This window comes from Thunnus thynnus, chromosome 4 (assembly GCF_963924715.1).
Source record: "Thunnus thynnus chromosome 4, fThuThy2.1, whole genome shotgun sequence".
In the NCBI taxonomy this organism is placed as follows: domain Eukaryota; kingdom Metazoa; phylum Chordata; class Actinopteri; order Scombriformes; family Scombridae; genus Thunnus; species Thunnus thynnus.
This window is the reverse complement of record NC_089520.1, coordinates 2144203-2216291: the sequence shown is the minus strand read 5'-3', so window position 1 is coordinate 2216291 and position 72089 is coordinate 2144203.

Below are 72089 nucleotides of genomic sequence, written 5' to 3'. Positions count from 1 at the left end.
GGGCAGGTGTAAAATACTACCATTCTTTATACTGCGTGTGGTGGAAAGGATAGCTGAGGTAAGGGCGAGACAATTTGATGGATAGACGAATTGAGCAGCAAACGGATGTGTGTGTGTGTGTGTGCAGGGAGGAGAGACCGGAGGGAGGGGAGGAAAGGTGAAGTTGGGTGAGAGGAGGAGAGAGAAGGATGAGGAGGAGGAGAGGAGGAAAGAGAGGTGAGCTTAGCAAAGACAGCAGAGATGAGATATGAGGCAGAGAGGTGAGGTCAGGAAAGGAAATGAGTGAACAGTGGTGAAAGTATCCAAGTACATTTACTTAAGTACTTAAGTAAGCTACTATTTTGACTTTTAGCTCTGTTTTTGTTCTCCACCAACTCCTGAGGGAAATATCTGGCTCTTTAGCTGCTAAATGCTCCACTATGTTCACCAGCTAGTCTACAGCTAACTGTGTCTGTTTGCCGTTTGGTGCTGAGCAGGTAGTGTACAGCGGCTTTTTCCTGCTTGTGATTTGGAGCCAGAGTATGCGCAGTAGAATCGAGGTTTGAGAGCAGCTGTCACCGCTGTCAATCATGACGTCAGACCCCCTTTCTATATCGTCAAATAACTAATTAAAAACAAACTTACAAGAAAAATGAGCACTTGAACAAACGTCAGCATGATAAGAACTACCTGAAATGACAGAAACCATCTTTGAAAAAAAATTATTTGACGTGTACTTTGATTTTTTTTTAGTTTGGCTCATGTCCCATCCACTAACATGGAGGGGGCGGGACTTATACTGCAGCCAGCCACCAGGGGGCGATCGAGATGTTTTTGCTTCACTTTTGGGGAGCTGTCATCACGTCCATCTTTATATACAGTCTTTGGCTGTGGCCCAAAACGACGCTATGAGAGCGCTGAGAGTGAACCAGAACAGTAAAGTTGCAGCCGGACAGATAAACAATGAGCTGAAACTCACTATAAAGCTCCGTAAAGCCGAGAGGAGCTGCAGAGTCACTGATAATTCTCTGTAGGTTCAGGTACAACTCGGAGTCATGCCACCTTCAGAAGTTTTCAGTTGACTCCACCATCGTGGGGAGTATCAACAGGCAACAGCAGGCAGAATACAGACGCCTGAACCATCTGCAGCTAAAAGTCAGCAAGACTGAGGACCTGGTCACGGACTCCCGCAGATATAAGACTTCTCTGACCCCCGTCTCCATCCATGGGGGAGATGTAGAGGTAGTCCACTCCTACAAATACTTTGGAGTGCATCTAGACCAGAGGTCCCCAACCTTTTTTGCGCCATGGACCGGTTTAATGTCAGACAATTTTTTAACGGACTGGCCTTTGAGGTGCAGCGGATAAATACAACAAACTAAAATGATACAACCGGCGTAAAAACTGTGGTATTTTCTAAATATAATAATGAACCTGAATCCACTGTGTACTTGTATTAGCAGCGTCCTCATAACATTTCGCCAACAACATAACATGAGTAACATCCTCTCTGCCCCCTAACACTCTCTGGTCGCTATGGTAACGTTTAACATGCCTTCAAAATAAGATACACCACAAAAACAAATATAAAGTTCCTGAAAAATACAACTGGACATAACGCTGAATCAGTGGGAGCCCTGACGTTTGTTTTTTACTCATTTTGCTAGCTTGTGGGTTTAATTTTAGCGGTAACGTATCATGAGACTGAGACAAGCGTCTTGACATGCGTCAAGAGTAAATCATAGACGGATTTTTCAAAATAAAACATCGTTCAGACTTAGATCATAAATAAAACGGAAATAATGTAAGTTATTTATTCTTTCTGTGTGGCCTGGTACCAAATGACTTATGGACTGGTACCGGTCCGCGGCCCAGGGATTGGGGACCACTATTCTAGTCGACAGACTCGAGTGGACTAAGAACACAGAGGCCCAGAGTCGGCTCTACATCTGTAACAAGATGCTGCAGATGTTCTATCAGTCAGTGGTATCCAGTGCCATTTTCTGGGGACTCTAACAGACTGAACAAGTTAGGAAAAGCCAGCTCCATCATAGGAGGTGGAATTGAGCTGGACTTCCTGGTGGGGGGGGCGATGGCGGTTCTCAGAGAAGGATGCTAACCAATCTGGTGAGCATTCTGAACACCTCCCATCCCCTCTACCACGACGACGAGCTTGTTAAACAGAAAAGCACCTTCAGCAACAGACTGATCTCACCCAAATGTTCCACCGAGTGACACAGATGGTTATTTCCGCCAGCGGACATCAAACTTTAAACTCTCTGCCGTAACATGGGATCAGGCTTTCCACCCTATGCTTTCCTCCTTCTCACAAATAACTGATAACTGCTTAAGAACTGAACTGTATATCTATCTCACTGTTCTCATTTTATAATATACTGCATATATAATTACTGCACTTGTACAATAACAACCTTTTCTATTTTGCTGTTTATTTATTTGATCTTATTCTGTTGCTGTGTGTGATGTGTTCCCTCGGGATTAATAAAGTATTTCTTATTCTTAAATAAAGGAGAAGACATGAGCCCACACGGTGTAAAATACAGCAGTGTTATAACTTCATACTCTACTTTGCTTGCTGCAGATGATTGCAGAGCGCCGAGACAAGCTGATGACTGATGAATTGTAAAATGAATGAATGCAGGGAGGACAGACAGATGCAGAAATGACAAAAAGATGAATGTGCGTCACATGACGTGATGGATTAATGGAAACAGGGGAGGCGAGGGAGGACAGGTAGACAAGGACGCTGGAGAAGATAAGATGGAGAAAAGTACTGTAGGCCTCCGACTCCTTTTTCTCACAGCCGCCCACACACACACACACTCACACTCAGAAACATTCAAACCCACCCACTGGCACTTACAAAACAAAAGGAGGCCGTAGAATTGTTGACCTTTTAACTTGATTTCCACAGTAATACAAATGCTTGGCGAGCCATTGAAAGAAAGAGCGCCTGTTCAAAGGAGCAGTTTGAGACATCGGTGGGATGTCTGTGTTCGATATGTGCCTGCATGGCTGACCTTTCCCTAATGGGCTATGCTACTAATGCAGCGACAGTGCGTACTTGGATATTGTGTGTGCTGTTAGAAGTTCAGCATCACTAAAAAGGGAAAAAGCCGAGAGCAGCGACTGGAATAAATAGGACTCGCTGGAATATATCAGCCTTCTTCTGTTTTTTGATTGATTTCTTTCTTTTATTTAAATTCTTTTTGTGACGTTTCCTTTCTCTTTTGTCCTTTGCTGTTCTGCTGTGTGATGGTGTCGTTAAATAACAGAATAAGTCACTTTCTCTCCTTCCTTTGTTTTTTTTTTTTTTTTTTTTTGCTTCTTTCTTCTATTTTAGAGCCTGAAAGATCAAAAGCAGCGCCTGCAGACACAATCAGCACCACCTGACACCCACGACAGAACATATCACACCTCACCTTCAGACTACAGCGACTTCCATTCGTTCGGTGACCCCAAAACACGTCTTAAAGTCTAACCCTGACCTACTTCTGACTTCAATCCTTACCTTGACCCGTAATCCGGTTTTTACAGTGAGTTAAATGTGAAGGATTTTTTTCTTATCTCTCTACTTTTCTGAGGACATTTCTAATCTTCCCTCTGTAAGGACACACATTGTATTGTTATCCATATTCTACAGCCGCTATACACTTCTACAATGCTAATCTGATGCATCACTGATAACATTTGACACTTTAAATCCCCAAAGAAGACTCTCACAGCGAGTGTAGCAAAAATTCACTTTCTCACCTCTTCTCACATGGCTTCATAGTGAACTCTTCATCTGACTCCTGTCCCTACCTTAGTTCCCACTGGTGTGCTGTGTTACATGCTGTCACATGTTAGCACGCTGACTTCTTAATTCACTTGAACCCCCCCCCCCCACCACCACCACCACCACCACCACCACCAGATGAGCAGGTGTGGTAAATGAAATGGCGAAGAGAAGCTGGGGGAGTAACATGATTCATATTAAGTGTGAAAAATATCAACACATCTGTGCACCTGTCAAGGATCTTTGGCACCAACTCGGTACATGTGAATCAATGTGCTTGTATCTCTTTTAAGGCCTGAAACACCGAAAGTAGTAAAATGTAAAGGTTAGTTTGGCCTTCAGCTCAACCGTAGGTTCAATTCCCAACTCATGCAAAATACGTCTGAATCAGTGTTTAGCAGCAACACATTACTTTGTAATGCACTGCAGTAATGTGATTACTTTTTTCAGTCATTGTAATGTACAGGACTACAATGTGAAATTCAGTAATTATATTACAGTTACTACAATTGCATCCCGGTAACGCTCCGTCCTTGGACAGCGTGGGGGCAGCATTGCCAACATAGTGACTAAGGGTGTGCCTGAACACAAATACGTTATTTGGCAAAGCACAAATAGTGGGTTTTTATGTATATTTGTTTCATACAAATATTTTTAAAATTATTTGTTTTCGGGAAGAAAAAAAAACGTGTCAAATACCAGCGTGCAGGTCGGTTACATCGCTATCTCAGTGTCTCTTCTCTGCTCTGCTGTGACGTCTATCAGCAGGTCTCAGTGAGGGGAGTCACATCCACCTGCTACATGACGCACATTTCCTAATTTGGACATCACTCCTGGAATTGGGGGTGTTCCCCAGAGATAAAGCTGAACTACTGACACACGCTTCATGAACACTTATTGTAACACTTTAATTTTCTAAAATTAAAAGCGTAATAAAAACAAAAACAGGATTTTTAAACCTCTTTCCACTTTTATTCAAATACAAATAATTTTGCTGCCTCAACAAATACAGATACAAATACAAATACTGGGCCTTCTGATGTCATGTGAAGTACGTCACTTCAGAAATATTGATAAGATACGTATTGTTGAAATGTTAATATGCTCCATATTACAGGTGTTGAAATGTACATATTCACATATCTGTGGTTTGCAGAAACGTACAATGTCAACATTTTATTTTGGTGACCAGGCTGAAATTTGTTACCTTATATAGACGTCATCGGTCTCATAGCGTCTATTTCAGACGTTGTGGGAGCTCAGCAGAAGTCTATCGGACTACCCTGCACATTAAAAAACAACGCTAAAGGGGTACCCAGTGCGTTAAAAAGTGACGCCACGGGGTCCTGACCAAGCGTCGATATGTGAAGAGTTGGGAGTGAGAACGGGCTCATTTACATGTTTTGTTTTCTTAGCTGTCTTGCTAACGTTAGCCACTGGTAAGGCTCCGTTTAACTCATTAAAGGAGGAATTAAATTCTAGCTTTAAGTCAAAAGCAAAACAATAGCTGCTAGACAGTGTTCCTCAACACAATGATAATATCTTGATATATTTTTTGTGTCTAATCTTTTTATCACTGCATCTCAAACTACTGTCACACAACCGTTGTCTCTTATGATGTGAGTCTATAACAACATTTTGTTGATTGTTTGTTATTGAGATTCAGTTGTCTATGTTTGGTGTTTGTGTTGTGATATTATTTTATCGTTTTATCCCTGACAGTCTTACATGTTGTATATCAGCTTCACTGAGAGGACCGGACTTCATGCAGTCACTGAGGTTGATGTTAAAGTCCCTCCACTCAAGAAAAAAAGTTTTTCCTCTCTCTCCTACAGTTGAATGTTTGAGCTTCACTGTGCAGAATGATGAATGTGCAGAGTTTGACACTAGAAGGCTGTCCTCACATTCGTCTGCTGTAAGTGGAAAGTTTCTCTGAGGGGGCGGGCTTAAGAGCATGATCGGTGATTTGTGACCAATCCGCTCTATTCAAAGAATGTAATGATTTTCTGTTTAGCAGTTGTCAGTATTTAATAAAGTGGAGTAATGTGGTCCTAAGAGGAAATACATTCAGTTAAGCCTAATTTAATTTTTTCTGTTCATCTCCATGGAGACACTGTCATGTTTTTTCTATATTTTATTTTCTCCGAGTGGTGGTTATCGTTATTTTCAGTTTCATTTCAGCCCGGCTTTTCATACGCTACATTTTCACTGGTGAGATATTAATAATCACCTGTGTGGGCTTGTTAGATGTCCAAAGCAATTCTTTCTCATCCTGTTGACCTTTTACTGTTGTGCTCTTTTGTTCCACCCCAACATTAATGTGTTTAGTCTCTCATATCATCTATATTACAGAGAGTGTTGTCCCTGTCCGGCCAAAATATGAATCCCATTCCTGCCTTTATGTAACTCTAATTAGGACTTTTCAGACCGCACAAGTTTTGACCCCTGAGCTAAATGCCAAATTACCCTTGGGCCAGCTTGTCCCTTCGCTCTGGGCTACTTTACTATGATTCATTTGAAAGAGGTCAAACTGCGCTGCACAGATGCTTCTATTAAATGAATTCCACTGTGTGTACTCAGGTCTATCTTGATTGTCTATGAAAAAGCTTGCAAAAAGCATGATGTTCTTCTAATTGGAAATTTCAAGACTCACACAGAGGTCCACTTTGTTAATCACCACTCCATCGAGGACGTTTATAGACGTAAGAAAACATTTCATTTTTATCAGTGAGAAGAGTCTCAAATATATTACTCCCGTTTAAGGTTCGAGGGATCATTTGTGCTTTAATTAAATCTCTCATGTTGTGTGATGACAGATGTGCTAACTTTTCATATTGTCTGGAAATCATTGCCTTAATCACTGCAGACTGTATTTTGTCTTAATATGTGTATTCAGTTCTGTAATGATCATAATCATGGAACATCTCTTTTGAGGATAAATCTAGTCTGTAATTTAATATGTGCTCATATATTATTATTATTACTATTATTATTATTCATTTGAAAGGTATAGTTTGACATTTTGGGAAAATGCACTTAGATGAGAAGATAGATTCATAACCTACAGCTTTCAGTTTTAAGGCTACAGCCAGTGGCCAGTTAGCCTAGCTTAGCAACGAGAAACAAGGGGAAAGAGTTATGCTGTGTCTCAAATCGCATACTTCTGTTCTTACACTTAACATTTTGAGTTTATAAGTGCGTTCACACTGAGAAGTATGGGAAATGCAGTGCACTGTGAGTACCCAGATGGTGCACTCAAAACGATCAAAAAGTTGAGTGTGGAACTATGGAGGCTTCTCGCCCTCAATGGTCACCATGTTGGCTACGTAGCGGAAGGGGAGGGACCGCTTTTCAAATAGTCATTTTTACGTTTTTGTGTAATATAAAAGATTTATAAGTTGTGGTAGATGGACGGCTGTTTCCAGTCTTTGTGCTGCTCTAAGCTAACTGGCTGTAGTCACAGTCTGTATATAAAGATGGTCATAGAGAGGTGTGATGTCACCCATTGGTTTGTATTGGAGCTGATTTGAAGCCCACAGTTGCAGCTTATGGTTGGCGCCATCTTTTCCGTTTGGAGCCAGGAACTTCCAAATAAGGACTGCAGGATGTTGCCTTTCACATTACGACTACTTTAGCTAATCTGTGCTAATAGGGCAGGTATCATAATCAAGTCACGCTAAACTTAGTGAAATATTGCGACAACAGTCTGTCTCAGTGTGAGTCCTGGAGTCGGGGAGAGCAGCAGTTGAGCCAACTGTCCATCAACACCTACAGAGCAGAAATCAAAGCTGCTATAAGTCTTCAAATCTTATTAACGTTTTCCAAAATAACCAGCAGCACCAGGGCCTGAATTTAGAGATTGAGATAATAATAACTCGTTGAAAACAATGATTGACTCAGTATTTCTAGAGAGAAGTTGACGGTCTTTGAATCAGGAGTCAGTTGGAGCCGCTAGCGTCTGTCGGCGGCACTTTAAAGTACTTCAGCCTTTAGACCTGCTGCTGCTGCTGTAGTCTTACATTTGCTGTACAGATATGAAAGTGGTATCAATCTTCTCATCTAACTCTCCACCATAAAGCAACTATGAGTACCATTGTACCAGATGCCACCTGGTGGTACCTTTAATCATACGAGAGGGAATCTATTTCAAAATTGGACCAAACTTGAGTCCAGATGTAACTCAGTTTATCCATTTTTATTTTATTTGGTGTTCAACATTTGCAACTTCCGTGACTGAATCTAAAAACTCTGCATAAATGATTTGATGATGATGAAGAGCCGACATTGCCTTCATATAACATCAAAAACAGGTTTTATGAAAAGTGTAGCTGTTTTAAATTCTATGTTGTTGTGTATACATGTGAATATTGTAAATATTTAATGTGACTGTGTGATGTTTAGTCTTTCTTGCAAAGGATATAATAATGTATCTCAAGAGACTTCCTTGTTAAATAAAGGTTAAATAAAAATAAAGAAGTGTTAAGTAATCCATGTCCTGCATGGAGCGTTGCAAGCTGCATCCGCAGTGAGTCTTTGTGTGTCCTCTCACACACAGTGTGTGTCACAGCTCCGCTCCTGCTCACTCCTGCTGTCTGTTTGAGTTAAGAGGAGGTCAGACAGCAGCAGATTAAAGGTGTCACATTTATATAGATCCATCACTCTGTTCTTTGTCCCACTGGAATGTGAAATAGAGGTGTTGTGTTTTGGGGAAATGTGTGGGTGGAGTTGGAGGGGGGGGGGGAGGTAATGACATACAGGCAACAGCAAAGCAAATGTCCCAGCAATCAGTTGCACTTCTAATTTAGAATATCAGTAAAGATAGAATAATTAAACAAAACTGTTATAAAAGCATTTAGACAATTTTTTTGATGCACAGAAGCTTGCATCCACACAGGGAATCCACTGGCTAAGTTGCATTTTGGTGGATATAAGTTATATTCTTCATCTTTATATTCTTCAATTACATCATCAATCAAACAGGAAGTATACCGACAACACCAGGATGTGGGAAGGTCCCATATGTAAGAATTGTGAAGCAATTTACATATTTTTTATTGCCAATCAGTGATCTCTCTTGTTCTTATTGATGAATAGGACTTTTATCCAAAGCACTTAACAATGTGCCTCTCATTCACCCACACACACACACACACACACACACACACACACACACACACACACACACACACCTGTGGCAGAAAGCCACCATGCGAGACCATCTGGAGTAATTTGGGGTTCAGTGTCTTCAGTGCTGCTCACAACTAATTCCTGTATTTACCTTTAATCTGGTGCACAAACTGCCACCTGTCAATCATGCGTCAAAGTTAAATGTCAGATTTCATGAGACTTCTCCCAGTCTGCTCTCCATGTAGACTTGTTTTGCCATTTGAGGACATCTTCCTTGTGTTAAAGGGGACGTATCATTATTTCTGTTATTTATATCCTGTTCTGATGTCAGATGTTAAACATGGTCAAAGTTCCAAAACTTGCGGTGAACGAATGTGGAAATGCTGCCTGCAAGTCAAAAGTCAGGGCTTCAGCCTGCTCTGAAGTCAAGTCAAGTCAAATTTATTTATATAGCACATTTCATACGGCAGGCGTGAACTCAGTGTGCTTAAAAATAAAAAAAAGTCACACATGACAAAAATATATAACATTACATTAACATTACATATATAAAACAAATAAGATAAAACATAAAATAAGAAGATGTTACATATATAAAATAAAACACTGTTGTAACAGACCTGAGTTCATGTGGTAGAGAAGGACCATAATGGCTGACTTCACCATGAGCTGATTTAGTATTTATTATAGGTGAGAAGACCTTTATTTGATGATCTCAAGGGTCTGAACGCTCCGTTTACAATGTTGTCTCCACTTCCTCCTCATGATGACGTCAGATTGTTCGCCCACAAACGGTCATCCGTTGGTTGCTTTTGTTGCTGAAGTTGTTTATTTTGTCCTCTCTCATATTTCAGATCTGATTCAGCTCCAATGTGTACAGATGGATCTGAGAAGTTGACATTTGGAGTAAAGAAGAAGAAAGAGACAAAGGCTGAACTGAGGGGCTGCATAAAGGACCAGTAGAAGATAAATAAGGAGTTTTTAACTGGAAATCATGCAAAAATATTCCAGTAGAGCCTCAGAATATCTTTATCTTTGCATGTTACAAACTCCTGAACACACCATTAGTTTTTGTTTTTGGAGGACATGCAGGCTCAAAGTTACCTTCAGGTGCTTCCAACTATGAATTGTGCATTAAAATCAACGGCTGTGTCGGTGGAAACTTTGAAGAGGGGCAAGACATGCAGGCAGGCAACAAACCAGAAGCATTCAGTGACAGAATATCTCATAACCACATCTTCACCCGACCCAGCCAAACAATATCACACACACACACAGTGACAGACAGCCAGCAAAAAGAGTGTCACCGGCAGACACTGTGCTGCAAACACACACAGCGGCAGATACCCAATCAAACAGAGAGGAAGCCTCCAAATCAGACATCCCACCACTAACACAGCCAGCAAGTCCAAACACTCCCCCTCTTTTCTGATCTCACACACACACACACCTGTCTCATCTTATTCCCTACTGAGGGATCTCCCACTTTAGATGGTAAGGGGAAGAGAGAATTGAGAGTCGGTATTGGAAAAAATCCAGCAATGCCACCACATTCGTACCTACAAATGGTCCGGCGTGGACTAAATGAACAGCTGACAGGCAGTCCTACACCAGCCAATACAGCAAACAGACAGCTGGGAAATTGTCTCTGTAATATAACGGTCTTGTGCCTCTTATAGTTTAGAGGCCGCCATATCAAACTGACATTGTATGTTCTTCCATGTGCATGAGAGGAAAGACCGGCTGGAAGAACCTCAAACGTGTAACTCGAGTATTTTTTAAGATGATTTTGTTTCATTTTGTCTCCTGTCGTTTCTGTAGATGAGACAGCAGCCATATTTGGTTTGTTTGTCTTTTTCAGTCTCTTGATAGAGACATTTTTTCATTTGATATTATTATTATATGTGAGAACAGTTGATTTACAGGGAAACTTCAGTGCACATGTGAAGAGGGGTTGATAGCATTTAATCAAATTGCAAATCTAGTATTGAATCAAGCAAATAGACAAACAAACAAGCAAACAAAAATAATGACAAACGACAGCAATGATAACATCATATTACAATGAAAAAAGATAATAAACGTAGAGAGCAACTAAGCACGAGAGCGCTAATAATTATTATAATAATAATAATGATAATAACAATACAACAATATATAGTAATAATGATAATAGTCTTGTTTGATAGTATAATGTGGCAGAGGCAGCCACAATAACAGTAAAATGGGTTAAATAATTAGATATTTATATTAATTTATATCAATTTGAGTTTATATTAATTAAATTAAATTAATATGGCTATGGGGGGGTGGAGCCAAACACACAGAACCCAAGGAGGGGGCCTCCTTTTGAATGTTTCCTTATTATTTTACCTAAGTAATAATAACTCTAAGATGTCTGGTCACCTTTTGTTGGCTGAGATGCAGAAACACGACAGTTTTTAGTTGCAGCCTGAACCTGAAAATGAGCTGAGCAGCATAAATATATGAAATATATATCTGACACATTCAGTTAAAGAATAGCTTCATATTTTTCAGCTGTCTGAGTTGGATATCTGCCACATCTGAAGCTTCATATTAGCTTCAGATAAACTTTTAGATACATTTTTTTGCACAGAAGGAGGACTGTGGATTATGAAGGGATCTTCTAATGGTCAGTATGAACTAGAGGAATGATTACAGCGAGAAAAACAGGTGATCAGCTGATCATTTCTGCAGAGAAGAGTCTCCACTCTGACAAACTACAAAAACACACAGTGCACTGGCGGTCGGTCGTACAGAGTTATGTGTCTTTTCGCTCACACACACACACACACACAATCTTTGTCTGAATACAAACAGCAGCTGCAGAAGAGAACATTAACTTTTCATTTAGCTGTTACAGAATTAACGTTAATTAGCTACAGCTAATTTAATCTGCTGAAAGTGATGTCTGTCATTTTAACCAGAGACAAGCTGCTACCTACAGATTTATAGTTTCCGCTGCTCTCGCTAATGAAAAAAAAAAAAAAGAGTGAGGAAAAATAAAAGATTTGTTAGCGTGTGTTTTTATAGCATCTTTAAAATATCTTTTTGTGGCAGAAAGCTAAGAAAGTGTCACATCCAGATTCAGGTTGATAACAGCAGAGAGGAGTGACGCAGGGTCTATTCTGGGACGCTGACAGACGGGATGCAGAGTGGAGGAGAAATCAAGTGTGTGACGTGATCGAAACAGCAATCAGGCTGCAAGTGACAAGTGTGTGATGAGGTCACAAACATATACTAAACAAACACACACACACACACACACACACTTAGTCATTAGTGAAATGAAAACACCCACATTTCCACTTGTAGTGATAACAGCAGCGTTATATCTTTCACCACTGACTAACAAATAACATTTAAATGCTGATGAACACATCTCTCTCTCTCTCACACACATGCAGCAATAGACGTGATGATGTGTGGAATATTACTCTCTTCACCGCTGACTGGGAGGCTTAAAAAAACAGCTGAACGACCTCCATAACCATCCCAGCTAGTTTACAGACAAACCCATCACAGTAAAGTGTGGAACCCCCCTCTGATACACACTCATACATACATTTATATGCAAAGCACAAGCGCGCAAACTCATGCACACTTTTAAAACAAACACATTTGTATGCACAAACATGAACTAATGTTAAAGCTGATACGCACAGACAAACACCAGCCCAAACACACACAGACTTAGACAAACACACACACACAAACACATAGAGACATATGTTTGTCAAGTGTGTCAAGAGACAGAAAAAGAAACAGAAAATAAATTAAAATTAGTGAGTGTGTGTGTATAATAGTATTCCTCATGTTATGGGGACATAAATCTCTCACACAGTCACATTGTGGAGACTCTCCTTCTTTATGGGAACAAAAAATCATGTCCCCATAACATAAATTAGTACGTTTTACTTAGACAGGTTCAGATATCATCAGCTTTTAAGTTGATATGTTGAACTTGTTAGCAAACAGTTGTTTATTTCCACATCCAGCAGTTACGGAGCAACATTATCATTCATGTGGAGTCGTGTTTCTGTCCACCTGGTGAATGTAAGTCCAATATTCACTCTCTTTTAGTTCTGTTTTTACTCTCTACCAACTCCTGAGGGAAATATCTGGCTCTTTAGCTGCTAAATGCTCCACTATGTTCACCAGCTAGTCTACAGTAGGGATGTGCAGAGAGTCCAGTATTTGTATTTGTATCTGTATTTGTTGAGGCAGCAAAATTATTTGTATTTGTATTCGAATAAAAGTGGAAAGAGGCTTAAAAATCTTGTTTTTGTTTTTATTACACTTTTAATTTTAGAAAATTAAAGTGTTACAATAAGTGTTCATGAAGCGTGTGTCAGTAGTTCAGCTTTATCTCTGAGGAACACTCCCAACTCTGGGAGTGACGTCCAAATTAGGAAATGTGCATCATGTAGCAGGTGGATGTGACTCCCCTCACTGAGACCCCACTATTTGTGCTTTGCAGAATAACGTATTTGTATTCGGGCACACCCCTAGTCTACAGCTAACTGTGTCTGTTTGCCGTTTGGTGCTGAGCAGGTCGTGTACAGTGACTTTTTACAGCTTTTTCTCTGCTGCCTGCTGCTAAACTCACTGCAGAGTCGCTGATGATTCTCTGTAGGTTCATCACCACGAGTCACGTCTCTCAACTTACAGCACTAAAAAAAAACACTGATATCATGGAGTCCTGTGGCTTTAACAGCACAGGAAAGATGTCGAGCCGTGGACTGGACTGAACTACATTTGGTTGAAAAGTAGAAATTTTGTTTTGTTTTAATGAAAAAAGATTACTGTATTTTCAGCATATAACTGGTTCTACAGGATCTCCTGGACAGATTTCTTGGCAAAACCACTTAAAAAGGTGAAATCCTTTACAGACATTACAGTGTTATATACAGATTTATAAGTTATGGCAACTTGTTCACTTCTGCCTATAATCTGCATTCATCTATATGCACCTTAACAACAGCTATATATGAATTATCTTTCATTCTGTAGCTGTCTTACTATTTTTGCAATCAACACTGAGCTGGTTCACTTCCTCACTTGTTGCTGATTATCAGAGAGTAAAACCACAACACACACAAACAGCCTGTCACCCGCTGTCTGATTGCTATTTTGATCATGTCACAGGTTTGCTTCCACAGGGACTCTGTCAGCCTGTCTGTCTCTATAATAAGCCCCTCGCCATTCTCATCTCTCTGCCTATTGGTCGACCCGTGGGGATTCCACCGCCATGAAGAAGGGTAAAATGACACTATTATGTTGCGTTTATCAACACAATAGGAGAACAGAGATGGCTGATGGGGAGGAGGGTGTGAATAGTTTGAGATGTGTGTGTATATATATGTATATATATATATATGTGTGTGTGTGTGTGTGCTTCTGCATTTGCATGTTTTGTTGATTTGTTTGTGTGTATCTTCAGTATCAGTCACTCCATCACTTGCAGTCTGATTGCTATTTTGATGGTGTCAGCTCCCCAGCCACCACGTGCGTCTGTCTGGCTGTCATGTCACTCTCTGTCTGCTCAGTCTCAGGCCTCCGTGAGTCTCTTGAGTCTTTCTCTCTCTCTCTCCTCCTCCTCCTCTCGTGTCTTCTTCCTCCACTTTCTCCAAAATCTCCAGTCTCTCTCTCTTTTCTGCTGCCTCTTGAGTATCACACAGGTCACATTTGTGGTGACACTTTTGCATTTGCATACCTGAAAACAACCTCTGCTGATCTGTTAACTTGTACACACAGGAAATATCAGCTCAGCTGATCATACAGTATTCTACAGAGATGTAGTTTCATGGTGCATAATTAGGGAACGTGATATTAAACGCACAATATGTAATTTCAGCCGCTAGGCGTCTCAATCAAAACAACAACAAAAGACGGAGTGTGATGACGGTGTGAAGTAGCAAGGGATCATGGGAGTTGTTGTCTTCATTGTTAAATAACCAGCTTCACCAGGATAGGATTACTCCAGTGTTCATCATTCAGGATGTTTTTACCCGCAGAGATCTCCTCCTCTCCAAAAACAAACGTACTCGCAGATTAAAATCATTAAAATACTAATTAAAGCTGTTTCATCTAAAAAATCAATATTTCTCTGACGATATACGGCGACCACCGGATTTCCTGGAGGGGCTGTTAGCCGAGCTGCTGCTAACGTTTGCCCAGTTTATTTCTCTGATAACTTAAGATCCAGACGTCCAATGACTAAAATCCTTCTTCCGGCTAAAAGATATAGTTAAAAACCACCTAAATTTATCATGAAAATGTGGCTGTTCACTTTATTAGCTACACCTGCACTAATGCACTCTAATAAACCAGCTCTGGCATGAATTCTACATTTTCACAAAGGTGATAATTCTGCTTCACGTTTATTATTGAGGTCATAGAGTACATTATATTGAAAGATGTTTTTAATATTTTTGCCCTCCCAATGGATGTAAATGGTGTGTACAAAATGTTAGAAACACCTTTTAAAAGTTGAATTATCATCTTTTTAACAGTGTCAACACTTGGTAAAAGTGTAATGTTGCAGATGTAGCTGATAAAGTGGCCTGAGAGTGAATGTTGTTTATATGGAAACGTCAGTAAGTTAGATTATATAAATATACGTGTGATGACAGCGACAGATGGCTTCCATGAAAAATGTGTTTATCTGCTGTTTGTTTAGTCTCATGATTGTTTGTTTGATATTAAAATGAATGTGTGGCTCATAGTGTGTGTGTGTTATGTAATATTTACACATATGTTTAACATGTATGTGCAGGTGTAGATGTGTTTGGAGGATGGGAAAGCTGGCAGGATGTGTTTAATTAGGTGTACGTATACTGTATGTGTACTGAGCTGATTATTTTTAGTTTTTATCTGTTTTAGGATTGAAAATCAATATTACAAAATCAGGTTTTTCTTCTCTTCTTTTGAGGTGTATTTGTTCAGGGAGGAAGTTGTTTCCTGTAAACGGTGGTGAAAAGTTAATACAAAAACAATTATTTGTAAATGCGAGGGGTTATGAAATCTAAATTATAAATATCGAATGCAAAAATGTGGATTAAAACTTTTATTTGAAAATTATAACACCTTGTAGTTAATAATTAATCAAAAAAATAATTTACCTTGACAGCTCATCTGCATTTTATCTCCATTTTTCTATTAAAGGAAGCTTTTTATGAGTGTACTCATCATTTAACTCTTATTTTGGTGACAGCAGCTTTACTCTCTCATTGTTTGGGGTCTCAAAAGCCAAATTTAGAAATAAAAATTTGAATAAATGCAATTTTTCATCCACTGACGTTTTGCAATTATTTGGAGTTGGTTCATTAAGATTCGGTGCCACTAAACCACTGCAGAAGAAGAAGAGGACACAACAAGATGACGTTATTAGAAGAGCAGGTCAAACGATAGGAATGGAAACTATCATTTCAGCTTAAGCGTAAAATCTTTTTTGCAAAATTTTGAGATTTTTTTCAGAAGTTTCCTTGTTTCCACTCAGGTTTATTGCGTCCAAATTGAAAATGTGAACAAAAACCCGGTGTATAGACCCCACTGCTGTTAGATGGAACGGAGCAGATGAACCCAAAATGCAGCAGACTGCAGGCTGAGTGAAGCTGAAGAATAACTTCTTTATTTAAGGCTTGGTGCAAAGCTGGAAGGTCAAAACAAAACTGAGACAGAACAGCAGCACAAACAGAGCAGACTGAACAAAGCATCCGACAAAAACTGAACTGAAAACCAGGACTTAAATACAAACTGAACTAATGAAACAACAAGGACAAGGTGAAAAGACAAAAGGGCAGGCTGGGAGCTGATTGGCTGGGGAAGACACACACACAGACAGAGAGAGAGCAGGGCAGATGTGAAGGGAAAAGCAGCCTGAGGAGGAGGAGGAGGAGGACATGAACACAGGAGGAAAAACACAGAGCAAACAGAAAACCACAGACCCAGAAACACAATGAATACAGTCTAACTAATAAAGGCGACTTTATCAGTCCAGAAATCTTTAAAGATACAACTCAATACAGAACAGAGAGAAAACTGTGAAGGTTGAATGAGCTGAATGGCACTTAGGCATGAAATGAACAAATCATGATGAGTGGTGAAGAGATCGATGACTCTGACATCTGGGACCACTGGCCAGATTTTCCCAGTAACAGTGATGGCACCAAAGAACTGCAACATACAAACACACACAACATAGGACCGAGGCAACTGGGACCATCAGAATACATTTTCTTTGGCGGATTTTAGAACAAATTAAAGCTGCATTTACTGCTTCCACATAGTTTTAGATACAAACTTCATTTGAACTTTAAATGAGTCACGAGACTTTGACCTACAAATCTTGAATTTACATGTTTTTTGTATCTTTTACTGTTTTTGAGATATTAGAGTGTGAGTTTTAAAGTCTTTTCTTGCTCCTCCTGTGATTTTATAATGAGTGTGTATTGCGGAATGTTTCACAGCACTGAGGGAGTGACATCACCAGGAGCAGTTGGAGAGGAGGATTTTAGAGTACGCTTCTTGTGAAATCTCCTCATAAATCCCATGACTTTGGCCAAATCTTACATTAAAAATCATATTTTAGTAGAAAATTTCGTTGTGAATCCATTGATACAGGTTTGAAAGTGGTCAGACTTATAGTTTAGACGTCAGAAGCCCCTGTTTGACACAAAGTTCATGCCCATAGATTGTCTACCCATTGTTTTACATTGTAAGGTGTGATGTGGCACTGCAACTTTGAGGGCTTATAAAATACAAACCGTTCGAGTTATTACAAAGTTTTTAACAACTTTTTTTCAGCATAGTGTCATAAGTCACCTATTAAAGTTTGAAGCTGATACCATTAACGCCCTAGGAGGAGATAGCGTTTGTTCGGGGGCCAAAATTGGGGCAAAGTCTTATTTTGAAAGGCTAATTGCGGACTTCCTGTTGGATTTAGGTCAGGGGTGTATGATTTGTGTGTCTTGATGAGACGAATAATTGAGTTTTGGTTTGCTCTCTCTACGACATTCCTACGGGCCGTGGCCGACATTTTAGTTACATAAGTGGCGCTAGAGAGCACATTTTGGCACTTTAGGGGTTAATTTTTACATTTTATCAAATTTTTCACCAGACCTAATGTGCGTGCCAAATTTGGTGAGTTTTTGAGCATGTTTAGGGGGTCAAATTTAGGGTTTAAGTGGCGTAATAATAAAGAAAGAAAGAAAGAAACAAACAAACACACGAAAAACAACAGGGTCCTCGCTCTTAGGCAGGGTTCTGACTTTTGGGCTCGGTCCCTAATAATCAGTTCAAGATCATGTTTATAAGCCATTACCATAAAATTAGGAAAAATCTTGAGGGATCAAGCTGATAAAACAATGTTAATTGGAGCTTTTAAAGAGGGTCTGGTGTCTCCAGTAACCCAAACAGAACCTTATGGCTTAAAAAAATATGTTTATTATTTGACTCAGCGTTTTGTACTATGTTTGTGTCATGTGTGTGTGACTCATTAATACTGCAAGTCAGATGTGGAGACAAACAAAAGGGAATATGTGCTAATTATGTGTGTGTTGAAGTCTGAAGGTTTTAATTAAATGTGTATGTATGTATTAGTGTGTGTTTGCACCTCTTTATTCTGGGGGGGGGTCACTCACAGTCACATTGATTCATGATTGTTGACTTACTCTGCTGTTAGCACTGAGTCACTCTGGATAAAAGCATCAGCTAAATGTCGAAAATGTAAATGAAAGAGAAAGAGGTGTGTGTGTTTGTGTGTGTGTATCAGACTCTGTTTGCATTTTGCATTATTGTCTCCCAGCCCTTTTTTATTACTCTGCAATTTAGAATTATAATTCATAAAAACGAGCTTGCTGCTGTGTTTTTGCTTGCTTACATATTTCTGTTTATGGCGTTTGGGTCAGTGAGTCTGCAGATATAAAGCATCTTATTGCTTGTATTTGCACAGTAGGTCTACATGTTTGTGTTAAAGTTATTATATTATTGTTATATTCTTTGTGTGTCTGGTGCATGCTGTGTGGCATTTCACGTCATATATTTACTTTGAACTATGTATTCTTGCCTTTATGTACTGTATGTGTGTTCATGTGTCTTTTACAGCGAGTGTGTGTGTGTGTGTGGAGGAGGAGGAGTAGGAGGAGGAGGAAGAGGGAGGTCACAACCCATTACTCACGGCTAGCTGTGTTTACTCTCATCTAATAGGAAAAACAACATCGATGGCTTCCACCGCATTATAAATCGATAGATTACCCAAACACGTTATAAATCATTTTGCCGTTGCTTTGTCGGAGCAATGGACTCTTCTACATTGATTTCTGCATAGATTTAATAACATGCCCCCAGCAGGCGTAGAGGATCACTTGGCTGCTATCTAAATTAAGCTCTCCAGGATGTAATCACACCTCAGTCCATTTAATGGGCTGCCTCAGCTCATAGACTTTAACTGTAGGACTCCTGGGGCCCGAGCTGGAGTCTGGGGGTCCATATCTAAAAAAAACAGAGTGAGAAAAACTGAGGTTTGAGAACCTGATGGTAGACTGCAAGAAGAAAAGTAAATCCTTTGGCTGGTCAAGCCAAAAACTAAGTGGTGGAAGAAGTACTCAGATCCTTTACTTAATAAAAGTACATAAGTATTATGAGCTTGATGTAGTTAAAGTAGTACAGTAAAAGTACATAAGTATTATGAGCTTGATGTAGTTAAAGTATTGCAGTAAAAGTACATAAGTATTATGAGCTTGATGTAGTTAAAGTATTGCAGTAAAAGTACATAAGTATTATGAGCTTGATGTAGTTAAAGTATTGCAGTAAAAGTACATAAGTATTATGAGCTTGATGTAGTTAAAGTATTGCAGTAAAAGTAGTGGTTTGGTCCCTCTGACTGATATATTATTATATATGACATCATTAGATTATTAATAGTGAAGCATCAGTGTTAGAGCAGCATGTTACTGTTGTAGCTGCTGGAGGTGGAGCTAGTTTACACTACTTTATATACAGTTAGCTAGTTTAGTCCACTGGTTCCCAACCTAGGGGTCGGGCCCCTCCAAAGGGTCAGCAGATAAATCTGAGGGGTGGTGAGATGATTAATGGGAGAGGAAAGAAGAAAAAACAAAGTTCTGATACACAAATCTGTTTTCAGTTTTTGGACTTGCTGAAATATTGGATCATTTGAACATTTATGGAAATGAAAGCATGTGAGAAGTTTAGAGGGAAAAATCACTATTTGGTGGAGCTGTTAACAACTCATAGACATGTGAAATGTGACCCCGACTACACACTGCTTTTTGTAAGACGTCAACAGTCTTGTCTTGTAACCATGTGAAACTAATGAAGGGGCCATAACAGATTTAATAAGATGCCCTCAACAGCCAGAGGATCACTTGGCTGATATCAACATTAAGCACTGTTGAGTGTAATCATGTCTGGTTCTATTAAATGGGATTCTTCAGATTATGGATTTTACCAGTTGGACACAAAACCAAACCCAACAAGTGTAGCTTTTAGGAAAGATTTTCAAAATTAGAGGGAGCCTCAATGTGAACTGCAGATTTTAAAGGCCATCAAATGATTCTGATGATACTGTAGCCACCAAATAAAAGAGGAAAAACATCTGCAAAATGAATAAATACATCGTTCAAGGCAAACATTCTTCAAATGAAAGCAACAATCTCAAAGCAACAAACTAGAGTGAGCATCAGTAACACATTTCCAAGATGAAAAGCTCCTCAAGATGAAAAGGCTCAATTGTGAATGAAGTGGTCTTTGTTTATTTTGGACGGTTTTGCTGTTGGTTATTAGTCACAGATGACACTTTACTGTGATCTGGTCTAGTAGAGAAAGCTTGGAAAGACTGATATCTTACCACAAAAGGTGAATGATAATGTTGCTCCGCTACTGCTGGATGTGGAAATAAGCAACTGTTTGCTAACAAGTTCAACATATCAACTTAAAAGGTGATAACTAAAAAAAAGACAGTGCTGTGTTTACAGCTTGTCTCTGTTGCCTGAAAGTGACAAAAAAACACGTCAGTCATTGGTTTTAAGACACAAAATGAAGATTATTGGTTCAAAAAGCCTCAACTTCTCTCTAGAAATACTAAGTCATTGTTTTCAGTGGTGGCCATCTTGAAAATTATTAGTCCATTAATAAGATTTGAAGACTTATAGTAGCTTTGATGTCTGCTGTGTGGTCGTTGATTGACAGCTGTGATTGACAGTTGGCTCACCTGCTGTTCACTAAGTTTAATGTTACTTTATTACAATACCTGTCCTGTTAGCACGATTTAGCTTAAGTAGCTAACATTAGCCCAAGTGTGCAGCGTTCAGTTTTCCCAGTAAGCTAGCATTAGCTTGGGTCTGAGGCGTGTTTCCAGAGTGTGAAAGACAACACACCACCCTCCTTATTTGAAGTCTCCAAACAGAAAAAATGGCGCCAACCAGAGGCTGCAATTCAGGGCTTCAAACTGGCTCCAATGAAACCAACAGGTGACATCTCGGGGTGTGTTCGAATACAAACACGTTATTCGGCAAAGTACAAATAGTGGGGTTTTTTTTACAAATATTTGTTTCATACAAATATTTTAAAAATTATTTGTCAAAACGTGTTAAATACCAGAGTGCAGGTCGGTTACATCGCCATCTCACTGTCTCTTCTCTGCTCCGCTGTGACGTCTATCAGCAGGTCTCAACAAGGGGAGTCACATCCACCTGCTACATGACGCATATTTCTTAATTTGGATATCACTTTAACTTTCATCTTTAATTTTCTAAAATTAAAAGCGTAATAAAAACAAAAACAGGATTTTTAAGCCTCTTTCCACTTGTATTCAAATACAAATACAAATAATTTTGCTGCCTCAACAATTACAGATACAAATACAAATACTGGGCCCTCTGCACATCCCTAGTGACATTATTTGATCGTTATATTTGGATGTTGTATTCAGTCAGCAATGTGGAACGAATCAAAATCGTCTTTAAAGATGCTCTACAAATGTGTGTGTGTGTGTGTATGTAAGCCTCTTAACACAAGAGCAAAGCACACTGAATAAATTCACAACCGTCTAATTACAAGCAGAACACAGATGTTTAGTATTGTCCATCAGCTGTCAGGCATGAGGCACCATTATGACACACCATTACAGCTGCCACAGCAATAGAAAAACCTCTTTACTGATAATCAAAAACCAGCTCTAAAGCCTGTATTTTCTATAAAAGGCGGAAATAACACTCAGAGAAAACAAATAATAAAAAAAAAGAGAGATTGTGACACTTCAAACAGCATATGTTGGGATAATTAGCGAATCCAAACAATTTGCATTTTAGACACCTCGCCAATTATTTTCATTTTCAGCGTTCCAGAGTGGTGGAGACAGAGGGAGAGAGACGAAAGGGTAGAAGGAGTAAGGGTGAAAGTGAAACGAGGAGAGAAAGACAAAAAAAAAAATCAAGTGATTGAGAGAGAGAGAGAGAGGAGGGAACAGAACAGCGAGTGAAAGACAGCATGAGACAGATGTAAAGATGGAGAAAAAGGAAGTGATAGCGAGGAGCAAAAGAGAGACACATTTATTCCCTTCTGTACAAACTCTCATTTGGCTGGCACAGCAAGGTGTAAATAAACTAGACAATTAATTGGAGATGGATGCAAGTGGGTGGAAAACTCTCTCAAGGGCAATAAACACTTTACTGTCAGAGTTGTTTTCTGTTGGTGAAACATAACACCAACACTGTCTGGACTGTCCATGTTGGCCAAACCAGAGCTTCATTTATCAGGGACTTCCTATACAATGCATTTAAAAAATATGTGTAAGTTAAGGCAACTAAAACTACTGTATGGTTAAGGTTCCTTCATGCAAGGAAAACCAACGCTGACTGGCGAATCTGCAAAGCCCCAGATTACATTTAATGACCACATTTTGGGGTGGTTAAAAATTCTTGCTTTCTACAATATCTGCACATGGCACCTACAGTCTGGTTAAGATTAGAGAAACATTATCGTTATGGAGAAGTAGCTGTGGTTAAAGTATGGTTAGGGTTTGGCAACTCGAAGTCTTTGTCAAAAGGCATTCTGGGGTTCTACTGGAAAATATTTGCATGATTTACCATTTTAGCTCCTGTCTCTTTAAGAGCCTACTCTGTTCTGATTGGTCAGCTTCAGGAAGCTTCCTCCGGCTCCAGAGGCTACATAAACAAACTATAGTAGCGAGATTTCACTTCTTTTTCTCCCTCTTTACTCCAAATGTCAACTTCTCCAATCGGAATCTGATCCGAAATATGCGAGTGGACAACATGACTTCACGTGAAAAAACCTTAGCAACCACCTTAGCAACCAGGGCTAACTGTTTATGGGCAAGTGCAAAAAAAAATGTTGCTAACTGAGCGTTTAGAGCATGTTGAAGCCCTGGTTTTTGACTTGCAGGCAGCATTTCTACATATTTTCACCTCAAGTATTGGAACTTTGACCATGTTCAACATCCAACATCAGAACAGTACATGAATAACAGAAAAAAAGCATAATGTGTCCCCTTTAAGGTTTAGGAAAGATCATGGTTATAGTTAATAAAATGACAATACATGTCTGTGATGGAGTGTTAATTACGGCCCTCTGCAGAACATCAAGTGTGACGTGATACACATCCCATCCACAACCCCAACAAGATGTCAATCACGAGGTAGAAAGTCATCCAATATCAACGTCAGCCCTCAGTATATTGGGCTGGAGGCAACATAATCGCTGCCTATGTAATCCAGGATCAATCCAGGGTCTTTGAGTAAGGGTTCAGCTGAGCACCCAAACATCTAGAACTGTCACTGAGCTTCAATATACATTAAATGTCTTCTTGTTATGTAGAAAACTGCATCCAAGCATGTTTTGCACAAAACAGACCATTTTGATGACATTTTGACATGTCACAGTAGGAAAAAGCACGTGTAAATAATAAAATGAATGACAGCTGATTTGCATTCAGCTGCTCCAGTTTCAGAGTCCTGGTATTTATTGTGCATGCTGGCTCAACAGCCATGTTTCCATCCATCTATATGTGGTGCACGTTTTAACTGGATTCCCAGAAAACTGGCAAAAGGAAATCAATCAATCAATCACCTACTTTATTTGTCCCCAAGGTGCAATTGGCTGTGCAGCAGTGTAACACAGGATAAAAACAAAGCACATGAGCACAACATATAAATAAATACATAGGACGACAGAGTACACACATTAAAACAATTAAAAACTCCATAAATTCAATAAATGTGTAAATAATAGTTGGTTTGTGTTCTCAAGACACCTTTTCTTCACACAGTTAAACTGAGAGGTGGCAGAAGGGATGAAAGAGTTTATCTGGTAGTTTTTTGCTAACAAGACTCTAAAAAGAGAAGTGAAGGTAAGATCTGAAACTCTGGAAATGCAAATTAAATCTTGTCTCCATCCCCTACTGTTATATGGACACAATGATGATGAAGAGCGGCAGTCAAAGCTCAAATGGTGGTAAAGCATGGTGGAAATGTGGTGAAAATATGACATTTCTGTTTGTTTCTGCAGCTGTTTCTAGTCTTTTCAAAGTCTCTTCAAAGGACATTTAAATCACACGCTTCAAGCACATCATGATCTATTTTGCTTTTATCGATATGCAAACCTTTTCACCTCAGCCAAGCATTAAAACCTTTGTGATATTTCAAGCTTTTTATGACTTACTGTCACACTGTCATGGCTTGCTGGCACGCTCAAACAGGACAGAGCCCTTGTTAATTTTTATGAGTATCACCTGTGCTTTTCCAACTATGACAAGATAAAAAAAATTTCTGCTGAAAAGGCTTGTTTTGGTAAAGTGTCACGGCACAGGTTCTACTGGGTAGAGTGTTTTTGTTGTTAGGTCGAGGGGGGATTTAATTACCGCTAAACCTTCTGGCTGTGGCAGCTTCAAAGAGGCCACAACATACACTGAATGCCTTCGACTGCCAACAATAAGAAAAGTATGCAGGCTTTAACTGAACCCTTGTGAGCTCAACTCGCTTTCAGGGATGAGGGTTTTATCATCCATTGTCCATCAGGGTCCCAACAACAAGAGCTCGTCACCATCACCTGCAGCACGCCAGTCTCGTGCTCCCATGTCTCCCTCTGATCATATTATATAAGACCTGACTTCTTGAAGCTTGGCAACAAATCAAATATGACAACTTACGCCAAGTTATTTTTTTCATATCCACTCGTAAACACATCTCTAACTAGTATAACCAGCCTGTTTTCTTGTTAAGAGCTTGTCCTTGAATCAAGGAAATATCAATACACACGTTTCTCTTTCACATGAAACGACAGATTCATTTAATACTTTTCATATCAGTGTCAGATCTTATCACTGATCTTTTTTCGATTTTCAGAAGGACATGGATTAATTTAGCAAACAAACACAAGAAACAAATACATAAAACATGATTTATGGGTTCATGAAGAACTCTAAAGCTGTCTCCCAGAGGGACGAGAGGAACTGATTCACGCCACTTTTTTGTTTTTTTCAGATATTCAGGACCACAGACATGAAGGCTGTTTTTCTTTTTCATGTTTGTACATAAAGATCTGTGGCTGGATGTAGTCTGGGGGATGCAAGAAATACATCGTCTTCATTCATCTTATTGAATTCTGTTTACATAGTTGTGAATGAAGCAAAGATGGACATGACATCTTAATTTCCCCGGTGTGTTTCCCATCAATCTCTCTCTTTCTTTTCCTTGTCTTTTACTATTGCTGAGCGTTGCCCTCCTCTTCCACTCTGTTGTCTTTTTCTTCTCTCTTGTTATTTTTCTCTCTTCATCTTTGTCTCTTATCTCATTTAACCTCACTGTATATTGCAATATATTTTCTACATCCCTGCTTGAAACATGATTAGTTCATCTATTCATTCATCCTCTATGACCAAAGCTACCGAAATAATGAAGTCTGTGAACGTGTGAGCATCTTTTCTGTCTGAAGAGTCTGTGTGTTTTTGCCTTCTGATATCAGGTAAATGTGACATTTCTGGTGAGTGTGGTGCGGACTAGAAGGCATAAAACTCTGAGGCAGAGAAGTTAAAACCAGGTTTACTTGGTCAATGTTTAGATAACAGGTTGGCAACAAGCAGTCGGTCAGTGAGCAGGAAAACAGGCAAACAGAGCAGACAGAGAGAACACAACAGGAGCAGGAACACTACGGTGGCACAATAGATGATCTGGCAATGAACGGCAATGGGAGAGAACCAGTATATGTGCTGTAAACACTGGGGTTGATGAGGCACAGCTGGGATTTGATGTGGGTATGTTATCGTAATTATGAGATTGTGATTTGTAAACAGCAGAGGACATATTAAATGCATGGGAGATTAGATAAATTGTGTGTAAGTGGTTAACTTTTGTTAGATACACTGGGTTTATTGGTTGGTGCCTCCACTGTAATGGTTTTTGTTGGAGTCACTTTATAGATAAGCCAGTTAGGTCTTTTGTTCAGGTTTTTGTTTTCAGAGATAGTGGTTCATTAGTAGGGATGTGCAGAGAGCCCAGTATTTGTACTTGTATTTGTATTTGTATTGAGGCAGCAAAATTATTTGTATCTGTATTCGAATAAAAGTGGAAAGAGGCTTAAAAATCCTGTTTTTGTTTTTATTACACTTTTAGTTTTAGAAAATCATTATGATTACTGAGCTAAACCTTAACTCATCACCTCATTGCAGACAGACCTCTACCTGTTTATACACCCATAACACAGAGACAGCACAGCGTGTAACATGTAGGGAGGAACTTCAAAGGTGATTATTGCTTTGCACTTTTCATTTATTGCCTATTTTTTACAACCTAACTTTGTGGAAAGGAGAAGAGGAACAACAGGTTATGGAGAGTCTTTAAGAGCACTTTGCTTGTGTCAATAGCTCAACTTTATCTCAGGGGAACACCCCCAACAAATAATTTTTTAAATATTTGTATGAAACAAATATTCGTATAAAACCCACTATTTATGCTTTGCCGAATAATGTATTTGTATGGAGCACACCCCTATTCATTAGTTTTATTAAGTTACAACCACTTGGTTCTGTCCTCTCCATGTTTTGAGAGTTTTGTGTAATTGTAAACATTGTACATTTTTCCTCTATTTTGTTTCTGTTTCAGTTTTGGTTGTTGTGTTACTGTCTCTGCTTCCTCTAGTTGACCAAGATGACGTAACGCTCCGATACATCCGACTCAGTGCTTCTTAATATACAAGTTCCTAAAAATCTGGCAAGCATGCACAACTCCCATGAGCCAAAGTCTTAAAATTTAATGGATATAGTGTTATGTTGTCACCTCACTCGGTCAACTATAAACATACGTCTTCGGTTGTCATTAACATGGGAATCTTTCGCATCATCCATCCCATATGATGTGAATGTGGCATTAAGAGCAGGTGTGCAGGTGTGTGTGGAAATCAGGTGACTGGCGGTGTGTCCAAGGGTGCCCTTCAGCAAATGGCTGACACCGGAGGGTGGTCGGGTGATTTAGTTCACCTGGGCCTTGCAGGCTATAAAAGTTGGCCGGTGTACTCACTCTCTCTTCCTACAGATGACATCCAGCCTGCATCATCTGCTGAGCCGTCAACACCCCCCACTGCACATACGCCACAAATCCATGCATTGCTTTCATTGCTAATGTTGCTGACCTGTACATCCTCTAGTTTTTGTGTTAATCCTTAATTCTTGCATGGACTACCTCCTTGTTACATCCTTTGAACCAGTTTGTGACACTATACAGACCAGTAGACTACATTTTCAGTCCCCAAATTCTCAGTGTGAAATTTATGCACTATATAGACCCCTAAGAAACTTGCACAATGGAGCGAATAAAGTAGCATTCATGGCATGTAAACTATGCTAACAGTCCCACTATGATAAGCTTCACATTTTATGGATGCAAAAGGTACTTCAAGGCTCAATTTACATTGTCGTTTAAAGTGTCTTACATCAGCAGTCAATATACAAGACATACTACAAGGCTTTATGATGTAATCTGTTGCAAAGGTGATCAAACTGTGACTTCAGAATGTCACCGCCAGTCAAAGCGAACAAAAAGACAACAAAATGGATTTTTTTTTCTTTTTAAATTCAGTATTTCGTTTCGGTTTTCCAAGATGTTCCTGGAGCTGTTTCACCACCTTCTACTTTTAGTTTGAATTCTGTCCAGCTGTGAGCAGCTTCTCCATTTCCTCTGTGCATTGCATTGTGGGAGAGTGTCCATCAACAGCACATTCAAAAATCTAACAGCTTTTCAGTCTGTGTCCTAAAGTCTTGGCTTGATATAATTTAGTCACTTTTCCTGCGTGAACACCAAAATCAGAGAGACAGAAGTTTTACTCGTCTTAAGAGGATCTCCTTCACACTCCGCCCTCACCAGTCCAGATCACTGCTCTCACCCACATACAGATTAAAACCATTGCATTGATCAGGAATAGGGATGCCAGTTTTGGTTAATTTTGTTTTCGATAGATTGACGTCCATTAACCAATAGCTTAACTGGTTAATATTTAAGAAAAATTGTGACGTAGCTGTCGGTGGTCAGAGCTAACGTTAGCTTGACTTGCAGCTCATCCTTCTTCTCCTCAAAGTGTTTTTTAATGCATTTAGTCAACTACATAACGTACTCGGGCTCAAGGTACAAATATAAATAATACTATTAATATAAGGCTAACCTAATTACAAAATGACCGCCCTTTTCCAACAGCTGTTTTTGGAAAAATACTTACATCATAGTATAGTTACGTACTCACATACTCTCCTGCCAGGCTCTCGGTGAAGTGGTGAAGTATTATTTTCTCCAGCAGTTAGCATTAATACTTCCTGTTTGTGTTTTTGAGCTCCTTATCATCTGGTATTTGACAGCTTGACATATTCCGTCTCTGCAGTAGAGATGTCAGAAGATGCTTTGGACTCGTTTTCAGTTGTCATGAATTTATTTCCTCTGTGGTAGAAAAACACGTTTCATGAGCCTTCAGAAGCTCCTGCAGGTTAAACTTTACTAACTAAACACTTTTAGTGCTGTCTGACACTAACACGCTCACTGTAAACAGACTTTAAGACACTCGCTAGCCTAGCAACATTTATGCTACAAACCATAATGCAACACTCCATGTAGAAGTCGGTTTTTTCACATGGATGTATAATAAGAGCTGGATAGAGCGCCGCCGCTTAGCCTTGCAGCCAATTTTTCCCAGTGGTCACTCGCGGTATTGCAGCGAAAAATACCCCTGCGGCCCAAAAAGGATTTCCCCCATAGACCACCATTATAAAAGACACGTCTGTAAAACTGTTGACAGGACCCCTCCAACTGCAAACAACTTCAATTATGACTCTTTCTATTATGAACTTTTGATCCATGGAGGTTTTATATTTGTAAAACTTTCCTCGAGCCTAGAAAAGCGATTTAAAAATCTGTGACGTCATCACAATGTAAAGTCTATGGGCTGAGCAGGAGCTCGTGGGCGGGGCCAGCGCATATTCAGTGGGCCGCACAACGCGGAAGCAAACCCGGAAGCTAGAAACTTTTTTTGGCGTATGCGCGAGCAGTTCCTATAGGACTGAATGGGCGCCATTTTTAATCCGGTATCCAGCTCTTATAATACATCCACGGTTTTACACCAGTACTTTCTCCATTGAAAAAGAATATCTGATGTGAACACGTAATTATCCAGCCGTTAGTGGAGTTTGTATGCAAATTAAGCCATTGACCAACATGCGTAACTGTTCTTGGCAGTTAACCGATTAATGGTTAACTGTTGACATCCCTAATCAGGAATCATACTTTTTTCCTCATTAAAGGAGTTTCCCTTATCTCAACTGAGGGCCTAAGGATAGAAGATGCTGTATATTGTACAGATTGTGAAGCCCCTACAGTTAGAGTTGACTTTCAATTGATGGAGGCACTTTTTTCTATTATTTACTGGTTCAGGAAGACTTTCAGAATAATTTCACTTCAGCTGGCATTATCACAGGTACGGACCCTGCAGAAGTGGACAGACTTCTCAAAAGGGCAGCTTTGCATTTATGTAAACTATTCTCCATGTGAGTGTCACAACCTGTTATCTTCCCACCGCTCACCTAAAATGAATATAAAATATATACAACACCATGGGCTACCCAAAACACACAGTCCTTCAGATATACATTATACTGTGTGTGTACATCTGCAGAGGCACGGTTTATTTGCATGAATGAAGATTGCATGTGATTATTGGACTTTGACACAAACTGCATTATTTAACAAGTCACCGGACTGCATTTATCTGCAGAGCTGAACATGTTCCTTCAGTAGAAATCGATAGTGCTGATAAACTGAAAACACTCTTCACGCTCTCTTTGATGCTGCCACGTTGCTCAGTTTGAAGAAGGACGTCTGTGCACATGATAATGTACTTGTTTTAAATAACCATCATCATTCTCTCACACAGTTGTTGTCTTGTTTTAATTATTACTTAAACTGGTGTCTTGTAATCCAGTTTAAGAAAAAGGAAAACGCTCTTTCTATCTTCCTGTGAGATTACATTGTTAGAACATTAGTTAGAAACACACAGAGCCTACAGCACCCCCCACCCCACCCCCCCTTTGCTCAAAAGCTCTTGAATCATGTTGCCTGGAACCATGAATTTAAAAACCAGCTACCTTCTGGTCCCCAGCTCTCAGCTGGAGTGCTCCCAGTTGACACCGTGCTCGAGCCAGCAGCCCGTCTGATTTTTCATTCAGTCTCTCTCCAAACTGGTTCCCTGGCGACTCAGTATGGTGATTTCTAATTTTCATGTATTTTAATTGCAGAATGTGGCATTTGAAACTCCTTACAGACCGTGTTTTGTATTTTTTTTTTTTACCATCACTAGTCTCAATGTGTGGTTATATTTAACACTTGGCAAGATATCATTCATTTTCTCCCCAAACAAAATGGAACAGTGCTCATATTTAATTGTAAACTGAGTTCATATGAATGCTAATTAATATTCTACTCTGCTTCGTAGTGCTTATGTCCCGTCTGGGTTTTAGATACTAGGGACAGGAATGTTATTTCTTTAAGTAGAAATAAACAACATATTTTATTGATCACAAGTGTAACTCTGTGTACAGCAGTTACTTCTACCTGCACCAGTGATGTTAACTGGAAAGCCACTGGGATAGATTTTAACTGGGAGAGTCTTTAAGTTTTTCTTATTGTTAACAAATTCCATGAAAAGACCAAAACCATCAATGAGTTGATCTACTAACAAGTATTGCATTTGTATCTAAACCCTGACATATCTTATCTCTGTGTGCCGTAAAGGTCCATTATTGTCCAAAAATGATTTAAGAACACATGAATGAGTCACACTGACATTCCTTCCTCCCAAGAAAAACAACATAATCTGTTTGAGTTAACGCTCAAAAATTACAAATGTTTAAGTTCACGTTACAAAGCTTTCTAGCGTCCTTTGACGTTATTAAAGATTGACAAAGGCCCCATTTTTTGGAGGTCAAATAAGTGTCTGACTTTGCCATGTGAGACCAATGTTTGTTTTCCATTTTCTACAAGCAGTCAGCGTTGGTTTCCACGATTGTTCTTAAACTTAATCAATCAATCAAGATTGTTGTTGTAACCTTGACAATGATGAAGGTCCCAACAACAGCACAGAGGAGTAAGATATATCAGGCTTTGGATACACACACAATACTTGTTAGTAGATCAGTTCATTGATGACAATAAGAAAAACAAACTCTGCAGCTTTATCCTTTAACAAAGTAGTAATTTTAATCCAATCCAAGTTCTATCCATAAACATAACTGAACCTTGACCATAGCAGTGTTGGGGAAAAAAATCTATTTTATTATCCAACCGTGATTTTTAACAGCTTTGGAAGTCAGATCAGAAAAAGCCTCCATGTGTCACTGAACTGGAGGTCAGTTACAAACAACACATTTCATTTTTTTTTTGTTCAGTTTGGAGAACTTGTTGGTTCCGCTGCCAGAAATACTCACTAGACCACCAAATGTGGATTAATCTGCCACTGAAAATATGGTCCCCAACAAATGCACTGCTCCGTCCTGTTGGAGCAAAGTTTACTAAAAACAACACCGGCCAGATGTTTTAGGAAATTACTGAACCTTTAAAGAATATGACACTATACATTTCACTCTATATGATGGAATTGTACTAAGTAATACACAAAACACTAAGGGTTGCAAGACACCGATGGATAGTTCTGGTTACGATTTCTGGGAAAAACAAAACTTTTACCAGATCAACTTGACCTACGCCGGTCGTTGACCCATCCAAGAAGCACTAGGCCACCAGACAAACAGGAAACACCTGGAAATATTAGGAAAGGTGGGAGCAAAGTACACCACACACACACACACAGCAGAAATTAAGAAATGTCCAAATGGTGCAGGGACATCTAGACCCATTGGTCAAAGTCCAAAAGTGCCAAAAACATAGGCAGGAAGTCACGTCCACTTTTGGTATAAATAGGTGTGGGTGTGAAGTTGAAGAGGAGCTGCATTGATGATTTTCTGTATGTTCGTGTGTAATGAAATAAACTCCCGTTGGTTGTCCGTTCATCTCTCTGGTCTCAGCGTTTGGTGTGAGAATCTTTTAATATAGCCTGATTTGAAACCCTTATATAATTGGCGTCATGAAACGAAGTCTCTGAAGGGAAAAATCTGCGGTCTGAGGAGGCTTTTTAAGATTTACATTCTCAGTAGGATATAAGGAGGCTTCTAACTGAGAGCCAGACACAGGATGGGGAAGATCGAAAGTATCGAAAGACAAACACTGGCAAAGGTTTTTGTCATTATTCTCATATTGATGCCTAACTAGAAGGCAAATCTACTACTTTGAATCTGATATTACTCTAAGTCAGTTTATTTATGTATTCCTTGCACACTGTGGAAGTAAATTCAGGGTTATTTAAGGTCCAATCAGCAACCTGGACTCAATTACATGTGTCAGCCATTCAACATAGCCTTCACTACCTAGACTACATCAGACACTCACAAACACCACGAGACAGAAATAACATGTAAAAGATACATCAACCCCACACCAGTCCGATAATAACAGACACATTAAAAATAATGACCTGGTCCAGTAATATAATACTGAGCTGTGGACTCCACTAAAATTACCAGTAAAATTAGATTCAGTAAAATTAGGTGCATTGTATCCAGCGGTTCAGTTGTTACCATGGCAACACTGAGAGGTGAGCCAAACAACCCTCCAACTCAGTCGGCTGTGGCTGATAAAATCACGAGTGTGTATGAAAGTGTCAACCGTCCTCGCTGCCCTTGTTGTTGCTGCTGCTCCCGTGTGCATCAGCGGCGAGGCTGCAGTCATCTATATGTAAGTAACAGTGCAGGCGGCGGCCATGACCGTCTGCTACTTGGCAGCAGCTTAATTAACGGCACATGGTTTAGATTACAGTTTACAAGCTAGAGGTGACAGAGGAGCCTCTTAGCCTATTTTTGCTGCTTCTATATATGTTTCCACATGAGGCCACACAGACGCACTCATGTCTGCAGTCAGTCGCTCATATGCACAAGTTGTAATCGGCTCTTACATAAATGGTAATTATAAGCAGTCAATTATAGATCAATAAAAGAGGAATTACCATGTCATAAAGTGCTTTTTATGTGCATTAACAATTTGCACAAACCTGAGTAAAAATGCTGGAAAGACAAAGAAAAACTGAGATATAGGTGGAAAAGTTGGTCTATAGTTTATGGAAAAATTGCAGCTTTTGGAGTTTTTGGAATTTCAGTAAACTGGAAACATCTGGTTCAGATTTTAAATGGGAGAGATCTAAACAATGACGTTGGTGATACTATATATTTTTTCTTATTGTGAACAAATCCCATAAAAATACCAAAAATACCAAAACCAACAATGATTTGATCGATTTAAAAAAGTGTTGTCTGTGTATTTTAAAGCCTGATCTTATTTCTGTGTGCTTCAGACCTCCGTTATTGTCCAAAAACAATTTAAAAACACATCAGTGAGTCTCACTGAGTCACATGAAGCAAACTTTACTTAATCTGAAGGGATGAAAAATTGCAGCAGATTGAAAATATGAGATCTGAGCGTCTGTTTTAGATTGTTGTTTGGGTATTTATAGTTAGTTATTAATGTATGTTTTAACAATTCCACATATATATCAACTGTATTTATCTGTTGTGGGAGGTGAGAAGCTGCACACAACTGCCCTTTCAAGGATAAATAAAGTTGTATTGAATTGAAATGAATGGAAACATAAATGTCATATTTCTATCACGATTTCCATTGTTTGACTTCTGCTTTTTTAATGATGTCATGTTGTTGTGTCTTCTTCTTCTTCTGCAGCGGTTAAATGAACTCCGACTGCAGAATTAGCGCCACTTTTTATCTACAACAGGAGTGGATTAAAACACGCATTACTTCATATTTTCTTTTGAAGATTATCTGAAAATTGGGTTAAAATTTGCGTCACATTTGGATGGAAACTCGTCTTTAGTCTGGTACCGAACTGCCCTCGCTGCTGCACTACAGACACTGATTTCCTGTTTGCAGGTCAGGTGACAGCAGCATAGAACAAGCCCAGGTGTGCCTTGAAACTTTGCCCAAAAATACTGTGACAATCACGGTCAACCAAAATGATAACATCTGCTTTATTTAATTTTTAATGTGCTTTTTAACCTTCAGGTTAATGAAGTTAGAGCCAGGCCCGGCGCCAAGCGCCGTCACATAGGGCTGATTTTTCAAGGACTTTGTCAAAGTAACTCCCCGACTCGCAGAGCGTCCTCCCAACACACCTGCTGAGACACAAACCAACAAACAGGATATGAGGTCACAGCATGATAGATATCGCCATGCCAACCCTCAATGGGCGGGCCCCTTGGACTGCAAAGCCACAAATAAATCTCTCCCCAGTTGATCATCTGTTGGCGTGTGTGTGCGTGTGTGTACGTGTGTGTGCGTGTGTGTGTGTGTGTGTGTGTGCGTGTGTGTGTGTGTGTGTGCTCGCAGGCCATAACAAAGGAGGGAGATGTACACCAAACTGAAATTTATTAAAGTAAATTACAGTGATAATTATGACGGGGTGTGAAAGTCAGGATGAGAGTGCGTGAACGCATGTTGTCAGTGTTAAAACTAAATAAGGAAACGCAGAAGAAGAAGAAGCATCTCGAGCTCGGTGAGGGGTGAACGCTGTCGTCTGGGCAGGCGGGCTGAAGTAACACTGGCCAGGTGTTCCCAGTTAGCTCGATGGCACCTCGACTCCACCCGGCCGAGGATCTGCAAGACACACAGAGCAAACACAGTAAAAACAATACACAGGACACCAAGGCAGCAGGCTCTGTGGTCGTCACAGTGTGTGTGTACATAATATACAGTATATAAACCTGCTGTGTGATGTGTGTGTGTGTGTGTGTGTGTGTGTGTGTGTTTGAATGAGTGTGAATATTTGTGTGAGTTTTGTGAGCATAAAAACAAGATACAGAGCAGATTACAAAGCCACGCACCCTGCGCTGTATTGCACTACAGTCATATCTGTCCTTTGAATTCCACTGTTGTCAACAAAACAGATTACATCAAAAGCTGTTTGTTTTTTTTTTGTGGGGTAAAAAACGCGAGTCTATGCATATTCGCCGACATACGCGACTACCGTACAGATAACAGAATACATAATCAATAGGGTGTTTCAATTTTATTATCAAAGAAACAGATACGGCAGAAGGAAATATAATAGGATTCTCCCCGTTGCATTACAAAGAGGGAACACGGCGAGGTTTTTTTGACCTGAGCCGCTGATGCAGAAACTGCGAGGTGAGAGTTTAGTTAGAGGCAACTTCCTGTAACCGTAAAGTCACAGGTTCAAACCCTGCAGCCCTTAAACAAGACGCCGAACCTTCACCAGCTCATTCAATGGAAATCACTAAAAGAGAACTTTATTTTTTTCTTACTGTTGTTCCTTCAAGGCTACTGTAGTGACCCTCAGTGAGGATCTTAGTACAGCATGTGTGGAAACGTGGTTCAGGTTACTATGTTATCACTGTTATTAGTCTTTGGAGCCGTTTCCAAACAAACTAACGTGACCAAACTCTTCATGATGAAGCAACATGTCACCCAGTGCAGTGGTGTGACTCATTGACATGTTTTTAATGGTTTTTGGACAATAAGATATATCAGGCTTTGAAACACTGTTACCTGCTGGATGGGGGATGTATAGCCTGATATTCTATTGACCATTTGTTTGTGCTTTCTCTCCCAGGTGGCCCTTATAGGATGTCTATAAAGAGGGTTGGTCTCTCTCTTCTCCATTTTCCAGCCTGAGCTGCAGCAGCTTTGTTCTTGTGTTTGTTCTGTTATGTTTTAGTTTTGCCTTTGTTGGTTTCTTGGTTTGGTTGGTGGGTCCGGTAGTCCTCTTCTCATGGCTCGTGTGGATTCAGGTTAGAGAGGAGAGCCCAGATCCTGGGCCTGGTCTGGGTGTCTCCTCTTCTTTTGTTGTTTGTGAAATCCTGACTCTTAATTATGTTGGGCCTTCTGTGAGTGATCTGTAGAGGGTCATAACAACACACACAGTACTTGTTAGATCAGTTCATTGTTGGTTTGGATCCAAACATGAAGGAAAATATAAAAAATCACCAAACTTTTCTTTTAACTCTCCTGTTATGTTGTGGGTCAGTTTCAGTTGTCTGATATACTGGCTACCATCTTTTCTCCTCACTGAAATTCTTTGACTTTTCTTCATGTATGGTCACGACCTTTACTGTAAAATGTAGACACACTGATATGATGTGGAACATCTGTACTGAATATTTGTACAATGATGTACAATGATTAATGTATATATTAACAATTCCACATATATATCAACTGTATCTGTTCTGGGAGGCGAGACGCTGCACACAATTACCCTTTCAAGGATAAATAAAGTTGTATTGAATTGAAATGAATGGAAACATAAATGTCATATTTCCATCACGTTTTCCATTGTTTGACTTCCGCTTTTTTAATGACGTCATCTTGTTGTGTCTTCTTCTTCTTCTGCAGCGGTTAAATGAACTCTGACTGCAGAATTAGTGCCAAAATGTAGACACACTGATATGATGTGGAACATCTGTACTGAATATTTGTACAATGATGATGTCTGCGGGTGAATTTGACCTGGATACTTTCATGTAGGTAATGTTAGCTGCTTCTGATTGGTCTGTCAAGGTAAAAAATGACTTGTCTTACACTTTTTGACAGTGCTGCAACAGATTTTGCCAAAGACAGACCACAAACTGGGCTGCTACAGACTGAAACATGTTTCTGAATGTAGACAAATGTTGGAGACTTGTATGTTTCATTACGTACAACATGTATTCTGCTTTTTCTTTTTTCTGTTTCAAACCTGCCTCGTGACATGAGTTGAGATCAACCAATCAGGTTCCTTGACACTCCCGCTGTTGAGATCCGGGAGGTGTGTGTGTGTGCATCAGCTCCTCTGTGATCTCTGATTACTCTGATGTTGTTTGTAGGTCTGCAGAGATGTTTACCTTTATCTCTGCAGAAGCATCTTTACTCAACAAGACAATGAAAGCAGCAGCGTGTGTGTAGAGTGCAGGAAATACATGTGCAGTAAGCAAACGCTCCCACTGAGCTCATCATGTGCAGAACAATTAAAAAGTCAACCCGGTCGCCAGAATGAACGTTTCTGCAAACCACAGAAACGTTGAATATCTACGTTTCAACACGTGAATTATGTATCATATCAACATTTCTACCCGTTGAATAATGATGTTTTATGGTGTGACAATGCTGTGGTTAAGGTCTGGTTAGGTTTAGGCACAAAGACCACTTGGTTAGGGTTAAGGAAAGATCAGAGTTTGGGTTAAAATAAAAATAAAAAATAAAATAAAAACGGCCGAAAAAAAGCCAGAAAAACGGCTGCAAGTGTCCTGACGTCTCGCTAAAAACACCCGCTTTTGTCAGTTGAAACAGGAAGTGGACATCGGTTTCGGTTTCGAGGTGGTCTCGAACCATGTTCTCAACAAACTTACTAACCATCCACCTGCCCCTCCTCCTCCTATATAGGAAAGATCAACTCATATAGATCACATGTGGACTACGTCACTTTAGAAATGTTGATATGCTACGTATTTCACATGTTGAAACGTAGATATTCAACGTTCCTGTGGTTTGCAGAGATGTACAGGGTCAATGTTTTATTCTGGCGACCAGGCCGGAAAAGTGACAAACATCATGAAATCATATCTATAGTGAGAATAAGTGTCACCTTTACAAAATATAAGAAGATAAGGGACTAATAGAGAAGGTGACATGTGGATAGTAAAGGATCTCTTCATGATCAGTATGAATATTACGGAAAGACAAACCTGTCTCAGTCTTCATGTGGACACCTTTAAGACAAAATACAACATGTAAACCTGTTCTTTAACAAATAGCAAACAAGTAGTTCCTGTATAACTGTGAATAAAAGAGAATATAGAAATGATAAGGACTTTTTTCTGTTCACTACATGGATGTACTGCATATTCACCTTGACTGGACTCTTAGTGGCTTTTAAACTGAACATGATGGTAAAAAAAGTGCATTAAAACTAATTTCTTTTCCTGTAATGGTTTGGTTATGGCAAAAAAAGTTCCTGGATGTTACATGACCTACAATTTCAACTGTGACCACAATGACAGACAGACCTGCACTGGTCCTGCAGGGCTCAGTTTGCATGTTCATAACAGCGAGAAAACGAGCTAAACATCCGAACTGGGTCACTTTAACCAGGCAGAGTAAACATGAATCTCATAACATATTACAGGATTCATGCATAAATCGATCTTGCTTACATGTTGAATTTATCACAAGTTTATAAAATACAACATGTTTATTCTACTGATGTTGTAAATGAGATTTGAATCCATTATTAATGTGACCTGAGTCCACATGAAATGACTTCTCCAGACAGCAGAGGCTTCCTTTTTTTTTTATTGTTTATGTCCTGGCACACTCATTTGGGGCACACTGGAGAGTCTGTGGCCTTCAGATGAAGCAGCATGAATTAATAATTGATGGACCAAAGTGTGGCAAGGAGGAGGGGGGGGGACGGAGGGGGTTATTCAGCATATTTATCTAGGTCACTCCTGACTGCACATTTCAAAATGCGCTGAGATGCTTTTTTTTTTTTTTTTTTTCTGAGGTGTTGGATGAGTTTCCTCCATTCCTCCTCACTTAAAAGCACCAGTTCTGACTACACAGTCTACTCTGGTTTGTTCACTTTCATCCATGAATAATAAAAAAAATGAATCTGATAAATAATAAAATATCTAACACACAAAAAAATCAACCTTACCGAGAGCGACTGCAAAAAGAAAAAAAGAACCATATAAAGCAAAAAACAATCCTGAACAGAACATACTTGTCAAGCAATGATGCAAGCAAACAGTCATACAGTTTTAGGGTCATAACGCCCTGACAAAAAAACTCCTGTGACCCCCCCAGACTTAATCATAGAAGCGAATAAGAGCAGGCAAATAAAATAAAAAGCTTTGCGAGAGAGAGATAAACGTTTTTGATGCAAGCAAATCAGGCCGAGCAGCGGAGGAAGATGAGATATGATTCAGTGTGGAGAGGCTGACGTGAGATGAGTTTTCTCAGCCTACACACACACACACACACACACACACACACACACACACACACACACACACCATGAGACGTAAAGTCATGGTGCACACACACACACCAAATTATCATATCCAATTCATTTTCTAAAATCTGTTTTTTTTGGGGGGGGGGGGGGATAAACAGGCGGCCAAAAAAAAAGATCTGGTTTGAAACGTTGAGGGTTGTTTTTTCAGTCTGTGCTGCTGATGTAGATGATTTATTGAAATTTGACATGGACGGTAAAACCTCTCGAACTAGACCCAAAGTGTTCCTGGTTGTTCAAATAATATCTTCTATCTATCTATCTTTATATTTTTGAAACATTACAATTAATAAATGGACACAAACCAGCCTGAATGCCTTCACAACAGTGGTGGAAAGAAACTAAAGTACAGTACTTTAGTAGGGATGTGCAGAGAGCCCAGTATTTGTATTTGTATCTGTATTTGTTGAGGCAGAAAAATTATTTGTATTTGTATTTGAATAAAAGTGGAAAGAGGCTTAAAAATCCTGTTCTTGTTTTTATTTGGTTTTTTTAATTTTAGAAAATTAAAGTGTTACAATAAGTGTTCATGAAGCGTGTGTCAGTAGTTCAGCTTTATCTCTGGGGAACACTCCCAACTCTGGGACTGATGTCCAAATTAGGAAATGTGCGTCATGTAGCAGGTGGATGTGACTCCCCTCACTGAGACCTGCTGATAGACGTCACAGCGGAGCAGAGGAGAGACACTGAGATAGTGATGTAACCGACCTGTGAGCTGGTATTTGACATGTTTTATTTTTCTTCCTGAAAACAAATAATTTTTAAAATATTTGTATGAAACAAATATTCATTAAAAAAAAAAATCCTATTTGTGCTTTGCTGAATAATGTATTTGTATTCGGGCACACCCCTATACTTTAGTAAATGTACTTAAGTACAATTTTGAGGTACTTGTACTTTACTTGAGTATTTCCATGTGATGCTACTTTCTACATTTCAGAGGGAAATATTGTACTTTCTACTCCACTACATTTATTTGACAGCTTTAGTTACTTTTCAGATGAAGATTTGACACAATGGATAATATAACAAGCTTTTAAAATACAACACATTGTTAAAGATGAAACCAGTGGTTTCCAACCTTTTTGTCTTTTGACGTCTTACAAAAAGCAGTGTGTAGTCGGGGTCACATTTCACATGTCTATGAGTTGTTAACAGCTCCACCAAATAGTGATTTTTCCCTCTAAACTTCTCACATGCTTTCATTTCAATAAATGTTCAAATGATCCAATATTTCAGCAAAAATCAAAGATTAGAGAAAAAGTCCAAAAACTGAAAACAGATTTGTGTATCAGAACTTTGTTTTTTCTTCTTTCCTCTCCCATTAATCATCTCACCACCCCTCAGATTTATCTGCTGACCCCTTGAGGGGCCCGACCCCTAGGTTGGGAACCACTGGACTAAACTAGCTAACTGTATATAAAGTAGTGTAAACTAGCTCCACCTCCAGCAGCTACAACAGTAACATGCTGCTCTAACACTGATGCTTCACTATTAATAATCTAATGATGTCATATATAATAATATATCAGTCAGAGGGACCAAACCACTACTTTTACTGCAATACTTTAACTACATCAAGCTCATAATACTTATGTACTTTTACTGCAATACTTTAACTACATCAAGCTCATAATACTTATGTACTTTTACTGCAATACTTTAACTACATCAAGCTCATAATACTTATGTACTTTTACTGCAATACTTTAACTACATCAAGCTCATAATACTTATGTACTTTTACTGCAATACTTTAACTACATCAAGCTCATAATACTTATGTACTTTTACTGCAAAATCCTACCTAAGTAAGATTTTTCAAGCAGGACTTTTACTTGTAATGAAGTATTTTTACATCGCTGCAGGTACTTTGTATGTACACACACCTTTAATCACGCTGCCTCTCCCCCTCTGTGTGTGTTTGAAAGCGAAGGGCAGAGCGGACTAGAGTGTAATTCCTCGATATCCCACCTCAGCTGTAATTTGCACAGCAGATAACACCTGACAATTCTTCAGAATAACACCCTTAGCCTCCATTATTCATAGTGAATCAAAAGAATATAAGAGATGTACTGTAGGGCAATGAAGAAAAAAAATGAAATCCCACAGACTGAATCTTTTTCCTATTAAGCTGCTGCTGCTGCTGGATGGGGAGGGGCAGCTGCTGATAGCCGGTACGTTAGTGAAGCTAGATGGTGACTGGAAGATCGATGATTTGAAGCGGCGGCTGCAGCCCAAAACAACACTATGAGAGCATAGAAGGGGAGACATAACAGTAAAGCTGCAACCGGACAGATAAACAGTCATTTCTGATGTTGTTATTATAAAGGTTCAGATTATAGCAGCTTTAAGGATGTAAGATACAAAGTAAAAATCTGCAAAACGACAAATAAAAGTCTTCTAAAGCTACAAATATTCTTTTGCTTGGTGAAATATTTAAATATATAACATTTGCACTGTTTTCCTGATGTTTAAATATTCATTTGGTTGGATTCTCATCTTCTAATTTATGAGTTTCACAAGTTTCAGCGTTCTATAAAACTATCATAATGAAGGGAAAATGTGCAAATTGTGCCACGTGATGTATAAACAATATTTTCCATCCAGAATAGCTGAGAAAGGTGGCCCATCACATATTCACTAATTAAGCCTGGATGTGTTTGGGCATGGATCATTGTGCACTCTGATGGCACTAAACAGCACCTGAAGCATTCACTGATGCTCCACGGGGGGGGAAAGGGGTGAGGGGGGGGGTCGGAGCAGAAACTGAAGATTGCTGTGCAGCTGAATCAGCTCAACATGCAGGAGATGAGAGTTGTTGTCTCAGATCGAGTTCAGATTAGTCCTCGTTCACTGACACCGCCTCGGGGGTGTCTGCAACAGAGCCAACCTTTTAAACAGTCTGTTAGTCCTGCCTGCATCCACACAGCCTTGATGCTGATGCCCAATGAAACTACAGATGACTGGCAAAACATGTAATGTATTCTTTAGGACATTTCAACAACCGAGGCTCCTTTCTCAGTTGAATTCAGAATAAAGAATATTATAACTTTATTGTCCATCAGAATGGAAAATTGAACCAAAACTTAAAAGCACCAAAAAAGAACAGGTAACATATGCAAGAAAACAACTTTTTAACTTGAGATGAAAACCTCTTCCAACTTGCACCAAGTGCAAAAGCTCCTATCTGCACTTTGCGAGGCATTAATATCTATAACACATAATATAATAATATAGTCCAAAACCAGTGTATTATGTATTCTATGGAGATAGATTTGTTTCATAATGACTTGTGTGAACAGATCGACAATCACCTGCTGCACCACCTGAAAGAATAAATAAAAAATATAAAGGATGAGGAGGCTGATAACTGCTGACTGAAGAAGCAGCTTCAGAGAGCTGAACGTCGCCCACAAGCATCCTGCTGCCTTTCAAACAGAAATGTATACGAAAGTGTGAGCTAGATAATAAACATAGAACAAATAAACATATGAAACAGTGAATGCATGTTACTTATTGCTGATTATTAAAAAAAAAAAAAAACAGCTCATAGAAAGATTGCATGCTCTTACTTTGAAATGCGGAAATAACGTTGTTAGCAGGCGATCGCGTGCTATCCGAAAATGGCCGAGCGATACGCGTAGATTTTCGTTCAGACCGGCGAAACCGAGATCCACAAATGTTTTTTTCGATTCACAAATGCCTGTTGGAAAGTTGTAAATGTTAGGAAGATATTCACAAATGCTTTTAATTTATTTGCAAATTATTTTAATGTATTCACAGATATTTTTTTAATTTGTGGATTTTGTTTGTGTATTTGCAAATCTGTTTTTTAAAATTTGCAAAATATTTTTGTGAGTTTACAAATCTTTTTTTTCTTGTATTTGTAGAAGGTTTTTTATATTTACAGATTACATAAATAGCATTCTGTAGTTTTCTCAAAAAAGTGCATTTTTCAGATATATAGGAGGTTTTGCTTGATATCATAAAATACAGTGGAGCTGATTACACCTGGAATAAAAGACTTCTTAAAACTATTTTAAATCCAACTTAAAGAGAAGAAACAGGTGTATTAGATGCTGTAAACAGTCAGCCGGCTCAGACTCTTCTCTCGCCTCATTAGCTCATCGACTGTCGACTGCTTTTAAAGGAGGTGAGAAAAACTGATGTGTTGGTCAATACTGAAGCCTGAACCTACTCGACCTGCTGATACTGTACTCCAACTACAGATTTATTTATTTTTTTCCTAGTTTGAACTGGAATTCACTTGAACCTGCATGCACTTCTCCCTCTGAATTTGTACTAGCAGTTATGCGTCCATGTTTTTCTGTTGTACTTCAAACAGAAATGATATAACAAAAAGATATATTTATTTAAAAACATTACAAATTCCAGCTTTAAATCACATCGTTTTAATAGTTTCTGTGACCCCGGCGGTTTTTTTTCTGTTATCCCCTTCTAGTGATTCTTCCAGTTCACCATCGCAGGTCTTTGAGTGGAAAAAAAAATATCATCAGCGCTGATGGCATAAAGTTCCATTTCAAAGTCTCTTGTTCAGTTTGAAGCCTATTAAAGGTTCCTTCTGGTGCTGGGCCTTTTATTATGTATGCATGGCTCTCAATGTATGTGTGTGTGTGTGTGTGTGTGTGTGTGTGGATTCTCTTTCACATTCAGGTGCTTTCATGCTGGAGTTAATGGATGTGTGTGTCTAAGTGTGTATTTGTAGTTTCTGCAGGATTTCTGGATTTAATTCTATGTGTGACTGAATGTATGTTGAGTGTGTGTGTGTGTGTGTGTGTGAGTGTGTGTATATGTGTGTGTGTGGCCGTTGCAGCATTCAGGTATCTAGCTTTCACGCTAGCTGTCTCAGAGGTTTGAATATTATGAAGCAGCCACTGAAAAATAGCCCCCAGACGCTTCGCAATATACATTACACACTCTGCTCTTCTTTGAAATGGGAACAACTATACAGTGTGTGACGAGAATGCATTGAGCTTATTAATTCTTCGGGCTATCTGGGGCATTGCAGGAATGTTTTATGTGTTATATGCCTCAACCTGTGGGGGTGGAGGAGGGGGGGATATCTGCAGCAGGGTGGCCTGGTGGTTAAAGAAGATCATCCGGTAGCCAGAAGCTTTCCAGTTCAATTGCATTATGTCTGTCCCAGTGAAAGTGTCCTTGCATGAGTCACTCCGTCTCTACCTGCTCCGGGGGGTCTCGCTAACGGTTGCCACCGACCTCTGAACCCTCTGCAGTGGTCTCACAGGGATACGGGGAGGTAACAAGCCTCTGATTTTGTCGCATATGTTCTGGGTGCAGCACGATATTGTAGCTGCTGCTTTTAAATTAAAAGTTAACATGTTTTTTTTTTTTCTTTTCAGTGCTGATTGGGTTTCAAGGCCTCAGGGATCAGTAATCCAACCCAGAATAGATGTTATAATTTGCATAGCCATGAGTTTTCAATTTAACCCTGATACAACATATTTAACATACAAAGACTACAGACTGGGGTCCTTAGAGACCCCGAGAATAAACTACTGTAAAAAACAACCATCATAGCAAAAATGCAAACTTGTTTCTTCTAAAAACATTATTAGTTATGTAATTAATGTCACCTGAAAAAACATATTATTATTGTTATTATTATTATGATTATTATTATTATTATAGGTCCTTGGGGATCCCAAGAATAAACTACTGTAAAAAAACAACCATCATAGCAAAAATGTAAATAATAATAGTAATCTGTTTTTTTCAGCTGACATTAATTACATAACTAATAATGTTTTGAGAAGAAACAAGTTATTATTGTTATTATTATTATAATTATTATTATTATTATTATTATTATTATAGTAAAGTTACAGTTAATTTGCATATTGTATAAAATAAATGATATACTTTCTTTACTACAAATTGCAGCTTTCATCCCAAGTACGATGTTTCCACAAAGCCTTCAAAGTGACTGTCAGAGTGTCTCTAACCCCTCGATAGTGTGTGATACTTTAAATTAGGACCCACGGCAACTCAATAAATAGTTCCATCGTTCCATCTATTAAAACTGCAGAGGCAGAATTGGATGCTTTTGACTGGGGTCCCCCAGAACCCCAATACATTGGTATTTTTAAAAAAGCACTAATTAAAACAGAAACACACAGTCATTAGGAATAAACTGATTGGCAAAGTCATGGAAAATTGGAATGATAGAATAAAACTCTAAGTCTACCTCTGGGGTCCCCAGTCGGCTGACTTTTTGGAGATTTTTTTTTTTTGTTTTTGTTTTTTAAGAGCATTATGTTAGACTGATGCTGGCCAGCGGTAGCATTCAGGAGGAATTAACTTAATTTTTTTCAGTCAATCAAAAAAAATATATTGAGTTTCTATTTCTGTAAACCAACTTACAACCGACCTTGACTGTATCCAGAATCACTCCCTACTTACTAGTGCACTATATTTATCCTCCACCATTTTATTTGTGTGTTATTGAGTGTCCAATTTCCAAGTGTGACCTCAAGAATTCCCACAGTGGAATGAAAAAAGTAGAGCCCACGGCCTGAATAAATGAATTCTACACAGCATATATTACTAATAATGTAACAATCCTGGTTTATGTTCTGACCACCAGTTTCCATTATTTCAACTTAGTTTCTAAGAAATCATATTTTGTCCATCATTATGGCAGATGGCTCTGAATACTACAATACCCATGAGCCTCAGCTGCCATTGCTGTCAGCACTGCAATGAATTCAAAGAGCTTTGTTGTTGAAAGTGAAAGTTTTCATGCCCACAGGTTTGTACTTCTACTTTTTTATCAAAGAACCAGATATTTTCTAACACAGGCTGTTCATCTTTTGGACAGGCTCAAACTGTGAGACGTAACGTTGACGATAGGAAAAAAGGAGAATGTCATCCCAAGAAAAACAACACAACAGGTCAGGTCAGTTGCCTAAAAATGAGCTGGAGTCACATGGGGTCACATGATCAAACCATGTATCCGCTTGTTTAAGTTGGAGGACTTGTTGGAAAAATGTCCAATGCTCAAAATATCTCCTGCCACTTAGCAACTCCACAGCTTGCCAAACTTGTTTAAAGTAGCACAGAAGCCGACTTGCAGGCTTTGCATCAGGATAATATAGATGGTATCTTGCAAGGTGTCAAGATGAGAAGAAAGTAAGTGAAGGGATTCATGATAAGAGAGGCAAAGAGGTAGAGGAGGGTAGGGAGACAACCGACTGAAGTACTAAACGTATCAGTGAATGGCTGAGACAGACAGAGACGGCGGTGCCAGCCATAACAGATGTTTCTATCGTTCCCATTCAGAGCTGCTCTGCTGCTGCTGCAGGCTCCTCGGTCTGCGCCAACCGACCCTCTGGCAGCACCTCGCTGTGTGCGACAACGTGTTTGTGTTTGTTGTGTTAATGCCAGAAGTGTCTTTTCTATCTGGTTTTATTTTACTATCCTTCTGAGAGCCGTTTTGAGTTTTATGTAAACCAACAGAGAGAGAGAGAGAGAGCATCATAGCAAAGTGGGGTCATTTGTACTCATCCATCCTCCGCTCCGAGCAGGATGATCTGGGTTGGAGCTCAGTTTAGGGTTAAAGTAATAATTCATTACATTTGCATGTAAATTAATCAGCTGTGTTACTTTTGATCCTCTGACCTAATAGCGGTCGATCCTGTGCCCTCCATGACAGCAGAAAAACTCTGTTGTGTCTGTTATTAAGAGTCATTTTTTATTTCACCAATTGTACTTCTTTCACCATCTTTTTTTATTTAGTTTGTGAGATTTTTAGTGCGTGTGTAAATTGAAAAGACCAGATCATGCATACCCAAATAAAATGATGAAAAAGTGATTATAATTAAAACTCTCTGTGTGCTTGTAAATATATCGATATTGCAACAATATTTCAGTACAGTATTAAAATACATAAATTAAAAGGATAATCCCCGACTTGTGGACACTGAGCATCACATACTTGTTTTGAGAAAAGGTGAATTAGTAACTACAATCCTCCTTGTTTTCCTCTGTTATGTCCGATAATTAAAGCTATAACAGACCAAAAATGTGATTTAAATATCTTCAAATGTACCGACATGATTTTTAAACCCAATTTATTTTGGAAATTATTTAAAGGATTCGCAAAACCACACCTGACAGAAGTGTTTCTAACTGCATTTGCACCTTTCAGATACCGACCAATGACTTTTCTAGTGTTAATCAATTGAAACTGAGTGTAAATGTGTGTGTGTGAATAGATAGATTACTCAGGAGGCTCAGGTGTTTCTGCTATAGTAAGAGAGGCAGAATAAAGGCTCAGGATGCAGGAACCCCTTTAGGTCAAAATTATCCATTTAATTTTTTATTTAAACTCACACAAAGAAAAAAAAATCCAGCCTGAACCTCCGTATGTTTGCCGTACTTCAACATGAAGAGTACAATTCCCCCTTTACACATTTATTCAATGGATTTACTCTGGAGAGGTAGAAAAACACTAAGAGGGGACTTCATTTCTTGTAACATTAACTTTATCTACTAATTCAGTCTCATTATCGTGTCAAATCATATGCTTACACACATTCATGAACACATATAATAGGAATATTTTGTCACAGAGTAGCACAGATTACACTTGAAGGGAACATGAAATGTGTAACATTGATAATTTCATGGTGAAGAAGGAAACGTCTGATAAACAGTGACTGACACAAGTTCTCTCATCATGCTCAGTTTTTCCTTTGGACAACTGGCAGAATGTCAATTATAAGGCTGAGATTTATATAAGAAAACTTTCAATATAACTAATATTCAGGCTTTATTATTGTATTATTTATTGTATTATTGCACTTTTTCTCCAATTTCTCACTTTGACATCAGCATTATAAATACGTTTCCAACTGACACCAGGAAACCTTCAAATATCATGAATATTCCTATTAATAATGATGTAATTAAAGTATTGTTTTAAATGCAACAATTAACAGTTTTTTGTCCTTGTTTTCAGCAGAAACAAGTGGTGAACGTGAACATATGTTGAACTTGTTAGCAAACAGTTGTTTATTTCCACATCCAGCAGTTACGGAGCAACATTATCATTCATTTGGAGTCGTGTTTCTGTCCACCTGGTGAATGTAAGTCCAATATTCACTCTCTTTTAGCTTCTGTTTTTACTCTCTACCAACTCCTGAGGGAAATATCTGGCTCTTTAGCTGCTAAATGCTCCACTATGTTCACCAGCTAGTCTACAGCTAACTGTGTCTGTTTGATGTTTGGTGCTGAGCAGGTAGTGTGCAGTTGCTTTTTACAGCTTTTTCTCTGAAAACAGCTGCCTGCTGCGATCCAAAACGACACTATGAGACGCTGAGAGTGAACCAAAACAGTAAAGTTGCAGCCGGACAGATAAACAATGAGCTGAAACTCACTATAAAGCTCCGTAAAGCTGAGAGAAGCTGCACAGTCACTGATAATTCTCTGTAGGTTCATCACTATGTATATATATATATATATATCATGTTCCTAATTTGGAGAAAGCAAGATTGTACTTCCTTGGAGATATCTATGTCAGAACAAAGCTCAGAGTCTAAGATCACACCCAAATTGCAGGTGGAGTGCTTAATGTCGGACAACATCTTCCCATGATTCTTTGTCAAGTTACCAGTCGGGTTACGGGGACTGAATAAAAGGACCTTAGATTTGGACTCATTGAGCTGGAGGACGTTTTATGACATCCAGCATCTGATATCAGAGAGACATACCATAACGTGAGAGAATATGTCTGCCAGTAAGCGGGACATAAAGTTGGGTGTCGTCTGCATAACAGCGGAAATTATTATTATAGTTACGGATGATCTGACTCAAAGAAAGCATATACATAGAAAATAATATAGGACCGAGAATTGACCCCTGGGGAACACCGCATGAGAGGCGGGCTGGGGGATGAGGAGAATTCTCCCATTACAACAGAGAAAGATCTGTCAGAGAGGTAGGAGCGACAACCAGGCAGGAACAGGGCCTTTGATGCCAACACAGTTTTCCAGGCAATTTAAAAGGATGTCATGGTCGACCGTATCAAATGCAGAACTCAAATCGAGCAGAATTAAAATTGAACAGGCCCCGGAGTCAGCAGCGAGTAGTAAGTCATTGGTAACCTTAATAAGAGCTGTTTCTGTGCCGTGCTGGGCACAGAATCATGATTGATATTGCTCAAAAATATCACAGTTATTCATATGTGAGATTAATTGGGAGGCAACAGACTTTTCTAAAGTTTTTAGATAAAAAAGGTAAGTTTGAAATTGGTCTAAAATTGTTTAAAATGAGGGTCAAGTGTAGGTTTCTTCAGGAGAAGTCGAACTATTGCATTTTTAAAACTGTATGGGGAAGAGCCAGTAGACAATGAGCAGGTGATAAATGAATTTGTGGTCCAACACTCTGAAATAGCTCTTTAAGAAATCTAGTGGGGATAATATCTAATTGACAGATGGAAGAATTTAAGTGGGAGATTAACTCCTTTAAGTCTAACTTAGAAATGTGCTTAAAGTGAGGCATAAAGTGGAAGATTCAGTACAGATGAGATTTCTCTTGTCAGAGGTGTAATGGAGCTTAATGTTATCTATTTTATTTATGAAATGGTGGAGAAACTGCTCACATTTCTCAGTGGATGTTTCCATGGGCTGGCTAGGAGGAGGGCTAACCACTGAGTTGATTGCCTGAACTAAAACCCTGGGGTTGTGGCAGCTACTAGCAATCAGACTGGAAAAATAGGAATACTTTGCTTCCTTAACTGCAGTTCTCCTACATTACCTCTTTAAATCCCTTGTATGGTCATTAGGCCAGGGGGGAGCGTTATAAAAAAGGATAGGTATAGGTAATAGGTATAGTGTTGGTGGAGGCGTGTTCAGCAGGATCATTATGGATGGCTTCTAGAGCAGGGTCGTGCTGAGGTAAATATCAGTCAGAATTAAAAGCAATATACTGGATGAAGTTTTCAGCAAGTTGTTTAATACCCTTTATGTTGAGGCGCAGGCCATCTGATTTGTAAAGGTCATGTCTGGTCCTAAAACAGTCAAAGTGGCTAATAAAGCCGTGCCCAGTTGCAGTGCAGGTTTTCAGCCATTCATGGGGACTATAAAGACAGCGGAAACAGCTCAGGGCGGGAATGGGACCAGAAAATATGCAGGTTCTACCCAGGCTCTGGATTGTGATTGCAAGAGATGTTTTGCCTTTCAGGTAATTTGTAAATATTTCTTTTGTGTGTTTTATGTAGTTTAGTGCTTTCTACTGTTCAGTCAGATTGCATCACTTCCTGTGTAGACCAGAAGTAGGAAGTTGGTGAACAATGGTCTGGTTGAAGGCCAAAAGTTTGTAGCTGGAGTTCAGTGTCAATCTGGTGTCATCTGGTCGTTCTTGCCAACAGAAGCATTGCTTGTAAGTTGCTCATATGTATACTCAACAATTTCCTTCAGATATTAACAAGTATCTTTGCTAATGTTAGAAGTGTAAGGTTTATTTTGCCACCTAACTGCCAACCATTCGGCCTAGTTGTGAGTGATACCTGTTCACATGTGACTGTTGTATTGTGCACATCTTTGGAGTAAATTCATATGGTTGTTAAGGTGATTTGGCAGTATTGTGGGGATGTTTGTACTGATGTTTGCATATTTTGATAGGGTGTTTATGCTAAGTGGACCACAGGGTGTTGGCCTAATCACTCTGCCTTTGCCTGCCATACCATTTGAATGTCGGTCATATTGGTGTTAGTTTACTATTTCTTAATATCCTTTGTTACTTATTTTGTTCATATTTAGTAGTGATTGGTGGTGACTGGAAATAAGGTTATTTATCTGTGATTTATTAATATTTGTGATTGCAAGAGACTCTAGTTGATCGCAGAGTTTGACTGATTGTTTATTCATGATGTCATTGGTGCCCATGTGAACAATAATTGTGTGAGCTGAAGGATGGAGGTCTGTGATCACTGGTGACAGTTCGATAATGTTTGCAACTTTGCTACCAGGAAGATCGAAGGTGATGGCGGCTAAGAGTTCAGCAAATCTGATGATGGACTCACCAATAATAAGGATTTCAGGTTGCCTGTCCCTACAGCCACCATAATAGACTGGTTGTCATTAGCAGCATCAGGGACAATAGAGTTAATTGAAAGAGTTCCACCTCGGTATGAAAGCAGGGAGACGTCACCACAGCAGTGTCTGGTGCTCCGTTGAGCAGGTGGGTCAACAGCTGGAGGCTAGCAGGAGGGCACTCAAAGTGGGAGACAGCAGGAGGGGAAAGGTATTGGCAATGTTTCCCATTGGATACCAGGGCCATCGGGGAACTTCCACATTTTCTCCTCGTGTTGGAGCAGACTGGGGCAGGCTGCTCCAGAGCAGTACGTGTAGCTGCTAGCTCAGTTAGCTTTTCAACCACAGCAAAGTAGTTTGACACTGGGACAGGGTCGTCATCCTCGTCTGATGAGAACAGATGAAGACAAACCCTTCTCCCCTACTTCACAACAGACAACCGATACAAAGGATGGACAGCAGATGGGCCAGGAGTGTCGCTTTTGCCAGACTCTCAGAGCTGAGGGGAGTGTCCAGTTGAAGCATAACCAACCAGGAGAGGAGCAGGGATTCCCACTGGAGGACATCATCCAGGAGGCTCTCGACACACTGGACAGCTGAGACTCCACTGGGATAAGTGGAGGCATGATGCATGGGCTCTGATTAGGAGGCCCACCGTGATGATCAGGTCTAGTAGTGCTACTGATGCACAGATGGAAATCCAAGTAGTTAGTTGCATCTTAACACCAGTATCTGCAGTCCCTTTTGGCTAACTTAGCTAGCTCCCATGCTAAAAACAACCCGGCAGGCTATCTCGACCTGGAAGCTTAAAACTTAAAATCTGAGCTTCCGATAACTAAAATCTTTCACCTTGTTAAAACATACACATAAAAACAACCAGGATCTAAAAGTGTAACATAAAAATGTGACTTAAAACTGGCCAAGCCCTAACTCTGTCAAAGATACACTTACTTATACATAAGTCAAAAAACACAAGTTGTGCATATAGTGTATATTTATATTTATCATTCTTCATATGTACAGTTAACATAATAATCTTACTTAATATAACTGTACTTATTTTCTTTCATTTAGTGAACATAACCAACATTTTAGTAATGTATAATTAGTTATCTAACAGACGACTGTAATGATAAGTAACCGCAGACAGTAAGATGGTTGTCATACATTGTTTTCCACCAAGTTGCATCTGCAGATTCGCTAATTGAAACACGACGTCCTCAGCAGCAGCGAGCGTTCCCCAGTTTTCTGTTTTGGTTTTGGAAAATGACAGAATGCACTTTGGTTGCACGTTCAGTGTGCAGCTAACAGGTAAACACTGCGTTAATGAGCACTCTTCCCTCCATCAGCTTAATGAACACTGTAGAAGGGAAAAACAGACATATTCCTTAACAGAGTGATAGTTTATGTCTGATACGTTTATTTTTAATTAATTTAACAGGCTGTGTTATGCATTAAATGCACAGACAGAGGGCATTGTGCACCCCTGCTATCCATTCTGTTGCCGTCTCATGAATTAAAGCCATATCTGCTCTTTCCTCCTTCAGACGCTGTCGCTATCAGACTTGTAATTCATTCAGTCTTAATCTTGTATCATGCTAATAATAAGCCATCAAAAACATTTAGCCGGTAAATTGAAAACGGAGAGTATTTCAATAGCAAACAATTAAACGGTGACAGCACATTTTGGCAGCGCTGAGCTTGGGGGAGACATTTGGCATGGCTATTCCATGTTTTAAATACCACTGGGCCCGCAAGCTTCAAGCAGGTTTCAGTGTTGGCAACCGATCCTCAGCCTTACTGAGGAGGCTTTGCAATGAAGTGATCAGCTATTTTGAATTGTAAGCTTCATTTATTTACCTGATGTTCTCATCCAGAGAAGAGGACGGAGCGAGTACTCATTAGGTGCTTCGCTCTCAAGTATTTGTGATGGTTGTTATCAGACAGACTGGACTTCATGCAAGAAGCAACTCGTGAGAACAGATTTGTTCTCAAGAGGCACGTATGAGTGGTTTAAGAGAATTTGTGGCATTCACTGATTTTCTCGTGTTTTAGTATTTTCTCTGAGGTTCACAAGAGGTTGAACAGACAGTCTGACTTTCTCTGCAGGGTGAAAAACACTCATTTGAACTGAAATTATAACCTGAACGAATGTTGAGTTTAACCCTTAGGAGTCTTGGGCTATTTTGGCCGTTTTTGCATACTTTTGAATTTGCCTTTATGTATCACTTTAAAAAATGTTTAACATGCCAATGTTTGGTATCTTTTTTTTTTCAGCACAACATCACCTATATGACCAGACAATAATTTTTTCACTTTGACATACTATATCATCATATTGGACCCAAAAAACACACAAAAAACATAAAAATCCGATTTGGAAAATTGTAGTATTTTCACTATAAGAAACACAAACATGTTCAACAAAGCATTTTAAAGGTTGCAAATGTAAACACAGATTGCAAATGTAAACATATAATGGTAACACTGAGATAAAATCAATCTATATACATCTATTCACAACATAAAGCAGATGTAACAATAGGCGTTTTTTTCTTTTTCAGCTGTGCCACTCTTCAAAACAGTTGTGGGTGTCCTGCCTTGACACCTTCTCTGGTTACTATTGCTATTATTATTATTATTATATCATATCTCTATTATTATTATCACTGTTATTGTTATCATTGTTGTTATTATGCTTCTCTGTGTCTCTCTCCCCACTCCCCCCTCTCTCAAACGGTTGGGTTGAGAGAAAAAGCTCAACCCCATGACCACCTCTCATATTAGTCATGGATCGCTTTGCTTTAGAAAGATGTTTTTTTTTTTTTTAGCATCTAACTTCACGACAAAGCGTTCCCTCTTTATATCTGTCACAGTGCAGCTGCTGCTCTGATGGATTCATATTTTCTAATTGTTTCAGCTCCTCTAATACAACGACTGACACTGATAAATGTGTCTGCTGGTTTCTGACGGCAGCAACTTCAGGTTTTTCTTTTTTTTTTTACAGCTGGGAAAAATGCATTTTAGTAAACTGGAAATGGGATCTCCCTCCCACACAAAGACACTAGATCAATGAATTAACATCCTGACGATCCTCTATAATGACCCACACAGTTTAGGAAGATGTGAGGAGCTTTCATAGATGCCTTACTTTGACTCAAATGTGGTGGCTGATACTTAATTGCTGTTTTATTTTCATTTGGACCTAATTTCCAAAGAACTAAATCACATCCAGGGCTTTGGTGGGGGGATGCTTTTCTTTTTGTGCTGCCATTGTTCTTTCAAAGGAATGTTCATTGTATGATTTTATTGAGCTTTATTGTTTTCATGTGTTGTTGTCACCCTTTATTTTCTTTTGTTGTTTTCATTTGGTTTTAATTATTATTGGTGAAAATGTTAACACATACATTTGCCTACATTTCCGTCCATAAAACATATCTAAAAACAATAATTCCTTCTCCTCTTTGGGAATGAAACTCGCTCAAAAACACAGAGTGGAACATGTCGCCTTATATGGAGATTTTTGGGACGTCAATGATGCTAATGATGAAATCTTATGATTACACACCTGGTGGTAATCATCAGGGTGAAATGGGCGATTTATGACAAGTTTGGAACACTCCTGCAAGCAAACAGAGAGAAGAGTACAAAAATGTTCTTGCATGAGGCCCGGTGTTGTTGCAGGGATACAACAATGTCTCCATCCACTATGGTCATCCTGTTACCATGCAATGCATTATGGTTATAAAGTGCATGGTAATCAACTGGTCCTTGCAGTGACGAGGTTACTTTTAAATGCCAGATGCATTTTGTTAAATTGGTGGATTGGATCTAAAAAATAACAGTGAAGTTCTGAATGGTGGAGACCTTCATATTATCAGAGTCTACAGAGCTATAAAACCTGCAGGCTGGCAAGAATACAAATATTTAAAAAGATTTAGCATGTTTAAATAAAATTCCTCTGCAGACCTGGTTTCTAAAATCATTTGGAAAGAATTTGCCCTTAGATTATATGTGACAATTAGATTGTTGTTTAATTGATTAAGGTTGTTTATTAATGAGAACCAGCTGTCATACCTGATACACAGTGAACAGTGTTTGTGCTGTTGCTGTTGGCTGGAAGACGGCTGTGACCTCTGCAGTTGTTGCACAGTGTGATTTCAGTGTGATTCATTCTCATAGTCCTCAGTCACAGACCCAGTCTGTCTGTCTCTCCGTTTGGAAGAATTAGCCCCTGCTAACAGCTCTGCAAACAGAGCCAGAGCTAGTAAGGTCACTGATATTATTAGCAACTCGCTGACATTTTGTTGCCATGACAAGAAGCAGCAACAGCTGAATCAACCAAAGAACAAGTTAGCCAAATAGCCAACAACAGAGGACAGTGAAACACCATTATCATCATCATCACTGAGGCCCAGTCATGGATACAAACAAGCAAAAAGCCAATTAAATGGAAAATCTGCATATAATAAGGAACATGCTTCTGAACAAAGCTGTAACTGCTTAAATATCATGCAAGACTATTGTTTTTTTTTCCCTGCATGCATTGTGCATGAGCAATATATTAATGATGTGCTTCAATAATTTCATTTTTTACAAGCAACCTTTTGAGGATTCCCTTGACTAAAGCACAATCCAGCTGCTGCGGTGTGAATATTGAAATAGAACAACACAGATTAAGAGCTGAACTCCTTTAACACTGTTGGATAGTTTTTAAAAAAGCACCAAAGTCAGAACCAGAAATATCGTCTTTTTTATTCTAAATTCTTCCTGCTTGTCAAAACCTGGTGCCTACATTACCCACAATGCAACTCGACCATGTCCAGTTGGGTTGGAGATCTGCATGTTTAATGTGACATGCTAGTAGCAGCTAATGAATGTAGCCTGGAGCTGCTAGCCCCCAGCAGAGATGAGGAGTCTGGTAACCTCGCTTCTCTCTAACTTCACACCCTCAGATTTTCTCTACCTTCAGACTTGTCGTCTTCAGCTCAAACCAACGCAAGTGACTCCAGTGACATCACTTTTCACTGTGCAGTAGTTCTCACTATGACCTGATAACAGATGTGATATGATAAATCTCCTTTGTTTAAAGCTGCTCTAGTCAATATTTTTACCAGTAAATGAGACATATTTTCAACTTCTTCTCATTCTTCTTTCTTCTTATTTAAATTTTGTTTACAAAGTGTTGTATGTTGAAGCTGATGAAAAATACATTAGTCTAACTGATATTAGGTGTTGCATGAATCTTAAGGAATGTAAGAAACCTTTAGTTGAGGCACCATGTTCATGTGTCATTAAGACAAACTGGAACATCATCTAGTGTGGGGCCCTCAGGTGTAAATTCAGTAGCTTGATAGGAACAAGATGTCTGACATATTGACAGGTCCGTATCATAACTCATCATACAAAGGAGAAGTCCACTGATAATGGAAAACATATGTTGAAGAAGTGGCGGGGTATAAAAGATCCCAGCTCAAGTTGGCTTGTTGTTCATTGTATTTGCACGTGAAAGAACCCCGGCCGGAAATAAAGCCGTATTCAACTTATGCTTCTTTCACTCTATTCAGATCATCAGAAATACATAGTTACACTAACAACAAAGGTTTTTTCCCTTCTGCATGCACCTTGGAAGTACCTGGACTACCTTTACTCTGATAATAACAGTGAATCTGACTGACAGAGAGGTCGCTCCTAGTCACAGAGAATTATCACTCACCTTTGCAGAATTTTCTTGCACCTGTTAAGCTTATTGTTTTGGTTTTACGACTTACACTTACACTCCCTCAGTGTCGTTTTCCAGCCAGCCCTCACAAGAAAAACAACAGTATAGGTATAAAATTCATGCCGGCAAAAACAACCTATAGTTACGTTTATGCCGCCTAGCAGCTGTAGTAATGATGACTCAGGGAAGTGACGCAGTTCAGATGACATCAAGGTGACTTGATAACTTTATTCTGCCTCATTAGAGGAGGCGAGTTGGGTGTATTGCCAGATAGGAGAGCACTGTTCACTAGCAGCATATTACGCTCCTATGGGTCATTGTGGAGTGCAGGTACAGTCATCCTGTGTGGTCTGGTCCCCATCCGTCCTATAAAGGGTGCTGAAAACCCTCATATATGTAGTTTTGGGAGTCATTGGAAATAAACCTATTCTGTTGTTTTAGGTTGCAGCAGGCAGCTGTTTACAGAGAAAAAGTCACTGTACACTACCTGCTCAGCACCAAACGGAAAACAGACACAGTTAGCTGTAGACTAGCCGGTGAACATAGTGGCTAAAAGAGAGTGAATATTGGACTTATATTCAGCAGGTGGACAGAAACACGACTCCACATGAATGATAATGTTGCTCCGTAACTGCTGGATGTGGAAATAAGCAACTGTTTGCTAACAAGTTCAACATATCAACTGAAAAGATGATGATGTGTCAGAGTTGTGTTAACAGTTTATTTCACTGCCCCCAAGTGGCCAAAAAAACAATTTTCACTTAAGCATTTACATTTTAATGATCGGCTGCTCGACTTGATTGTTGAATGTTTTGTATCTGTGGGATTTATTCATGTTGTATGTTCATGTGCTGAATATTTTTCTTCTGAGCACCATAAAACAAATCACATTTTCCCTTTTCAGCATTCAGGAGTTAAAAAGACGATGTAGTGACGAGCCTACAGGCAACGTCTAAATATATATAATATATACTTATATTTGTGAGTCTGCACTGCCAAGTGATGCAGGGGAGATGATTATTTTGGATTTAATTACTCTTTTAAAGTACAGTGGGACCAGATTATTTTTGAATTGTTTGACTTATCTACACAGTTGTGAAACGCTTTATTTGACCGTCGACTCTCTAGACGACAAGTTGCTGAATTATTTAACAAGTTTTTAAAGATTTCACACTTTCATGCCAGGCGTTCTGTGTGGATGTGCTTGTTGACTTCTGTACTTTCTGTTTTTATTCTGAATGTCACAAACCAGCAGGTGTTGGCTGTTTACCTCCCGCTCTGTCTGTCACAGACATATAAAAACGTTCAACTCCCGCTCCAATAATCCCCCCCCACTTCCCCCTCTTTTTTTTTTGTTTTGTTCTGAGTACCTAATAGATAAACTAAACTCCGTCTGCATCTCTGTCTCACCCTCCTTCCCTCCGTGTCTCTCCACCGCTTTCTTTTTTTCACAGCTCATCAAACCCAATCACTCTGGTGGCTTCCAGTTTTGTTAAAGAATTACAGAGTTGTGGGGCTGTAAAACCCTCTCGCCCAGATGTTCAGTTCACATGACTAGAGAAAGACAGTGGTGCTAGCGGGGGTGACTGGGAGGGCAGCGCAGACTGGTACCAACTAATTAAAGAAACTCCAAGAGTCCACTGGTTTTTTTATGGTTTTTATGGGTTTTTTTTTTTTTTTTTGGTTCCTGGCTGGCTGAGGCAAAGCCATGTGACCCGTAAAGAGAATGAGACAAGTGACCCGCGAAAGACCACAGGAAATAGAGTTTGTGAGGATGGAGAAAAGAATGAGGGAAGAGGAGATAGACGGAGATGACAGAAACAGAGGTAGAGAGAGAGAGAGAGAGAAGAGGCGCGAAAGGTGAGCGGGTGTGAGACAGAGAATGGGGGGAAATTGAAGGAGGGAAAGAGTGAGAGTGAGAGAGAGAGAGGCAGGGAATTAGCAGGACACAATAGTAATAATGTCAGGTCACGCCCCTGTGGGTGGAGATTTGTAGAGAGGGATGAGAAAATGCAGTGAAACAAGTAATGAGTTTGGTCCCGGGGGCTTTATTACACTGGTGGCATGTGGTCAGTGCTACACTTTGTTTAATGCAACAGTTGGACAGCAGGACACCGGCTGGAAACTGTTCAAAGAAAAAGGACATAGGAATAAAGAAAGGAGGAAAACAGCCCACATTTTCAGATGAATACTATAGTTTGACATTGAAAAATAATAAATAATATATAACCTAATATATAGCCGGTGCATGCGTCTGCCCAGAGAGAGATACTGATGTCAACATTGGCGTCCTTTAACCCAAACCATCTATCCCTAAACATAACCAAGTCATGTTTGTGCCTAAACCTACCAAACCAAAGGGACTTGGTGATTAAAAAAAAACCCTTTAAAAACATATCTTATAAATAACAAACGGTGTACAATATTTGTATCTTTAGCATTAGCATTAATAAATAATACAATAATACATTTTATTTGGAGGCGCCTTTCAAGTCACCCAAGGTCAACTTACAAGAAATAAAAGCATAAAAGAATTTAAAAAAAAAAAACGTCAATTAAAACAAAACATCAGCATAAAAACAGGCGTCCAGTTATAGAGAGTATGCCAGTTTGAACAGGTGAGATTTGAATGAGGTGTTGGAGTCTGACTGTCTATTTATTGAAGATTAGAAGTAAAATATTGTTGCTGCAGAAGCTTCTTCTTGTGTTTTGGCTCAACACAGCGGCATGAATAGACTCTCTAGTAGACTCCAAACCTTTCAGGATTTAAAAAAAAGAAAAATAAGAATGTTTTTATTGTATAATATTGAATGATGTTTTACTCTTTTATTGTACTGATAATGTTTTATCTTGTGTTTGTGCTCAGAGACGACAGATGGAAATCAGCCCCTTTTTCATGAAATTCAGAACAGAAATTACATCAACATCCACCAAAACAAACACACACATTTTATTCATTTATTACATGATTTGTTTCCATTTATTGAATAACCTTAATTTGCACATGTTTGTTATTACCTTTGGATGTCTGGTAATGTGTAATGACTGATGTGATTATTTTTTCCTGCGCAAAATATGCCATGTCTCTAATTTGTGAAGGAAATTTTTCCTCAGCATGCTGATGATGAAGTCCCCTGATAAAACAACCCTCCCCCTCCTCCTCCTCCTCCTCCTCATCCCTCCTCCGGGGAATCAAACTCTAATTTCAGATGTAGTTCGTTTTTTTTGGCCGTGTAATTAATTTATTTTCCTCTAAATGAACTTCATCTGCCATGAGGAGCATCTGCAGTAGAATCTGTTCAGGCTGATTCTGAATGAATATTTTACTGTAAACTGTTGAATTTAGTGCAATTTATGCAACTGACGAATTGTGAAATATTTACCTTGCATCAATTTATGAAGAAGCAGAGGGATGACCCCGTGTTGTGTTACGCTCCTCTAACCCACATGACTCTGGAGCATGTTAGTGCACTAAAAGCACTTTAATGGTCTGCAGAAATGCTCGTATTTTTGAGGCTGAATTATAATAAAACGCCACTTCTCTGCTCTGATTTGACATTACTTGCCCCCCGCACCCCCCCACCCCCACTTCTGGCCTAACACTTAGCCTCCAGCCATGCATCAGCATTCAGAATGAGGCGCATTAAAGGAAACCGTTTGCTCATCACAGCTAAGTGCTTGAGAACACGCTGGGTCAGTTTTATTTTACTGAACTTATGCTTTGTCCATCTGACAAATGCAAGCAGGCGAGCAGGGAGTACATGCATAAAGTCGCATAGACGGTTACTCACACATACACGTCCTTTTTTTTTTTATTACACTTGTGAGAGACTTAATTTCCTTTCCTCAACTTTAACTTTAGAACCTAACCAATAAATCCTATAAAGCCCCATAAAACTAAAACTTATGTCCATCTGAAAAGGCCCAGACAAGGAGGAATGATTTTCTTGGTTCTCTATTATTGTTGGAACATTTGGACCCTAAAATAAAATAAAATATTGCCTTTTCACTTCCCCCCCCCTTCCCCTTATCTCCATCTTTCTTCCTCCCTTGCTCTCCACCTTCCCTCTCGACACAGATAAAACACATTTTTTTGCAAATGAAGAAATATCCTGCTGCTTCTGTTTGCATTTTTTAAATATTAACGACCTTTCAGATCACATATCTTGAATCTCAGCAGCTGTAACAATATCACTCCCCCCGACAAATAAGAAGACACATTAGAGGTTCACATTCTTTGCTCTGAAAGCCAAATATGACCAGTGAATATCAGCAGAGATATCTGTGCCAAATGTTGGTGATTGAAATGAGCAGCTAACAGCAAACCTGCTGTGGAAATGTCTGAACGACAGCAGCAGCAGGACAAGATGCTGTTGATGTTTGAAGGCTCTCCAGCTGTACTCCCAACGAGAAGCCTTCACAGGTCCAAATGACTCAATCTAATCTGGTCTTGTAGGGTCTACAAATCACTGCCTACTAGGGGTGTGCCCGAATACAAATATGTTATTCGGCAAAGCATAAATAGTGGGTTTTTTTACAAATATTTGTTTCATACAAATATTTTAAAAATTATTTGTTTTCAGGAAGAAAAAAAAAGTTAAATACCAGCGTGCAGGTCGGTTACATCACTATCTCAGTGTCTCTCCTCTGCTTCGCTGTGACGTCTATCAGCAGGTCTCAGTGAGGGGAGTCACATCCACCTGCTACATGACGCACATTTCCTAATTTGGACATCACTCCCAGAGTTGGGGGTGTTCCCCAGAGATAAAGCTGAACTACTGACACACGCTTCATGAACACTTATTGTAACACTTTAACTTTCTAAAATTAAAAGTGTAATAAAAACAAAAACATTATTTTTAAACCTCTTTCCACTTTTATTCGAATACAAATACAAATAATTTTGCTGCCTCAACAAATACAGATACAAATACAAATACTGGGCTCTCTGCACATCCCTACTGCCTACGCACATAACTACAGTCATTGTGTATTGCGCTGTGAGCGCTTCCAAAATGCAGGTGACCTACGTTCAACCATGTACCTGAACGCCTCCTATTGTGGTCACTTGTGCCGCTTATGCTAAGCTTTCTGTCTAGACTCGGGGTAAAACACTTTTCTCTGACTGGTGTCACGCCTCGTCTCTGGTGTCTCCCTGACATGCGGTAGTCAGTCTGCAGAGCCCTGAAGCTCCGAACCTGCCCTGATTAAAAGTATCGCATGTCCAAATTACCTCAAACTCAACACTGCAGTTCCATAAACGCACAGAGTCTGGAGTCGATCGGATGAACGGTTCAAGAGATACATGAAGGACATACAGATTCCTTCCTTTCGTAGATTGATGACTTTACATTTGTTTGTAGGACATTATTATGATATTGCTGCTTGTTAATTGATAGATCATCATGCTGCCGCTGTGTTACAGGTCTCTCTGTTTGGGTTGACTACATTTTGGATCAGGTCTCTCCTTTATGAAAATGTATTTATGCATCAGGTTTGGGAGCTTTTCCAGTTCTGTTTTGGATTGAATCCACCCTTTCAGACCCATGAAAACCTTCAGCTACAACAGTAATGTAACTTGACCTCACATTTTGGTAATTAGTCAGACTGTAAATAGCTTCAGACAGCATCAGATACTCTGAATTTTTTAGCAGCCAGTAAAAGAGTTTTCAGCAAAGCATGAATAGAATAGACGAACTGTTAACAGCCTCAATGTCAGTTTTGTTCTCCGACATGATGACAGGCAGTCAGTGTTTCCAAAGATTTAACAAAGTTAGAAACTCCTTTCATCCATCCTTTCTGCAACAAATTCTGTTATGTTCATCCTCGTTTATCCATTCAGATCACAGCAGAAACCACAACTGCTGCAAGTCTCTTTGACTACATGCTCATTTTGGTGGTAAAATATTGTGGAAAACATACTGCAGATTTACCTAAACACTGCATTATGTATTCTATGTCTTTAGATGCAGGTAGGTGTGATTATATGTGTGAGTCAAATAGATTCGATATCAGTAAATATCAGTTGTTAAGAAGATGTGCTGCTCGTGCCTTTATTTGTCATTTACAAGAAAAATTACATATTGTTCTTGAAATTGCAAAACAACAGAGGAGAAAACTGCTATATGGCATTTACACATATGGGAAGTAATTTCATATTCAACATAGCAGTTTCCTCCAAACTGCAATCAAACCTCTGCAGCCACCACACCTAATCACTGCACTCCTAACACACACACACACACACACACACACACACACACACACACACACCGAGCTGATAATAACATAAGCTGCCAAAGCTATTTGTCAAACTGATTTTTGCACATTTGTCATTTATGCATCTCTGCCAATTTATCACTCCGGCTGTACTTCACACTTCAGCCGTTCCTCGCTACGCCAAGGTTGTTACACTGGAACAATTATTCATCTGTGAATACTTGTAGCAGTTTATGTTCGGTCTGTATCTGTCCTACACAGAGGTCCATGTCAGTCGCCAGAAAACGCCCCGATAGTTACGTCGAGCATCAGCTGCCGTCTAGCAGCCGTAGTAGTTATAATAAAACTGTCACAAACCGCAAGTCGGGACGGTCTTTTAAAAAGCGTCACTGATCGTCCTCTAACCTTAATCCTTGTGGTTATTATTGTAGCCATGACGACGAAGGTCGCCTAACTTTAAGGAAGCAGACACTTTAACCCACTACATGTTTCTCTAACCTTAACAAAATGATAATTTTAACCCAAACCATCATCTTTAAACCTAACTAGACCTGAACCACAGCGCCGTCACATCATAAAACATCTTTTTTTTTTTTTTTAAAAGACATGGTCACATGGTCAAACCACATATTTGGTCGTTTAATGTGGAGGACATGTTCATATACATATACAGTACCAGTCAAACGTTGGAACAGTGTGTCCAGACTTTTGACTGGTTCTATATATGTATATTTCCCTTATAAATACAATTTAGTTTCTTTTATATTTCTTCCTGCTACTTTTTAATACATTGCTCTATTCTATCGCCTATTTTACAGCTATACTCTATTCCAATTTTAAAATATTTTACCTCTTTATAAAGTACATTGTAGGGATGTGCAGAGATCCCAGTATTTGTATTTGTATCTGTATTTGTTGAGGCAGCAAAATTATTTGTATTTGTATTCGAATAAAAGTGAACAGAGGCTTAGAAATCCTGTTTTTGTTTTTTATTACACTTTTAATTTTAGAAAATTAAAGTGTTACAATAAGTGTTCATGAAGTGTGTGTCAGTAGTTCAGCTTTATCTCTGGGGAACACCCCCAACTCTGGGAGTGATGTCCAAATTAGGAAATGTGCGTCATGTAGCAGGTGGATGTGACTCCCCTCACTGAGACCTGCTGATAGACGTCACAGCGGAGCAGAGGAGAGACACTGAGACACAATAATTTCTAAAATATTTGTATGAAACAAATATTCGGATAAAACCCACTATTTGTGCTTTGCCGAATAATGTATTTGTATTCGGGCACACCTCTAGTACATTGCCTATAAGTGTAGTGTGGAGGCGGCTACAATTGTGCAATCTCATATTGTACAATGACAAGAAAGCTGAACCTTTATTCAAATAATTAGTCAGGTAAGAAATACTATAAGATCTGGTTGTAAATGTGCATCTCAAACTTGTAGCATAGAAGCATGTGAACAGAAGAAGAGAGTTTTAGAGTTTGTGTGTGTGTGTGTGTGTGTGTTTCTGGATGCATCTGTGTGTGAAGGTAGGGGTGTGTGTATGTGTGTCTCTCTGTGCAGAACAGTGGAACAGAAGAGCTGCCATCTGGTAAAGCCCTCCACCTGCTCACACTTTGGTGGTCCTCTATTGTGTTTGTGTGTGTCTGGCTGTGTGTGTGTGTGTGTGTGTGTGTGTGTGTGTGTGTGTGTGTGTATGTGTGTTTGAGGTAGGTAGTGTCTTGGTGGTCCCTTAAATCAGTGGCTCTGCCTTGGTCTGATTGAGCGGAGGCATGTGTGTGTGTGCAATAGCTTGTTCTGTAACTGGGAGACAGTTCCATTACTGCCTGCACCTCCAGTCCCCAACACACAACTGCAGTGAAGCTGCTAAATGACAATCTGAGGTGGGAGGATGCAACAAGTCGGCCTCGACAATCAAAGGGAATTGATTCATCTCCACATGATTTTTGCACTGAGCTTCATACTAAAGTCTCTGCAGACCTTAAAGTCTTAAAAAGCATCAAGGAAAAGCATTTAAATTATTTAAAAAGTCTTTAAATCTCACATCCAAAGTTATGGTATAAATATTTTCTCTTTCCTGCTGTAGACGGTAATATTTGTTGTAATTTTTTGTTTTTGTATGCGTGTGCGGTCTGTCCGGAGATGTTCAACATCTATAAACTACAGTGAGACCGGTGTGATGGTGGATCGTGCTGCAGGAAGCTGTTTAATCCTTTTTTTGTGGCGTTTCAGTCAGAAGCATCAGTCGCTACTGCAGGAAGCTCATCCACTCACAAGACTGTCAAAAGAACAAAAACTTAGATCAACCTCATTCTTTTGTAATTAGTTAATCCATCCATCAGTTTTCTGGCACTTATCTGGCTTCAGATCATGTTTATTAATTAATTACATTATTACTTATAAATTATACATATAACTGTGCACTCACACCCAAAGATTCATAAACGACAAAAGCAGCCGGCGATGAAGAGCTTCAGACGCCTTGACAACAGCGAGCAGCAGCGTGATGCCGTTGCCGAGAGTGACGAGTTTAACTTTATGCTAATTAGCAGCAATGTCGCTGAAGTAGCAACTAATTGCAGATCAGGATTTGATTTTCTTCCTGCAGCAGCCGCTGCACTAAAGGTTGTAGCAAACGCTTCTACTGTATTAATAATCAGCTGTTTCTACAGATATTGTTCAGACGTATTCTATATTCCATCGGCTAAAAAATGTTTTATTTATTACTGACAGAAATATAGACTAATTCTGTATTTTATCATCCTTGTAAAGTTCACGCCTGTCGAATAGCTCTACTACAACCCAACGTGACGTCTGCAGCGCTGCTTGAATGCTCCGCCCCCTGCTGGTGAGGCATGAATCTCTCGGTGTGAGAGTCCAGTAACGATTTACCCAGAATGCTGCAGCGGTTTTTAACACTCTGATCCTCGCTGCCCTTCACTGGTTTCCTGAGTTTTAAAATTGATTTTTAGATTTTACTTCTCGTTTTTCAAGCCTTGCATGTTCAGTCTCCCGCCTACATCTGTGACCTACTCACCACTGATAAGCCTGATCACTGCCAGAGACGTTCTAGGACCTTATCAATGGTTCCTAAATCTCTCCTCATCACTGAGGATGAACGGGTCTTTGCTGTTCAGGTCTCAGGATTGTCTCTTAAATCTCGTCTTAAAACTAATTTCTTTCTCTCTTATGTCTTTTTCTCAACTGATGGTAATTTGTGTAACTATTCTGGATTATTTGATGTTTTTGATTTTTATGTTTTGGGTTTTATTTACTTTGTTTTTATAGTAAATCACTTTGTAACTTTGTTTTGAAGCTGCTATACATACTATACATACATAATACATGGCTAGGATGTACTGACAAATATATGACATAAATATTGATGAATTCATGCACTTAATAAACAATTATCATTCTGTGACTGGTATGAACTTAAAGAAGTGCTTTACATAACAGGAATAAGAACAATAGAACTAAAAATGAAATAAAGTAAAAATAAAAACAAGACTAAGAGAGGCATAGAAGAGTAAAATACATGAAAGTAGATATAAAGTAAAGGAGCAATAAACATGCAGCATAAAGGATAAATATTATAAAGTGCAGCTTTAAACCAGAATTAAAAGTCAAACATTTGATTTGCATTTTAAAGTAGTCAGTATTCATCATCAGGTTGTTTGTTCCAGTTGTGAACAGCAGAGAAGTTAGAAGCAGCTTCACGTGTTTAACGCCAACTTTAACAGAATCCTTGCACACTCTCGTGCACGCTAACAGTCACATGACTGCGGCTACAGACTGGACACAACTCCATGTTGATGATCTTGTTGGTTTTGTCCTGGAAACTGTTGGTTTCTGTTCTTCAGCTACTGGGGACCAGTAAATAAAGCCGCTGTAGTTAACTCAGGGTTTTTATTTTAAACAGCATCAAGGACAGAGCAGCCGTTCATCACCGGCTGTGGACGGCGTGAACCGGTGTCACATAGAGGATGGTGCAGGAGCAGGAACAGCGACCATGACGAATGTTTGACCAGTCAGAGGTGGACTCACAGCTGGACCGAGTGCTCAGAACTCAGCTGATTGATGATGCTTCATCATTTCATCATTTGCATAGTTTATAAACTTTTTTAATCCTTTTTGAAGCCATGGAAGTTTCTTTAGTAAAGCAACACAGATTCACACCTGGAAGCTGAACAGTTGGAGTTTAGAGATTCTTCTCCCAGATTTATCCCGACAGGCTGGGAATCAAACCTGCAGCCTTCCAGGTCTGTTGGATCTATTGGAGTTCCATACCTCTAATAACTCTCTTATATCACTAACAGACACTTTGCACGTTGGTCAGTGCAGCAGTTTGTTTGTTTGTTTGTTAAGATCCCCAAAGATCCCATTGAACACTTTCACACCAACAGATACTTATTAATAATCAAGGTTTATTCTTAGGAAATTCTTTTTTAGAGTTTTTTATTATTATTATTATTATTTTGTTGTTTAATATGATTTGGGAGTGAATCTCATTCTTGCATTGCTCAGTATATAACTGTACATTGAACTGATGTCTTGTTAAATACTTGTGTGTATCTGGACTACAGGATATTGTTTGTTAATAAATACATGAATGGAGTCTTTATTGTCATGACTAATGAAAACCATCATTTGTTTACTTGTCACTTCAAACCATCAGAGACATTCGTGCATTTTAGTGACATTTGAGAAGAAGAAGAAAGAAGAATGAGCTACACATGCCGCAGTATTCTCGACCCGTTGCAGTCTTCTAATATTATCTAATAAGTTTCTGGACCAAACTGCTGCTGAATAATAATCCAGGTGAGATAAAACCCAAAGCTTGAATCACTTGTGAGGTGTAAGACCTGAACCGTGGTCTCCTGCTTTACGATCCAGCTTTTGTTTTAGAAAATAGAAGCATGAATGATGAATGATGATGTTAAAATGCAAGTCGGCATCTACTGGTCATTATGTGCTTATTATTAAAGTACAGTATGCTTTAGAGTGAAGTGAAATGTAACCCGAAGATGAAGTTAAAGCAAAAGAACTTTCCACAGACACTGAAAACATCCTCATAAGTTAGTAATTAAATATGAGTCATTATTAGTCTTGCTGATCCTCCACCTCATCCTCCCACTGTAGTAGATCAGTGTCAGTCTGCAGCAGAGCAGCCTGCTGTAAAAGTTTTTTCTTATCGACAGGTGTGCTTGTATACTTGCTTGCTTTTGGAAATACGCACTTGTTCTCCCTTCTTAAAGTTTTTCTGCTTTTCCCCTCTTTAACATACTGGCTTTCATCTGGTTCTGATTTTCAAATCCTTCCTTTTTGCTCAGTTTTCACCTGACAGTCATCAAACTTCATGTTCTATCTCAGGCGGATCCACTAAACACACTGAATAATGCCTTGACCCCCACTTGTCTTTTTGTCTGGAGGACTGGGAGGACTTTGTCTGGACTGGAGGAACCATTGTTGCACTTTATCTTGGTGTGAGTTCATTTTTGAAGTTTAGGACTGGAGGTACTATTATTGCACTTTTTTGGGGGGGGGGCGGGGGGGGGGGGGCTCCAATCCAAACTTTACAGTGAAGTTGATGTGAAATGTTTCGAAACACAGTTTGACTTTCAACAGAGTTTTAAAAGGCGACGTGAGCAGAAATTGAAATGCAGATGAGCTGAGTGAATATGTAAACATGTAAGATAAATTAAAAAAAAGAATTAGTGGACAAGCTTTTCAGGAACATCATGTTTATCAGGCACCCAACAGTCATCAAACTTGTCACCAAACACACTGAACGGTGCCTTGACCCCCATTTTCTGGACTTTCTCTGGACTGGAGGTACCATAGTTGCACTTTTCGAGGGGGAGCTCCAATCTAAAATCTTGCCTAGGGCACCAACATAGTCCGGTCTGGTCCTGGTCTGTAGTCTCTGTTTGTTTCAGTGCTGTAGAAACAAACAAGCGAGGCCCAGTTGGTTGAAAAATTCTAACTGCTCCCATCGCTGGTTGTAAATGTGTGAGTGGAAACGGCCGACTGTCAGACAGGCCTGTAATGACTTGTTTGCTTCTTTCATTAACTGTCTCTTTAGATTGTCAAGAACGATTCCTCTCACACACAGAACGCAGGTTCACATTCATGTGCATCTCAAACAAACAGCCAAATAAAAAGCTCTTTCTCATATCATCGTTACAATTCTTTTTTTTGCACCGCTAGCCGCCATAATCTGCACTCTACTGCAATAAAAAAGGATTTTATTTTATGGCTGAATAGTGTTTTTTGTGGGTACGGTGTACTTCCTGTGTTGTGGTGTTGTAAATGACGCACATCTTAACACTGCAGGAAACAAAACCGGGGAAAACAAAGGGGGGAAAGAGAGATAGCATCATGAGGAGAACAGGGAAAACAAATACATACAGAGGACGGGCACGGAGAGGGAGAGGCCTGCAGAGATTAGACCGGGTGGAGGGGGGGGCTGAACAAGAGAGAGATGGATGGATAGAGAAAAAGAGAGAAAAGAGAGGAGGGGTGATCATGAAAGCGAGATACACAGGAAGAGAGGGGATGTTCAGTAACCGCTGACCAAATGATTCATGACAAGTTAGCTCAGCGCACAGACCTCTGGGGTCACATAGGAAGATAATGGGGAGGAAGAGGAGGAGGAGGAGGAGGATGAGGGGGGGATGACAATATGAGACAGAGGAGAACAAAAAGAAAGAGAAGGGAGAATGTGATCAGAAGAGAAAGATGGGAAGATTACCAGAGAGAGAGAGGGAGGGAGGAAAGTGAAGAAGGAGTCAATAAAAATGTGGGTCAGCTGTTACAGTTTTGAGGTCATGAAGGAAAAAGCAATAAACCAGGATGACAGCTGGTCGCTCAAACTCGGGATACTTTGTGTTTATAACGTCATTGGAACGGCTGCATTTAAAAATGAACTTTTATTCATTCAATTAAAATCTGTCATAAACTGCAGCGATGACTCAGGAGCAGAAGCTGATTGATACGACTCAGAGTTTTAATCAGAGTTTAATCAGATCACAGGGTTACATACATTCATTTGGCAACATACAATAAGCTACTATGATGAATATATACATTATAAAGAAACAAAATTATATTATCCTGAGTTTTTGTAACATCATTTTGATAAGTTTCAGACTTTTTCCCATGTGTACCTGCATGAGAAAGCTTTGAGGTCCCTTTTTATCTCGGAGTAACACTTTCCCTTTTTCTTCAAAGGATAAGACTCCAAACCAACAATAAACTGATCACAAGTATTGTGTGTGTATCAAAGCCTGATATATCTTATTAAAAACACGTCAGTGAGTCACACCGCTGCACTGGGTCACATGTTCCTTCATCATGAAGAGTTCGATCACGTTAGTTTGTTTAGAAAGCATCATGTTTTCAGTCTCAGGAGAGCAGTTCTGTGTAATGCAGACGCTACTGAGCATGTGCAGGAACACGGTTACTGTTTACAGCTTCGCTAGCTTGTTGTGCTACATTGTTACGTAACACTATAATTGACTTCTCTCAGTTATAAATCCCATAAGTGTTTGCTGCTGTATAAACACATAATGAATGACAATAATAGTAAGACAGTTGTAATAATGTAAAACATCTTCGTAGGATTAAGAAGCATAACATTAATAAACATTTAAAATGTCTTTATATCTGCATATAAATACCTTACAGTGTGTCATAAAGCATAGATTAAATGTTTATACTGCCAAACTGGATCCACATTTCAACTTCTTGACAGTATTATGTGATATATTTTCAGCTTATGTCTTAATGGTTCATGTCAGTAAACTGAGAAAGAATCCCAGAAACAAAGATGGCCAGAGGAAGAAATTAAAAAGAAGATTGTATACGAGGAAGCAGTGACAGATAGAGATAATATGAGAAGACGAGAGAGAGAGAGACTTTGAGGGAAAGAGAGAGTGAACGAGGTGCCCCGACTCATCAGAGAGCCCATTATCTCTGTGGAAGGAAATTGGGAGTTGTGTGAAGGAGAACACGCAGCAGTACAGAAGCTGAATGCCGCCTCCCACTGCGTGCTGGTTAACAATAACAGGTCAAGGAGAGGGTCAGTGCAAACATGCCCATTAGGAGGAGACGGGCAGGCTGTTTTAACAGCTAATCATCTCTCATCCCGTCTCGTAATGAAAGCCAGAGCGGCTGCGGTGACGTTTGTAGCGCTGCTCGGTTACCGCCACGGTTGTTTGTCACTCCGCTTCACACAGATCACTTGTCAGACTGTGAAAAGGGGAAAAATATGGACTCTCACTCTTCACCGAGAAGGCGAGCATTTAATAAAAGTGACACATATGCAGGAAAAATGATTTAAAGCACAAATCTAAAGTTATGGGCTTTTTTTTCTCTGAGGACAAATTCACCAGATTATATAGATTATTATATAGATTATATAGATTATATAGTCCAGATT